Genomic DNA, 54,841 nt, shown 5'->3' on the forward strand with positions numbered 1-54,841 from the left:
CTGTTTCATACTTAAAAGAATTTTATCAATCTCTTAAATAAGGTTACTCAAGTAACAAAACTTTGAAAGAATACAAATGAATATTATTATTTTTCTTGTAAAGATATCTAGATTTTAAGCAATTACTTTTTCTTTTTCATCTTTAAGCAAAGTGAAAATGAATTGAAATGCTAAATGCGGAAGAAAGGATACAAATAATTTAAAAAATGGAAATACAGTAAAGAAAATTTCTTTCAATGTAACTGAATTTAATTTAGCTAATATGAAAATAAAATCAAATAGAATTGTCATGAAAGTAAGAAACAAACCATCTTGCTAGATGCTTACAGTCAAAAATCCTGAAAACAATTGTAGAACATTTTTCTGTCTTGTGTGAAATGCTTATTTAAATGCTGATTTCCCTTTTTTTTCATAAAAGAACTCTAAAATTGCTTCATTGAACCTATATTATGAAATATGGATAACAATATCTTGGAACCCAGGTGATGTGTATATCTGTGAATCATATTTCACAGATAATTACTTTCTTTATTTTCAAGAATGCAATATTTTGTTTTTCACCTCTTAGTTTGCAGCTATCCAACCTCAAAATAACACTATGTCTGTCCAAAGACCAGAATGAAACATATACTTATTTCCCAAACTGAAATGATGTAGATGAATTTCTATTGTTTCCTTACCTTAAGCCATGTCATTAATTTAATTTACTATAACTGGAAACTTATAGATGACGAAGAACTTTTAAAAATACATTTAAATCTATCAAAAATAGTTGTAGTTTAAAATATTTGTCTTCACATTATTAAAGCTACTGTTAAATTATATTTTTATAAATGCCAAGTACAAATAGATAAAAAGTAATCAATCATGGTAACAAAAGAAAGAAATACTTTCCTGGGGAGAATGTAATTTGCAATTCAACTGATCATATAAAAGCATAAACTAAAAAAGTTTATATATTTTTATGTGCTATGGTTTCACCATTCATTGCATTACATTCCAGAATATTTCACATGTTTTAGGCAAAATGTCCTTGTTTGTGAAGGATAATGATCGTAACTTTTAGACTGAAGTCACTCTCATAACAACCTCTCCAGAACTGTTGTCATCTGATGAATCCTCCGGAGGTCTCATTCGACTGAAGAGTTGTAATAAAACATAGCCACATTGAAATCTTGGTGAAGTTAACTGTGTTGAATGAACTAAATTCCTGTTTCTCAATGCATTTAGTGGTAGCCACAAAGTCCTCGCTGTGGAGGATTCTCCTCGAGTGCTCTCTTCTATGTCTGTAGCTTTGTCATAATTTTGTACATCCCAGTGCAAATTGACAGCCCTCCAACGCTTAAATACTCTGCAAACTGATGCACCTTCATGTACAATAAGTCCTGAAATTAAAGGAAACAAATTATTGAAGCTTTTAGTTCTGTACATCAAATGTACTTTTTGTAAAGAAATACAAAATTGAAATGCTGGCTTGAATCAAAGCACAAAGACTTGAGTTATGGATAACTGATTCCCACATATCCATTGTATAAACATTTATATCTAGGTATATCTTCTTTTGATAGCTTACAGTATGTATTTTTGATAAACAGAAGAAAGATAATGCTTTTATTTAAACATTTAGAAGTTAGCCTAAACTGGGGTCTATTATTAATTTTAGATAGATGATAGATAGATAGATAGATAGATAGATAGATAGATAGATAGATAGATAGATAGATAGATAGATAGATAGATAGATGATAGATAGATAGATAGATAGATAGATAGATAGATAGATAGATAGATAGGATAGATGATAGATAGATAGATAGATAGATGATAGATAGATAGATAGATAGATAGATAGATAGATAGATAGATAGATAGATAGATGATAGATAGATGATAGATAGATAGATAGATAGATAGATAGATAGATAGATAGATAGATATGATAGATGATAGATAGATAGATAGATAGATAGATAGATAGATAGATAGATAGATGATAGATAGATAGATAGATAGATGATAGATAGATAGATAGATAGATAGATAGATAGATAGATAGATAGATAGGATAGATGATAGATAGATAGATAGATAGATAGATAGATAGATAGATAGATAGATAGATAGATAGGATAGGATAGATGATTGATAGATAGATAGATGATGATAGATAGATAGATAGATAGATAGGATAGATGATAGATAGATGATAGATAGATAGATAGATAGATAGATAGATAGATAGATAGATAGATAGATAGATAGGATAGGATAGATGATAGATAGAAGAGAGAGATAAGACAGAGAGATAAGAGAGAGAGATAAACAGAGATAGAGATGGACAAGAGAGATGAGAGATGGAAAGGAGAAAAATTATCTCTCTCCCTCTCCATCTATCCAAAAATTCAGAGCAAACAACACCATCAAACAACTACAAGAAGCAAATACACAGTAGGCAGTAGAAAGGTCAGGAAGTTTCATTATGTACACATAATAAAAATAAAAACTGTTCAGACAGTTTGGGGACAAGAGACATCACAAGTTCAGCAAATACAGAACTACTTGCATTGTCCAAGAAAGGGTCATCTTGGGGAAAAAAGGGGAGTTTCAACATTTAAAAGGACCTAGGACCAGAAGCTCCTAGTCTCCCACCAAACAAAACTGGTTCTGTTTGAAATGAATTTTAATCACTGAACTACTTGAAAAAGCAGCCGACTTCAGAGTAAGATTTTCAGGACATTTCTCCCCACAATATGGTGTTTCTATTTTTCTGTTCTCTGTTCTGTTCCTTCAAATGAAAGATGCAGGCATTATAGATTTTGTGCCTCTGTCTTTCCTTCAGAATCTGAGTTAAGATAAAGAGAGTCTGAAGTTGTTGAAAGTGACTCCACCAAGACCTTACAGATAGAACTAACTTCCTCAGTTTATACTTGCTAGAATCCTAATTCTCACCTAGTTGTGCAGAACAGTTGTTCAGAGCAGAAGTTATTTTCCCTTCCCCAAATAGATCTTCTGCAGTTGTGTGAAAGTTACTTTCGTTTAGAGGAAAGTGGTTTGTCAAGCTGAGAGAATGCACATCTAAAGCGCTCCAAAAGAGAAACCTTCTAATCCCTTCCCAGATACTACACACATCAATAATAGAAATGAAAATTAAAAATCTGTACTACTGCATAATCTTCTTGTCCTTTAATCAGCATTGTTAGAGGATGAAAGAAGCTGACACAACCAGACTGGGAAGGAATATCAAGAACAGATGTGTAGTCGTATGAATGTAGCTGCTATGCTATAAGATTAATTTGAACAGTTATCTTGAAAGCTGTTATGAAGTGTGGGCTTAGGTTTCTAGTCTGAGCATAAAAACAGTAGATGATTCATGGAAAATCAGACTTGTAACCAGCTATTGGGGGGGGGGGGAGTTCCATTTTCTTTCTTCTGGTCTGTATAGACATTGCAATCTTGTTAGGCCATTCTTGGTCTATCCAGTGTGTCTAATTCACTGTAATAACTGAGGAAAGAATAATTTTATTGGGGGGGAAAACACAAATGAGAACCTGGAGAATTTCTGTGTAGAATATTGCTGTTATATGACAACAGGCTTACTGAAAACTAACGTAACTACATATATTGCTCCAAAGTGGCATTGACATTTTACCTAACTACAGTTATACAAAATAGACAACTTGAGTATTATAAACAATATCTTGAATATGTTGTGCCTGAAATTTCCAGGAAATTAAGAACTTTTGTTTATGGTTGTATTCTGTGAGACCACATAGGGACAAAGATACTTCAGGAATAATTGTACAATTTCATAACTATGCAAAATTTAAATAACTAGTAGCTGGTAGCAAGGAAATACATCAAAAAAAACCCTCTCTTTGTTGCTATCAAGCTGTCGTCCAGATTTTTTGCAATTCACATTTCATGTCCTTACTTCATGAGCTGTGGGCAAGGATTAGAAGGAAAGTGGCCACATTCAATTATGAACAAAACTGTATTTTGACTTATATTTGAAAATAAAGTCCAAAACAATTAACTATCTGTGCTTGAGGACAGAAGCATAAGAAGACATGTACACTAACCAGGCCAGCAGTTCACTCACCTACATTCGAGATTGTGGTGCATTTGATAATTTCTACACTGGAGGTCACTGGAGGTACAAATTCTTGTAGAATCAGAAATGTCCAGGAGTCAGATGATCATGATGTAATTTAATTTGATTTTATAATCCCATGGGTTATTTATTTGGATTTAGCGATAAGCAATTTTGGATAGAGTAAGTACAAGGTAAAATGGAAACTGGCCTGGCTGAACATATTCTCACAATTTGACTTGTTAATAATTCTTGTTACTGTAAATATATATTCTATTTGAAACACAAGTGAAGATTCCAGAAAAGAATAGAAATTCTCCAAGTGCAAGATGGTGCCTTCCAGGACCCCTTCATAGGTTGAACTATTTAACTTGCGTTTATATATACACTGAAGACGGCATTTAATTTCATTGTACCATGGGCAATGACAATAAAGTAAACTAACGAAACTAAACTCTATGACAAAATATGTGCTTTTCCAATAGTACTGAATATCTGTAGCTTGGAGGTAGGATGAGGGTGAAGGTTCATTCTACGAGCTTGTGCTTTGGTTTCCGAACATTTCATTACCAGGCTAGGTAACATCTTCAGCAGAGTTTAGGGCAGTGATGGCGAACTTTTTTTGGCCCGCATGCCAAAACCGGGGGGAGCGCAGGGGGGGTGCACGGGCGTGCCACACCCATAATGCAATGTGCGACCCCTAGCATACATGCGTGCATGACCAGCACTCCCCCCCCCCCATTTTTGGTATGCTTTTTTCACCCTCCCCAGTCTCCAGAAGCTTTATAGGAGCCTTGGGAGGGCGAAAACAGCTTCCCTAACCCCCCCCCAGAGGCCCTCAGGAGGCTTCAGAAGCTTCCCTGAAGGCTCTGGAGGGCAAAAAATGACCCTAGGAGCAAACCGGAAGTTACTTCTCGAACCTGAACTTCTGGTTTGCCTGTAGGGCTGGGTTTTTTGCACTCCAGAGGCTTCAAGGAAACTCCTGAAGTGTCCGGAGGGCCTTCGGGGGGTGGGGGAGACTGTTTTCACCCTCCCCAAGCTTCTATAAAGCCTCTGGAGATTGGGGAGGGAGAAAAATGGCCTCGAAAAATGGCCTCGAAAAAAGGCTGAAGTCAGCTGGCCAGCACATGCATGCACACTGGCCAACTGGCAGGGCAACGCCTCACGTGCCTGACAAATGGCTCCGCGTGCCACCTGTGGCAGGCGTGCCATAGGTTGGCCATCCCGGGTTTAGGGGATGTCAGTGTCAGTGTTCTTCTGTTTATAAGGCCTTCAGGTGTGGGTCCTGTGAGTGTGAGTCATCAGTGACTCTTGTGATGGGCCTTGTGATAAGGAAATTACATCAGGTCAGAGTCATTGGGAGGTGAACTGCTGGTGGGGGGGGGTTGCATGGGTTGGTTGAGGGTCAGTGCTGTTTCTGGTTGGCTGTGGGATTGATTTGGATTCTCAGGGGTTCGTTGGCTGGATGTTAGGTCAATATGTCTGTTGATGGAATTGCTTGTGGATTGTCAGCATAATGCATAATGTACTTTATAATGAAACCAGAGCCCCCCATAGTCTTCTATTCGTGAAATGAAACATATCCAACTTACCCACCCATTCCTCATAGATTTTCCTTTTCAGTTTTAATTTATATTAAATTATAATAAGGTTTTTAGATAATAATCTAATCATGAGCATGGTCGATGGTAGCGTGACCAATGATTTTTGCGTTGCTCCAATTGAATCCGTGCTGTTTGGCGTCATGTGGGTAGAGAAGAAGGATTCGAGATTGCGGCATTTGACTGCCAGCCAGTGTTCGTGGATCCTAGTTTTTGATTGATGGGATGTATGCCCCCGGTAGAATTGTCTGTAATGGTTACAGTTGATTTTGTAGATTCCATTGTTTCTTTCATCCTTCTGTGTTTTGTCTTTGGTTCTGCATAATAGCAATAGCAATATAGCAGTAGACTTATATACCGCTTCATAGGCCTTTCAGGCCTCTCTAAGCGGTTTACAGAGAGTCAGCATATTGCCCCCAACAATCTGGGTCCTCATTTCACCCACCTCGGAAGGATGGAAGGCTGAGTCAACCTTGAGCCAGTGAGATTAGAACCGCTGAACTGCAGATAACAGTCAGCTGAAGTGGCCTGCAGATCAGGCCTAACCCTGAGCCGGTGAGATTTGAACCGCTGACCTGCTGATCTAGCAGTAGCCTGCAGTGCTGCATTTAACCACTGCGCCACCTTGGCTAATTCCTGTTGGGGTGTGGCTGTGGGTTTGTGGGCTATGTTATTCCTAGGGATTGGAAGATTCTGGCTGTCATGTCCGACACCCCTTTTGGGTACTATAGGATTAGTTTTTGTGTGATGGTGGCTGTGTGGTGTTGTGTGGTTTGAGTGCTGGGTGTCACAATATAACATTATTTACATAGTTATTACGGAGAAAGACATTGAGCAGCCACACATCACATCAATTAAAAACCAGGATCCACGAACACTGGCAGTCAAACACCATGATCCCAAATCCTTACTCTCTACCCACTCCAACACCCAACGGCACCAATTTGGTTGGAGCAACACAAAAATCATTGACCATGCTACCACCTGCCACGCTCATGAGTTCACCGAAGCCTGGCACTCCACAAGTCATTCCATCAATAGATGCATTGACCTACAACCAGCCTACGAACCCCTCAGAATCCAAACCAGCCAAACAGATTGCACCCAACAATCTGGATTCTCATTTTATGATCTGAATGGTAGACTGAATCAACCTTAAACCCTGTAAGGATTCAAAACTCCTCGCTATGGTCACAGTTAGTCTGCAATACTTGCATTCTAACCACTGCACCACCACAGCTCCTAATATACCATGGTAGTCATGAGTTACCAAGCGGTGTTTGCTGGTGTATATAGATCTCTGTCCTACACCTAGTATGCAAATGTATACTTTTGTATACAAATGTATACAATGCAAATGTATAATACAGCTTTTCACATTTTCAAGAATTCTTACAAAATATTTGCATTACCTTTGCAAAGATTTTCATATAAGGCGTGACAGACTTGGAAGCTGGACTCATCTATCTCTCTTGTGTAATAAGTTATCCAGTAACAATAAAGTCTACTGGTTTCTCTTTGTGAAATCTCTTGCTCTCAGCATAGAAAGTATGCTGGGAATATTACAGTATCCCTATCAGATTTTCCAGATAGAATTTATTCAGAATTTGCATATTTGATGCTTAGGTCAGTGGTCCCCAACCTTTTTATCGCCGCGGACCAGTCAGCCTTTGATAATTTTACCGTGGCCCGCTGAGCGTGCGCAGGGGTGGGGGGGCGTTGTTCGCAACGACACATTGATTGTTTATATACAGGAGGAGCATTTGCGCACGGCCCAGGAGCCTTTGCGCTGCAGCGATCATGTCCCCCGGCCGCTGCAGCGATCATGGCCCCCGGCCGCTGCAGCGATCATGGCCCCCGGCCGCTGCAGCGATCATGGCCCCAGCCGCTGCAGCGATCATGGCCCCCGGCCGCTGCAGTGATCATGGCCCCGGCCGCTGCAGCGATCATGGCCCCCGGCCGCTGCGCGGCCCGGTGCCAGGTACTCTACGGCCCGGCACCGGTCCACGGACCGGGGGTTGGGGACCACTGGCTTAGGTGATGGAAATAGTTAAGCCCCGAGCTGATTTAATTAATTTTTCATAGCATTGGTGACTATGGCACAGAGACACTGAGATCCTTAGAACTTTATCCATGCTATTTAACACCTTCATCTGTGCTTTAGTGGCTAAAAATACCCCCTGCCCTCTTTTAGTGCTACTATTTCAGAATGGTAAATTAAATAAGCATAAGATGGCAACTAAGAGTTGGATTTTCTGTGTTTCTTCACTGCCATCTAGTGATCTTTCTTTATCTTTCCAAGTCAATAGTTGTATTTGCTGTGCCATAACAGTGCAAGAAGCATAACTAGAAAATCTGGGGTGAAAAAGCAGCAGTAAATATTTACAGCAAAGATAGTAAATAAATTCTTAGTCAAGATCTGATCCAGAGTTTAAGGAATATTGTTTTGTTTATAAAACAGAGCATTAGACAATGATTGTACCAATGTTCTGGCAGATATCAAATTATCTGGATGATCAAAGTAGAAATGCATCTCAAGAAATAACAGTTTCAGTTATACTTTTAGAAATATTATGTCAGTACCTTATGAGCCCTTTATCCCAGAAACTCCCACTCTCTGTTCAAAGGCAGTCAGTACTGCTTCAGTTGAATTGAGATTATAAAGCAATTATAGAAGCACAACCCATTCAGAGTAACTCTTATTTCTGGGTAGACAAAGTACTTTTCCCAGAAATCTGATGTTTCATTTTTCTGCTCCCAACTTTAAGGAGGTAGTGATATCTTAGACACTGTGACTCTGTCCTTGCTTTGGAAAATTACTTCAAGGTTGCAAAGCTGGTGGCAGTAAAAAAAAATGATTTTAGTAAGCTTAAGGCAGGGGTCAACAACCTGTGGCTCTGGAGCCACATGTGGCTCTTTCATCCCTCTGCTGTGGCTCCCTGTCGCTAGTCAGCTCCACAATTGATAGGGCTTTCAGTTAGAAGAAAAAGGCTGCCATACTAGGAGGAGACTCTATGGTGGGGAAACCAGACTTCCAGTTGGCTCCAGAATTGAAGGAGGGGCTTCTGGTTAGGACCTTTGTGGCTCTTTGAGTGGTTAAGGTTGCCAACCCCTGGCTTAAGGCATATCTGGGCTTCAGAATCCAGACAATAAATGTATACCATTGCATACATAGGATTTTTTTTATCTCTTTGCTCTAATGTCATCTAGATTTTTAAAATCCAAATATGGGACTCCTAAGGCTACAAACAAGACCATAACTCTTTGGGAGTGATCTCATTAGAAATTTTCTTCCAAGCAAGTTAAAATTCTACATAAAGAAACAACCATCATTTAAAAAAAACTAAATAAATAGGAATATCTGCATCAATGGAAACAAAGGAACAATAGTATTTAAAATATTCTCATTACTTTCAGGTAAAAAAATAATGGTACCAGAAATGTTATGGAAAGGAATTTCCATTACTAGAAACACTTATATAATCACTTACTAATATCTCACGTAGTGCGAAAGCAAAGCATTACTTCACTTCATTGTATGGATTCATCCCTACAGAAACCTATAAAGTACAGATGGGGGAACAACTTGTATCCTACAACAGCCCTTAGCGGCAAAAGGTGCAGCTTGAAAAACTGTGGGAATGTCTAGCAGCTTTTCTCTCTAGTCAAACAACTGGTAGGGAACTTACTATTATTTTCCCTTTGCTCTTAGCAATAGAAAATTGCTTTTCTGTTTCCCACCAGGCATTGATCATGTTGATCAATTGCCCTGTGAAAGTAGATGCATCATTTTCTGCTGCTAATGCTAGAGAAAACAGCTTTCCTGAGGAGAACTGCTCGTGGGTAGGGATGAGGGATATACTTTCCACATACTCGCTCAAAATTACTACAAGGAAAAGGAATTATGCTTCCATTCTCCTTCTCAATACCAGCATCGTTCCTGTTACAGAAACCCAAGGATGTTGTAAGTTGGAAATAACAACATCTCATGGGCAGAGGGAGGGTGGTGAGAGAGGGATATACATGTAGTACATAAAAATGGGGACATATCAATATTAGCCCTCTATTCAAATGCAAAATGAGAACCGGGACTGAAATAATACCAGAAATCAATATACATTATCCTTTTTTTTTTTGACTGGGCCTAGTTAGTTTGCTCACAACCACATTTTGAAAAGGCCCCGTTTTTATAGACAAAAGGCATGATGATGTAGAACATTAATAACCTAATTTGAATGTCATTCAGTCATGTGTGATTGTAGCTCAATTTAATGTTTCTTGGAAAGGCAGCAACAAACATACAAACAAATTTCCAGTTCACCACCAGGGCACCCAAATTTCCAGTTCACCACTGGGACGTCCTAAGTTGCAATCCTGATCAAGATCTCTGGTCAAAGATCTATCTACTGTATGCAACATTTTGTTTCTCATTTAAAATTCTAGTCAAGGTCAATCTTATTCAAAGCAAATGGAAGACAAAATAGCAGTAGACTTATATACCGCTTCATAGGCCTTTCAGGCCTCTCTAAGCGGTTTACAGAGAGTCAGCATATTGCCCCCAACAATCTGGGTCCTCATTTTACCCACCTGGGAAGGATGGAAGGCTGAGTCAACCCTGAGCCGGTGAGATTTGAACCGCTGACCTGCTGATCTAGCAGTAGCCTGCAGTGCTGCATTTAACCACTGCGCCACCTTGGCTCTTGATAATAACTATTCTATTCATAAGCTACTCAATTATTTTGTTTAGTATTGATTCTACATATTTATTTAGGACTTCCTAACTGTTTAATATCCAACAGAAAAGGCAGTGCCGAAAGTCACTTATTAGAAAAAAGTAAATATCCATTTATGTTTTCACCAATTACTTCTAAAAGTTGTTAAATAATATGATACACCAGATGAATCTGTGGGACTCCATGGCCTTTAGCTGTTCCTATGCATACCCTTCAGAAGATTAACCACAAGGAAGAAAAGTAGAACCACCTAAAATAGTATGTCAAAATCTAATTTTTAAAAGTGTTTCTTGAAAAATCAATTGTATTGAAAATTGTTCAGTTCTCAAAAACCAGTAGCCAATGAAATAGTTATCTGTGCAGTAGATAGATTAGTCTCCAGATTAGCCATCTGTAATGAATGGAACTAATGAATATCATTCAGAGCCAAGGTGGCACAGTGGTTAAATGCAGCACTGCAGGCTACTTCAGCTGGCTGCAGTTCTGCAGTTCAGCTGTTCAAATCTCACCGGCTCAGAGTTGACTCAGCCTTCCATCCTTCCGAGGTGGGTAAAATGAGGACCCGGATTGTTGTTGGGGGCAATATGCTGACTCTGTAAACCGCTTAGAGAGGGCTGAAAGCCCTATGAAGCGGTATATAAGTCTAACTACTATTCAGAAATATGTGAAGGCTGTTCACTGGTCCAAAGACATTTGAGTACATTGCAAGGGTGCCCTATCTCAGCACTAGATGGAATGTCTCAAAGAAAATAAATACAGGTACAAATCGTTAAATGTGATGGGATTTGTGCCAATATTTCTATGCAAATACTATATATGTATGTATTCAACTAAGAATATAGTATTTGTATAAAAGAATTATAGTTTTTTTTTTTTACAGAGCCGAGGTGGCGCAGTGGTTAGGGTGCAGTACTGCAGGCCACTTCAGCTGACTGTTATCTGCAGTTCAGCGGTTCTAATCTCACCGGCTCAGGGTTGACTCAGCCTTCCATCCTTCCGAGGTGGGTGAAATGAGGACCCAGATTGTTGTTGGGGGCGATATGCTGACTCTGTAAACCGCTTAGAGAGGGCTGAAAGCTCTATGAAGCGGTATATAAGTCTAACTGCTATTGCTATTGCTATTAATAATATAATGGAGTTCTTTGTCAAAAGAATAAATAAGGTAGTGATATAGTGGCATGACTATAAAGGTGAAGTCAAATTTTGATCCAGTCTTTCTTCTTTTACGGTTTTGGGCTCTTTCCTATTTGTAACTATATTAATATGTAATTTTTGTGAATTCACACTGTAGATAATATTAGTTTTTAATGATTTTTAAGAGTTTTTAAATTTCACCTTTATTATTTTTATAAATATATCAAGGCAATGAATATATCAAATATTCCTGTTTGTTCCTATTTACCCCACAACTTTCCCATGAAGTGAGTTTGGCTAAGAAAGAATGAGAGGCCAAAGTCATCCAGCTAATTTTCATCCCTAAGAGAGGACTAGAATTTACTAGTTCCTGGTTTTTAGCCCTAACCACTAAACCAAACCTGGCTCTTTTGAAATGTTCACAATTTGCTACCAACTTTCAGAAATTAAATTTCGGGTAGTTATAGAAGTATGATCCTCTGAATGATTGCCCCTGATATTCTTGAAGGCTGTTGTAATTTCATTTAACTTGAGAGTATTATGGATCTTTCTATGGGTATTGTGGGTAAGCGTAATTATGAGGCAACTTTTTAATACTGTTTATCTGAATTATTGCGTCTTTAAAATTCTTGTTATATCTAAAAGTGACAATATTCACATACATTTTATTTTTTTCTAGAAACTACCATGTATGTAGATCAGATATACAAAAGCATAGTCTCAAATTATATCATACCACATTTATCAAAATGAATGACAATATTACTTTTTTAACTTACCTATGCACACTAGATCCATAAAACCATACATTGCATAGCAGATTTGAAAAAGGAGGTCTTTTCTTTGCCAAACAGCATAGGGACTGAAGGCTGACCACAGAAGCCAAGTTACACTTGCCACTAAGAATAACGACCCCAAAATTACAGCAATCATCTGCACCTTCTCAACCAGAGTTACAGTAATGCTCTGCCACTATAAGGAAGAAAAAGCAACATGAATAAAATATTAATAAAAAAATTCTAGGTCTGTCTAAACTCATCCTGACAATATTCACAAAGTTCTATTGTATTTGTTCATAGCATTTTCTCATATTCATTCTGGAGAAAGAAACTCCATTCATTTCATTAAGTCATCTTAAATTGAATAACTTTAGCAGTTTAGAAATGTTACAAATCTCAATTTGGACGTTGCTTTTCAATGTTTGGTAAAAACATGGTCCTTGTCAAAACTGGGTCCTAGAACAAACTTTTAACCGGATTGAGTCTACTGTGTGCAACACAATGAAGAATCCTAATAAAGTTTGCCATTTTGAATTGAATTGAATTGAATTTTATTATTTGTATGCCGCCCTTCTCCGGGAAGAACTCAGGGCGGCGAACAATTCAAAAAGGGGAAAGGGGGAACATAAAACAGAATACAAATAATTAAAATAAGCAAGAATCACACAACCATACATATTTCCTCTTTGTCTGTCAGGATAATTGTACATGTTAGAAATCCAATTGTAAAGATACATACAAAAATGCTTTCACTGTACATAGAACAGGAAACAAAGAAAGAATGTGTTTGAATGATACAGTGATTAAGAATAAAGCTCTAAACATTTATGAGCGCATTTATTACAATACCCTACAATACCCATTTTAGTCTCTCGATTTATATGAATATGCTTTCAGAGAACATAACCTTAGCACAGAGAGTGAAGTCTACACTCTCAAGGTTGACTCAGCCTTCCATCCTTCCGAGGTGGGTAAAATGAGGACCTGGATTGTTGGGGGCGATATGCTGACTCTGTAATCCCGTTAGAGAGGGCTGAAAGCACTATGAAGCGGTATATAAGTCTAACTGCTATTGCTACATAAATATATATTGTTTATAATTACACATTAATCCTTTACTCATACTTGTATGTACAAATTCATTGTGATTAAATACTGTATAATGTGCCATTCAAATACAATCTGGATAATTTTTACTCATGGCAATTGTAAACAATTTTTCTTCAGTGACGTATTATCTTTGCATCAGTGGTGGGTTGCCATTTTTTTACTACTACTTTTTGTGGGCACGCCGCTTCTGCACATGCACAGAAGTGTCCAGGTGGCTGGGCGGAGCCTCCTGCCACCGCTACTACCGGCTCGCCCAATCCTCTGCTTTTTATGTATAAACTTACCACAAAGGGACAAACCAAAGTTTTCCCCATTCTTCAGAGCAGAAATGTCTCTTATGTGAGAATTATTCTTTTATTCAACCATATACAGTAGATTACCATATTTTTCGGAGTATACGACGTACCTTTTTGCCTCAAAAACAGAAGCTGAAAATCTGGGCGCGTCTTATACACTGAATACAGCATTTTTTTGCCTCCTGAAACCCCACCCCCTTCACCATGAATTGTCAGTGCTAAATTGAGGATACTAATCTGATAGTTTATCACATTTTGGACCCATTATACAAAAATCCAGAACTCTTCAGAAGTCTAAAATGCTGGGAAAGGTAGAAAGAAAAAGAAAATGATTAGCAGCAAAGTGAATGGGTTCCACCACAAAACCGCGGTAGACTAAAGCGCGTGTGACTAAAGCGCGGTGACAAAACCGCACCGTCAAAACCGCGCGACAACAGCGCACCGACAACAGCGCACCGACAGAAGCGCGCTGTAACATAACCCTAAAAATAACCCTAAACCTAACCCTAAACCTAACGCTAAACCTAACCCTAAACCTAACCGTAAACCTTACCTTAAGTTAAATCGCACTTCTGTCGGCGCGCTGTTGTCGGCGCGCTGTTGTGGGCGCACTTTTGACATCGCGGTTTTAGCGCCGCGGTGTTGTCAGCGCGCTTTTGACGTTCGCGGTTATGTCGTGCCACGAAGTGAATGGACACAATTACAGCAGCAATGGATATACTTTTGAAAGATCTGAAGGGCCAGGATGGGGACAGATCAGCCTGGAGAAGGCTTCCCTATGTGATTACTAAGAGTCAGCACTGACTTTTGCCATACTCATTTATCAATGCAAGTGCATTCTAATTAACTCCTTTTTTATTTTGGTTCTATAATGTTGATCCTAGAATTTCTCCCTTGGAACACACCCTATCCCCAATTTTAAAGAGCAGAATCCCTGTTTATTTAAATAGAAAGTTTTATAGTAATGAATAAAGCAACATGGAATAAATAACTGGTTCCTGAACTAGATGTTTTGGGCTACAGTGATTATAATCCCCAACCATTATAGTTTGGGATTAACCAAATAGTCCAAAATATCCAAGAGTACCAGGTATGGGAAACCTGGAGTAATTAACAACCTTCTGAGATCAAATTAGCTCAGTAGGAAGTGGAAGCTTTGCATTTGTAATTTGATGAAGAAATAAAGATTTCACAGTGGGATTTTAATAAAGAACTTCAAGTGGTTCCTAAATTGTAGAACATCTACTGTGGGAAGCCTGTATGACTATCTCACTGCTGGCGTTTTCGTGAGCAGTTGAGATGTGGCTTCTAAATAATGTTTGTGGCCTAGATTATTATCATTATTTTGCTTTCTGTTGTAAATTTTCTGGGGCTGTCAGTAGTTTTATATTTTAAGTGATTGCTTTTAAATACTGCATTATTAAAGGAATTTATGATCACTGATAAATTAGAGAGACCATGCATAGTGTGGCTTTGGGGATTCTTTCCAATCCTTTAATAGCAGCTCCACACTAGGCCACAGGATCAGGAGAGAGGAAGGAGGGACTTAGAGTGAAGAAGGGATTTGCATTGAAATCAGATCCAGTCCATTTTCAGACTAGTTCTGTCTACTGTTGATTTGTCCCAGACCAAATCTGGTCCCATTCTGTTTTGTTTTCAGAGACTTATCATGTTAAGAGAGCCCTGAGATCCCAAGCTTCTTTACATAATTCCTATTCAAAATTCCACTGGGTTGAAAAAAATAACAAATATAAAAATAAAGAACAGTCCATGCTTCACTCTGCGTTTAAGATGTCTTCCTTATTTGATCAGCAATTAACCGGATGAAATTTATAGGCTATAAATTAGTGCAGTTATTCAGTAGCCGAGAACAGTATCTTATATCTATTTTAATGCTGATGCTCTGTTTTGGGGGGGGGGTGTATGTATACTTATATGTGATATATGTGTACCACTGCATTTTCTAATTGTTGTGAGCTTTTCTGAAGGATCAACAGAAAAACAAAAATAATATATATTATTATATAATGTTATATTTGTGCTGATAAATAAATAAAGGGTGACTAGTATAGATCTATTTCAAGCTATTTAGCTCTCATCAGCTAGCCATACCTTTACTGGGATTCGAACCTGTGCTATATTACATCTTAGGCAGACGTCTTAGCCATTAAGCCACAGGTCCTCCTCCTTATCAGCTGAAGCCAGGGAGGAAGGTATATATTTAGTGTCACAACCCCTGGTATGCCCCAATTATGGGAGGAAGCTAACTGCTTCCATTACATACATACATACATACATACATACATACATACATACATACATACATACATACATACATACATATATATATATATATATATATATATATATATATATATATACACATACACACACACACACACACACACACACACACACAAATATATATACAAAATGATATGTTGGCATCTAATATTTGTTATACACACACACACACACACACACACACACACACACACACACACACACACACACACACACACACATATATATATATATATATATATATATATATATATATATATATATATATATATATATAACAAATATTAGATGCCAACTTCATTTTGTATGCAAGAGAAGCAAAGCCCAAAATAATTTGCTTGCAGCATGAACAGAAATGAGAAAACCTACGGATAAGAAATTCTTATCCCCTCTCCTATTCAGTCAGCTGAGCTCCATTAATCCTACAGATTTAACTAAGTAATGAGGAATAGTCAGACTTGTAGAATTCTGGGCAACTGTTACTCTCATAGAGGTAATAAAATGTTCAGGTTCAGTATAAAGAACAGTGCTACACAATTTAAAACTAGAATTTGTGAGATATAATTTTATTTTATTGTATAATTTTATTCTATTCTATTTTTCTAGTGTAGATATCCTAATGCACCTTAGGGTTGCAAAAATATAGATGACCATTAACCAGGAGAAAAGAGGTAGAGAAGCCTGTACCTCTTTTCGGATACTTATGATAGCTAAAGAGGACTGATACAATTATTTCAATTAATTGACAATGAGGAGCATATGAATGTATTTGCTTAATTAATACTTGAAGCACTTGAAGTGCTTAATTAAGACTTGAAGAAAAACTAATAACACAGTTTAATGAAATTTTCCTTTAACATTAAGGTTTTTTTAAAGTAAATTACAGTAGTAGTAAGAAATAGTAATAAGTGGTTGTAATTAGTTATCCTGAACCGTTTCCTTCCCCCCGTCCCATGCAGTTCAGGGTTTATTTATAGTTTATAGTTTATTATACTTGTATGCTGCCCTATTCCCGAGGGACTCAGGGCGGTTAACAAACTAGATGGGGGAAGGGGAAATACAAAACGGACAAACACAAATACAAAAAAACATCTTGAAAACAATACAACAGTCACACAATTCAAGTGGGGCTGGGAACTCATCAGCCCCAGGCCTGCCGGAACAGCCAGGTCTTGGTAGCCTTGCGGAAAGCCTGAAGGGTGGAGAGGGTCCGAATCTCCATGGGGAGATCATTCCAGAGGGCCGCAGCAGCATAGAGAAGGCCCTCCTCCAAGTGGTCGACAGTCGACATTGGCCAGCAGATGGTATTCGGAGGAGGCCCAATCTGTGGGTTATTCAGTCTCTAGTCTTTGGTCCCTCTCTGCCTCCTCTCTGGGAAGATGCAGTACTACTACTAACATTCCCGCTCACTCCTTCTTCAACTACACATTCCATCCAAGTTAAGAACCAGCAGAGATGGAGGGCTATTGGTTAGAGAAGGGACTGCAGATTGTTAGTGTGCCATAATGATGAGTTGGAGATGGCTAGAGAGGTAAAAAGAAAGGTAACAAAGGGATAAGAAGAGAAGTCACACAGAAACTAAGAACTGCAAGGCTCAGGAGACAATTCCCAGAGGAAAAGACAAAGTGGTGGCCTGGGGAAGGGAGATTGCTGTTAGAAATAGGGATATGTGTTGTGGCCCAGCAGGAGCCGTTGGAGCTGCCACCAGACTCCGACAGCGAGGGCCCCTATGAGTCGGCTCTGGAGGATGTGGAGGACCCTGGACAGGGTTCTGACTCCGAGCAGGGCGCAGAGAGGCTGGTTGGCCACCAGGAGGCGCCTGAGCCTTGGACCAGTGGGGAGGAGACAAGGGAGTGTGATCCTGACGTCAGCAGTGAGTTGTTCCTGGATGCCTGGCACCGAAGAGCTAATAGGCGTCAGGAACAGTTGCGCAGTTACAAGAGGTAATTGCACTCATCTGCTGGTAATTAGGCTCCTCTCCAGACTATAAAACGAATGCTTGTGCACACGCGTCTTTTGCAGAAGTCAACACATGAACTAATGTTGGAGAACAGTATCGTGAGCTTCCTGCCAAGGCTTGTCTGTGCTGGTTTGCTGCCAAGGACCTGTCTGTCTGTTAATAAATTCCGTAAAGTATCTTTGGCTCGGAGTGTGTTGGTGTCAGAACAGATATGTATATGTAACAAATATGGAGAAATTATTAATCAATTCAGCAATCCATCAGAATAAACACTTTAGACGTTCCAGGCAAATCTGACCTGGGATAAAAAAGGCTGACCTTCTTGTTATTTTGTCAGCTCTTTTCTCTTCAGAATCCATTCAGAGCAAGGATGGTTGTTGGTGCAAAAAAGTAGTAGAAAGTAGTAGAAAACAGTTGTAGGGAATCCAAGAGGGTTCGGATAAGCAACCAGACTCCATTATAAACATTTATAAGCTTACTAAGTAAAATGATAAAATCCATCTTCTAGCTTTTAGAAGGTTGAGAAAGATTCTTCCTGATTAGCAATAGCAATAGCAGTTAGACTTATATACCGCTTCATAGGGCTTTCAGCCCTCTCTAAGCGGTTTACAGAGTCAGCATATCGCCCCCACAGTCTGGGTCCTCATTTCACCCACCTCGGAAGGATGGAAGGCTGAGTCAACCCTGAGCCGGTGAGATTTGAACAGCTGAACTGCAGATAACAGTCAGCTGAAGTGGCCTGCAGATCAGGCCTAACCACTGCGCCACCTCGGCTCTCTGATTGATTGATAGATAGTAAGAAAAGACATTTGTTCTTCCTGTGTAGCCAAATAAATATTGGAATAATTTCATTAGTCCCTTGTCCTGTTGAATATTGCATGTGGCTATTGTTTGATTCAACTGTACAGGCCCTCTATGTTCTGTGAATTTCATACTTTAGAATAAGTAATACATGTTAAGCTGCTTTTGTTTTTAATCCTTGCCATAATCTTTCATTAGTTTATCATGAGCTAGATAGAGTCTGGGTGCTTATTCTAACAAATCCAACAAAGATTTTTCACCTACTGCCCAGCTGTGTGGAAACCTGTCTTCACCTCGCTACCTAACAGGGAATAGACAGAGGGCAGACTATTAGTCCATTGGTGGAGATGTTTGCTTCCAATGCTATCTTATTTCCAGGAACTTATTCATATGAATTTAAGCAGCACCCAGCTCTCAAGATTCTAAAAGCTTCATAATAAGATTAAAAGGAAAAGATATAAAATCCAATATCCACATTTTTTAAAAAAACAGAAGCTCAAACACCATGTAGTCATAACAGTATTAAAAATCAATCCCCAAATGCCTGTTTGGAATAAAGCTATTTTCATTGCTCTATGGGATTCAAATAAGATGGACTTCTAGTATATCTCTAATGTAGGGTGTTGTATAACCAGGCAGCTATGATACAGAAGGATTGCCTTAGGCTCTTTGTCCCTTTGCGTTCTAATGGGGACATGACCCTAAAGCAGTGGTCTCCAACCTTGGCAACTTTGTGACCTCTAGGCTGGAGTACTGCAACGTGCTCTACATGGGGCTGCCCTTGAAGAGTATTCGGCAACTTCAGCTTGTCCAGAATGCAGCCGCGTGAGCGATCGTGGGTGCGCCTCAATTCACCCACGTAACACCTATCCTCCGCGAGCTGCACTGGCTGCCTGTTAATCTCCGGATTCGCTTCAAGGTGCTAGTTGTCACCTACAAAGCCCTTCATGGTATTGGATCTGGGTACTTGAGAGACCGCCTACTGCCAATTACCTCCACTAGACCAATAAGATCCCACAGACTAGGCCTCCTCCGAATCCCATCAGCCGCCCAGTGTCGACTGGCGACTACCCGGAGGAGGGCCTTCTCTGTGGCTGCTCCGACCCTGTGGAACGAACTCCCCGTGGAGATTCGTACCCTCACCACCCTCCAGGCCTTCCGCATAGCCCTTAAAAACTGGTTGTTCCGACAGGCCTGGGGCTAAAGACTTGCAGCCCCACTTCAAATGGTATGATTGTTGTGTTTTTTAACTGTGTATGGTCTTTATATTTTGTAACTTTGTTTGTTTTCCTCTCCCTTGATTTGTGAGCCGCCCTGAGTCCCTTTCAGGGAAAAAGGCGGCATACAAATAAAGTAAATTCAAATTCAAATTCAATTCAAGAACCTATGGACTTCAACTCCCACAGTTACTCAGCCAGCAAAGCTGAGTTGAAGTCCACAAGTCTTAAAGTTGCCAAGGTTGGAGACCACTGCCCTAAAGCATCTCCTTCTTGCTTGTGCCCAGGCTGGGCAGACAGTCTGTAAAGTATCCTTGAACTTAAATATATATAAGTCTTTATAAGCCAAAAACAGCATTTTGAATTGGATTTACTCACTGGAGAATTGGCTCTCAACACTAACATTTGTGCCCACTAATACTTCTGGGACCTTGTAAGAGGCAAAGGGATGCAGAGTACATTACAAAGCCTGTTCATATAGTGATGAGGGCATGGGTCACTGTTGGCAGCACAATTGGGCAAATACCTCTCTGTTCATAGCTTCCATTTCCAGTAGAAGACATAAGTCTAGAAAGACATCCAAAATTCAGAACTGTTCCTTCAAAGGGCAAGTAAATTTGTCCAAAGCAATCACCAGAAGCCTGGCTATTTCCGTATTATTGAGATTCAGATTAATTTTGTTCTTGCTATAGACCTATAGGCCTACACAATCTCAAGACACCAGGGAAGGATTTCCACACCATTTCTGGCATGGCTTGAGGTATTAATGTATAATAGACTACCATAAGTATCTTTCTAGGTCGAGAAACAACTTCTTTCTATTGATTGACACCTCACAGACAGCACACATAATCATGAACACAGTTTTAAATAAACCATATGAAATACAAAAAGGAACTAGGGAAGGATGCCCACTATCTCTTCTCTTATTTATTTTAGTTCTTGAAATACTAAATAGAGATGTAATACAATATGAAAAGATCACAGGTATAAACATTAAGAATGAATCATAAAAGTTAAGAACTATAGTAGATGATTTAGTTTTGATTTTGGCAGAGACTTTAGAGCAGAACCAATACTAATAGGTGTCTTGGGTGGAACATCATTTGAACACCATCAACATTGACCTAATCATCATCAGTCAACTCCAAATAGCATTTTTACTTGGGACAGCTAACATCCTGCAATGATGCCAATAACACCATTGAACAAGAACATCTGCCTATCCCAGCTCCTTAGGACAAACTTGATAGATGGATAAAAATGCCAAATCCACTGTAAACATCTAGCTTGACTGACTAATAATAATAATATGGGCAGACATGTCTCAGAGAAACAGCAAGAGTATTATCCTAACCCAGTGTTTCTCAACCTTGACAACTTGAAGTCCTATGGATTTCAACTCCCAGAATCCCCCAGCCAGCATAGCTGGCTGGAGAATTCTGGGAGTTGAAGTCCACAGGACTTCAAGTTGCCAAGGTTAGGAAACACTGTCCTAACCACTCATCCCCAACATCAACGAAGTTATTCAAAACAAAACAGCTGCATACCATTTTATGACACAATTAATTAACAGCATACTATTGCATTGTCTCAGGGTAGGCCCAAAAATAGGCTCCTGTCATATTCACTGTTTATTTCTCATTATTTTTATTATACAGATTTTTTTTCATTCTTTTCATTTCTCAGAAATAAATCAATGGACTTTTCATATTGGCAGCACTCTTGTCACTTCTTTATTCTACAAAGCAACTAGGATTGCCCACCAGATTACAGGGAAATCCTCAAGCACCCTCAGGAAGTCTTCTGGATCCATCAGACACCCAGGGTAGACCATACAAAAGTCTACCACTTTTGCAAAGAAGAAAGGTAATATAAATATAAAGCTTGTACTTTAATTGCCTCACATCTCTGAGGAATTTTCTCAGCTACTACAACAAAAAGGGAATATGTCCAGCTGACCTACTTTTCAAGGCAGCCAGCATATTAGGGAGATAAATTCTCTTTTCTTAATGGGGGAAAACTTTTTGTTATTTGCATTGGGAGGAAATTTTGTGCTGATACCCTTATGCATTTTTAAAAAGATAATTGCAGATTGAGAGGATGGATTTTTTCCCCTGAATTTTAGCATACGAAGAAAAGCTTAAAAGAAATGTGTTATGTTCATGTGGCATATTGATAGTGGAAATTATTTTATATTACCTGGCAAGGCCTTTTCATTTTAATTGCTATAACATGGTATCTGTAACAGCAGAGTTCACAAGTCCACGAGCCTCTTTCGCTGATCCACTTCAGTAGGCAGAGTTGATGTGTATATCTTACAGAGCCATCACAGCGACAAGGATTTAGCAATTCGCCCTAGAAAAAGATTAAAAAAATAAATAAATATTACACTTTTAAAATTCCCACATTTTTATAAAAAGGTTTCATTGGCTGAATAAATCTATTTTTTCTAATATACAGAAGTAATTCCGATTGCAATCCTTAATTATTAGACAACAGGTAGTCCTCAGCTTATGATTATAATTGAATCCGCAATTTAAGTTGCTAAGTGAGAAATTTGTTGAGTTTTGCCCCATCTGATGACTTTCCTTGCCACATTTGTTAAGTGAATTGCTGCAGTTGTTAAATTACTAGTTAGTTATAGTTATAGTTTTATTGATTTGTATGCCGCCCACTCCCGAAGGACTCCGGGCGGCTTACAATAAAACAAGGGAGGGAGAATAATACAGAAACAACATTAAAATATACAACAGTCACAATCTCCAGGGGGGGCTGGATATTTCGAGAGCCCCCCCGGCCTGCTGGAGCAGCCAGGACTTAACAGCTTTGCGGAAGGCTGGGAGGGTAGTAAGGGTCCGGATCTCCACTGGGAGATCGTTCCAGAGGGCTGGAGCTGCAACAGAGAAGGCTCTCCCCCCGGGGAGTCGCCAGCCGACATTGGCTGGCAGATGGAATCCGGAGGAGACCTAGCCTGTGTGATCGAATCGGTCTATGGGAGATGATTGGCAGGAGGCGGTCTCTCAGGTAGCCTAGTTGTCAAGCGAATCTGGTTTCACCTTTGACTTTGCTTGTCAGAAGGCCGCAGGAGAGGATCACATGACTCTGGGACACTGCAATGGTCATAAGTGTGAGTCAGTTGTCAAGCATCTGAATGTCAATCATCTGACTATGGGGGTGGTGAAAAACGGTCATGTCACTTTTTTCAGCACCGTTGTGACTTGGAATTGTAAGCCGAGGACTCCCTGCATGGCATCTCTGAAAAGAGTATGATTCTGAAGATATATATTTCATTCTTTCTCATTTAGGCCTTCAGTGTAGATTCTACTCTGAATGAAGATAGTCATGCCAGCAGATGAAGACCTGCGCTAAAATAGAAGAAGGTCTTCTCAGTCTTCTAAGGCAGTGTTTCTCAACCTTGGCGACTTTAAGTCCTGTGGACTTCAACTCCCAGAATTCCCCAGCCAGCTATGCTGGCTGGGGGATTCTGGGAGTTGAAGTCCACAGGACTTAAAGTCGCCAAGGTTGAGAAACACTGTTCTAAGGTTCTCCTGTATTTGCTTCAAGATGTGAGAAAGATCAAGCTCTCACCAAAAACACTTCCCTCATACCAGGCTAAATTTATGAGCAAAGCAGTGAACAGTATTTAATCGAGGAGATTAAAGATGATTCTGCTATTCAGCTCTTATGCATATAATTACATTGTTGTCATAAAAAAATAGCCATGATGGTGCTGCCTTCCTCCTTCAGTAATATTGCTGTGATTGCCTGTAAAATCAGTGGAGGAATGAACTAAACCAAAGCAGTTGTTCGCAGACCAAGCTGCAAGGAAAGCAGATAAGTTTGTCTAGGTCAGGAAACAATATATTTAGCACAGATGTTAAATTTCAGAACAGCCATTATTACCTAGACATGAAATTAGACGTTAATAGAAAAGATGTTCAACTAAACTGCCAATTAAAGCATATTAAAAGGATTGGAGAAAAATATACACTGCTGTGAAAAGAGAACGAATAGATTAGGAAAACATAACCATAGAATAATGCTTAGCAAAATGTAACTATCTTGGGTGGGGTGGGGGTGAAAGAAATTTAAAGGAAGTGGAAGGGCAGTTACTGTACCTATATCTATTGATGTATTCACTCTATGCATCTGTGAATTAAACTAAAAACAGTAACACAAAGTTGCAAATTTGAAAAAAAACTATTAAAAACAACAATGGAAAGAATATTTTAGATAGATAGATAGATAGATAGATAGATAGATAGATAGATAGATAGATAGATAGATAGATAGATAGATGATAGATAGATAGATAGATAGATAGATAGATGATAGATAGATAGATAGATAGATAGATAGATAGATAGATAGATGATAGATAGATAGATAGATAGATAGATAGATAGAATGATAGATAGATAGATAGATAGATGATAGATAGATAGATAGATAGATAGATAGATAGATAGATAGATAGATAGAATGATAGATAGAATGATAGATAGATAGATAGATAGATAGATAGATAGATAGATAGATAGATAGATAGATAGATAGATAGATAGATTGGATGGATGGCTAGATAGGTAGGTAGGTAGGTAGGTAGGTAGGTAGGTAGGTAGGTAGGTAGGTAGGTAGGTAGGCAGATAGATAGATAGATAGATAGATAGATAGATAGATAGATAGATAGATAGATAGATAGAGATAGATAGATAGATAGAAAGATAGAAAGATAGAAAGATAGAAAGATAGAAAGATAGAAAGATAAGATAGATAGAAAGATAGAAAGATAGAAAGATAGAAAGATAGAAAGATAGATAGATAGATAGATAGATAGATAGATAGATAGATAGATAGATAGATAGATAGATAGATAGATAAAGACTACTTGCATAAAATCCAAATGAGATGAGATTGGCAACTTTGCTGCATCCCCTAAACTTTGATCAAAAAGCTAAATAAAGCAATATATTTACAGATCTTAGTGACTCACAGCTTCCATCCTAGAATGTGCAGTTGCACTTCCTGTTTCAAAGACTTAGAAATATTGTAGGATCTATCTCTTACTATTTATTAGAATAATTAGAAGTTGATATGTGGAGTAGGTATTCTGGCTCATCTACAAGCATGTTTTGAAATATAATGTAAAAAGGGATAGGAAATAAATATAGCATTTCAAATCTGTAATTCTGATTCTTATACAATAAACAATTTAGACACCCTAGCCATATTTAAACACGTTTAATGTTAAATTACTTTAATAGAATCCCACTGCTTCAGTGAGCCTACTCACTGGCCTGATTTATGTATATCACTAAGCTAAAGTGTGATTTGGCTAGTTTTGGCTTAGTATGTTGCACAAACTCAGACAAACCGGGTCTTAGTAAGATGCATAAACTCACCCTACTCATAGCTATAAATCTGAGAATGATGAACTTATGGATGGATAAACCATTAGTTTCATTTAGAAAGAAAATGATTAAAAGTCAGCAGTTTGTCAGGTTTCCGAAAGATGCCCTAATTAATTCATGACCCTCAAGCCAAGTTTCAAAAGAAAACCAGTCATTTATTAAGAACACCATTTCGGTAACACCTAATTGCAGTCAGATCTAACCTCATTTGAATTATGGCTGAACTTTGCCCATTTCTTCCCTCCCCTCAGTCTGTGTCATAAATCACATTCTCTAACGAGGTGCATGCCTCAGAAGCCTGCTGTAGTCATCTGAGATCAGACTCTAGCCGAAGGTAGGTGTAGAATGTGCTCTCCCCTTTTCCTCACCATGGCAACTTGATAACAGACATGCCAATGCTTTATGAGTTGACACAGTTTTATTAAAAACTAGACAATAATCTATGACTGTTCCAGAGATTTCCTTTCTGGATTCTTCAACACTTTCAACAACGGCAGAGCTAATGTACTTGAAAAGTTCTTAGAAATTCAGGAAGATATCCATAGATGTACGTATGTGCTCTGAAGTAGCCTATGTTGATCTGTGTAGTAAAATCAAACATCACGAGTTGAGCACAGAAAATCTTTCATGGCATTTTTCATTATGCCATAAAGTGCTTTTTGTCAATTTTGTGTCATGGAGTGTTTTATAAAATTTGCCAAATTTTATTTAAAGAGAAATTTAAAAAGCAATTCCATGGGAGACATGTCCTCAATTTTGGATGCATTCCGTAAGTTAGCCCGTTTGAAAAGATTTTGCCTTATGAGGTACAACTTCACCCAGTTAAAGGTTACAGACATGAGAGTTTTAGTAATATACAGATAATGTAGATCAGCGCTGCTTAGTTTTTGAAAAAGTTAATGTTAATGAATCCATTATTCAATCTTTAACATTTGAATGCAACTGAAACGAGACTGTGTTTTTCTTGGGGCTTGTTTAAGATCCAATTGTCTCAAATTTGGGCTAAAGGAAGTCAAATGGGGACTTTTCTTCATTATCTCACCTTATTAGATAGGTTCTATTGTTCTGTTCTATCCTAAAAGAGAAATTAATGATAATTCGGCATGTGTTGGTCTTTCCTTCTCAGCATTATCAGAGTTGAGTCTTGATAAAATTTTAATTTAACTGAAGCAAATGATTTAGGATTTAGATGTACAAAATAAAAGAACTACTATTTACCACCTCTTTTAGAGTACAATTGATTCCCTTCCCTGGACAACCCCTAGATTTTTCTTCCAATATTATATGTGCCCCTCAAAGGAGACAATTTGCCCTGGCTTGAATTAAGATGTTACCTATTAGAGAAACCACTGGTATTTATGTCTCCCTGATGAAAGCTGTATTTTTTTCTGTTCAGACAGGAAGAAAGAACCTGTTTGCTTTACCCAGTGACAATTGAACTTAATATTTACAATTGTTAACAATGTTAATTCTGTTGTAACAACGAGGACTGCTGGATTCTTTTAGAACTGGATTCAAGAGTACAAGGATGACAATTGACATGGGGAAACCAAGGCAGTAGAGACTTTGATGCTTCTTCACTATATACAATAAAACTATTTACATTAGATATTTATGACAAGATTCTGGTTTTTACCTAGTTTTAGATTTCTTCTCAACTCTTTTCTAAAGGTTATTTGCTTCTAAATCTTCTCCTAAACTCTTCACTTCTTTTTCCTTCAATTTGTCTGTATTGCCAATTTCTGGAATCATCACAAGATAATTAAAAGAAGCAATGTGCTGGATTTATGAATGAGTGTGGGAACTGCTGTTAATATTGTTTCCTTGGACCTCTTCAGCTGATCATCATCTGCATCTCCTCTGTTAGGAAGCGAACTTCTCTTGAGCATCTTTTTTAATTATTTCTCTAGAAACCAGAGCTTTGCCAAAGAATATGACACTCCTCTCACTCGCTCTCCAATTTTTGGTTAAACTAGTATGTTGTCCAGCAACTAAGGAGATTATTATCTTCATCCCAGGGATCCAGGAGCCCACACCTACATGTACAAGGCCTGACCAATGGCAATGCTGTCTATGTTTGCCCCACAAGAATTCTGGCTAGTAGCCAGGTCAATACATCAGCTCTTGGGACAGTACATCTATCCTTCAAGGCTAGAATTGAGCTTCTTCTTTTTTTCTCTTTCCATTTGCTCACACACCTGAGCACACTTGACAGTTACACCCGATCACATGCCATAATGCCATTAGTCTTTTTAGTGTGACCATTCTTCTGAAACTTCCAAGAAGATTGTAACATTTCTGTCAATTGCTATAGCTGATAGAAGTTATCTAGTATCTCCGCTATGCTATTATTAACTGTATTTTCTTGTAGTACTTTCAGGATTTTCTGTCAATATTTTTCTTCTTTTATGGTATTTATTGTATTTTTGGTCTTTCTCTTGCATTTGGTCTTGGATCATAAATAAATTTTAACTTGGCATAAAGTAACAATAGTTAAAGAGCAGTTCATAAAGTGGGACCCAGCTCCATGGGTAAATGTGAAATAAATTAAGTAGGGCAAAGATGGGAATGAAGAATGAAACTTTTTTTTGTAGTATAAGGGTTCAAAGCCTAATTCAAGGTCATTAACTGATAAATGGAATGTTATGAGAGAATGCTAATGCTATCGATTTTAGAAAAATCATAGCATTCATTAATGAAAAATAGTATGCAATATGCAATACTTTTAAAGCATTTAAGAAATAATGAATAATGGATGATTTTTCTCAAAAAATTGAATATGTTGAGAAAAAACTGTTATTTCATGTCAAAGAAAATCTTTTCATGCTATATTCAGACAGAGAAAAGTGATAGGCCTTCATCAAACATCTACAAAATGCCAACAATAGGGGACCTCGTTAATTTCAAGAGAAAGAGTAGTACGAAGAACTAGAGTAGTACGAAGAGTAGATTGAAGAAAACAGCATATCTATCCATGAATTATTATAAAATGATACTTACTCTGTGGCAGTGGGAACTTACAATATAATATCTTCCAATTATCTAGGGACTGAGTAAGTCTGTAACATTGCAAGCATTCTATCAAGCATCCTGGGCCCAAATTACTTAATGCTTTATATGTCATAACTAAAATATGGTTTGATGCTAACTAGCAGCTAGTGCTTCTATAGAAATTTAACATGTTATATGAACAGGCATTCTGCTCAGCAATATAACTGCTATATTATGTCTAGCTGTAACATCCAGATCAAGGGCAAGGGTAGTCCTATGAACAGTACATTACAAAAATGAAACATAAGATTGGCAATGGATGCAAACAGTAGCTTGGTTGACGATATTCAGGAAAAGGCATAAATAGCGCATGTGCCACAAAGTTATTTGGACCTTCAATGACAGCTCTGAGTTTATGAGCACATTCAAATGACAAACAAATTCTTGTTGAGAGATTGCAACCAATTGAGAATTTGGGAACTGCCAACATGGTTTTCCTCTTGTGAAGATTTAATACGTTTTTGAGATCATTGGTGTTCATAAAAGCTGTATTTCTCAATAAATCAACCATCATTCTGAGAGAAATATCTGCTGTAGGAAAAATCAATGGCTAATGCCAATGAGGAACATTATACATTTTATTTAAATAAACCTATTTTAAATTTGTACAAAAGCTGTTTTATCAACACATGGGCATTGAGTTCACAATATTAATTTCTCAACTATACATACGCCAAAAGTTTTGATCCTAATAGGTCAAAATTGTCTGAACATAGAGACAGCCTCTTCAGGAATGAACAGATCACTGACTGGTGGAACTATTCCATTATGTAATACATTTACAACTCTCTGTATCCATTCGAGAAAAGGCAATATATTGCAAACATATACTATGAAGAGTGGAAACAATTCCACTCATTTACCCCAGGTGACACATACTAGACACTGTTCAATGCATATCAAAAGCAGTGTTTTAAGGAACATAAAAATACATTATTCCATCCTCAAAATGTCTCACAAATCTGTTACAATGAGTATATGAAGACTCCTACACTGGGCCTTGCACAGTAAATGATAATAAATTTATTTATTTATTTATTTATTTATTTATTGGTTGGTTGGTTTGCTTGTTTGTTTATTTCTGAAGAATTATACCTGGCTACCTGAGAAGACAATGGAGGATACAAAATAAGACATTTTTTTTTGCAGCCTTTGTTGCCATTGTAGATGCAACTGAATATACTAGAAAAACTCAGTCAGTTTCAAGATAAATTTGAACCATATATAATCCAGTTATCTCTTGGCTAGCTTTACTTCAATCTCCAGAAAACCTGAGAGTGTGTTTGTGTGTTAGATTTCATATTGCATTAACACTTAGACTTATATACCGCTTCACAGTCCTTTACAGCCGTCTCTAAACAGTTTACTGAATCAGCATATTGCCCCCAACAATCTGGCTCCCCATTTTACTGACCTCAGAAAGATGGAAGGCTGAGTCAACCTTGAGCTGGTGAGGCTTGAACTGCTGAACTGCTGACAGCCGTCAATCAGCAGAAGTGGTTTGCATTACTCCATTCTAATCACTGCGCCCCACAGCTCTTCAACATTGTCAAAGAGGACATTTAGTGATTGTCTCAATGGCTCTTTCATGGTCCAGCTACATATATAAAAATCCTAAGGAAATGAACCTCTTAGAAGCTGAGGAACCTAATGTAACACGAGGCAATGGATACAGACCTTTACATTCCTGATCTAATTGTAGAAAAGGCAAGATCATCTAGGATTGGGAACAAGATCAGATCTGGATTAAAATATAATAGATTGAAAGCTGGAACTGAAGCCAAAGGTTTGCAGAGTCCAAACCTAATTTATCATGCCTATAAGGAGATGTCCCTGGATGGGATGAGAAAGTTACTCTGCCAATGGCACCATTTCCAAAATTGTACTTTTCCTGACTCTTGGATGAAATGTGACATTTGATACACTTGAACCTGATATTTTTGGTACTTCTTGCTGAAACTTTAATTCTTATCATGAGTTAGAAACATCACTACTGCTTGGTTCCCTGTTATTTTCAGGATGATGTACAATTTAAAGCCATTAATATATCTGTGATTTACAACTCACTTGTTTGCAATTCACTGAATTGAATTCAGCTTTGAAAGGCCCTTCTGTTTTCTCAGTCCATATATCGTCAGGAACATTAATGGAATAACTGATACTTGCTTCAGGAAAATACTTGGAAATTGGAAATTCAAGAATCTATCAGATTTCATAAACTTCTGGAGTCAGGTCAATCTTAATACATCCTCCTCCAGAATGTGGGAAATGAAACTATGCAATGAAATTTCATCAGGTGGTAATCTAAGCATATACTAACTTCCTTAATAGCCATGCAGGGGAAAAAAACTACATCTAAGGGGTACACATCCCAAAAACTGTGAAAACTTGCCACAAAATTATACTTTTTACTGTGGCATTGGGAAAGCAATAATGTTAGCTGTACTAAATTACTTTGGTCTAAAATTTACCTTCAAATTAAATCGATTTTTATTTTAGTCCTGGTCTAGCTGTTTTGGGATGTAATTTCTGCTATACATAAGTGTAATTCTTGATTCGAATGAAGGTACATCCAGATCTAGGCTGCACTCAAACTGATACCCCCTTATAAAAATTAACACAGGCCAAGTAATAAATGTATTACAACACACACATATTGCAGTATTATTAAGTCTGCAAAAGAAGGCTGTTATAAGATGATAGTTTACAATTTATGCTGATCTAAGCCACCTATTTATTTAAGCGAATTGTCTAAGTTATCTTGACCGAAAGGCATTCAACCCTGTTAACATTCTCTAGATGCTGCAGCGGCTTGCCAGAAAACAGCTAATGGTTAATTAATAACTGATTCCTTGACCTGCAGATGTATTAGCAAGCCTCTATGCAACTTGTCATTGTAACAATGACAATGCCCTTGTGACCTCTAGACTGGACTACCGCAACGTGCTCTACATGGGGCAGCCCTTGAAGAGTATTCGGAGACTTCAGCTTGTCCAGAATGCAGCTGCGCGAGCGATCGTGGGTGTACCTCGGTTCACCCACGTTACACCTATCCTCCGCGAGCTGCACTGGCTGCCTATTGGTCTCCGGATACGCTTCAAGGCGCTAGTCGTCACTTATAAAGCCCTTCATGGTATTGGACCTGGGTACTTGAGAGACCGCCTGCTGCCAATTACCTCCACTAGACCGATTAGATCCCACAGATTAGGCCTCCTCCAAATTCCATCCGCCGGCCAGTGTCGACTGGCGACTACCCGGCGGAGCGCCTTCTCTGTGGCTGCTCCGACCCTCTGGAACGAACTCCCCATGGAGATTCGAACCCTCACCACCCTCCAGGCCTTCCGCACAGCCCTTAAAACCTGGCTGTTCCGACAGGCCTGGGGCTAAAGAGCTGTCGCCCCCGTCTCGAATGGTATGACTGTTGTGTGTTTTAAATTATGCATTGTTATGCTTTGTTTTTTAAACTTTGTGTCTGTATCCCCCCTTCCCTGGTTCGAGTTGTGAGCCGCCCTGAGTCCGGGGGAGGGCAGCATATAAATACAATAAACTAAACTAAATAAACTAAACAAGAAAGTTACACTTACTGAACGTCGAAAGGTGCCACCACTATGCTATCACCTGGTCATATTAAGAGGTATAGCCTGTCTCGTCTGGGAGCTTCACCCCGCCTACTACAATGTTATGATGATTCAACCCAGCGGCCAAACGAGAAACCGGATTCTCCACTTCCTCTTTTCTGCAGTGCTTTTTCTAAAGCAGTGTTTCTCAACCTTGGCCACTTGAAGAGGTCTGGACTTCAACTCCCAGAATTCCCCAGCCAGCATTCGCTGGCTGGGGAATTCTGGGAGTTGGAGTCCAGACCTCTTCAAGTGGCCAAGGTTGAGAAACACTGTTCTAAAGCAGCCCGCCGGCGCTGTCCGTGGTGCTGATGAGCAGCCCGCGTTAGTTGCTACTATTTCACTAACCGTGTTTGAAGAAGTCGCGTTTCCTTAACAGAGACATAACCAATGGAGCGGGGGGCGGGGACGCGTGCAGCCCCCCCCCAATCTTCCTTTTCTGCTTCTTTCTCCCTGAAAGTCATTTCAGGCATTACTTAACCTGTCATTCAGAAGCATGAGACTCTCTGTCGCTCCCAATCGGGCGTCCTGACTGTATCCAACTACAATCGCTGCCAGGGATGTGGGGTGGAGGGGGGGAGGATGGCAGGCTGTAAATCCGCTTGCCCACCCTTGCCAATGGAAGACTATGCCCCCCCCCCCACCCACCCTCCACTCTCCCCCCCCCCCTCTCCTCTCTCTACAACCCACAGCTCACCTGCTCAGCGCCCTGGAAGCAGATCTTGCAGATGGGGCCGGCGCCGCCCCCGCCGGCTTCCCAGCTGCCGTTACTACACACCGAGCGGGTCTCGGGTTTCTCGCTCTGGCCAGTCCCGCCCTTGGCCGAGCGGTGACTCGGGCCCGGCCCGGGAGGGACTCCAGTCGCTTTCCCAGCTCCTGTCCCAGGAGGCGCGGTGGGTTTGGGCTGCGGTAGAGCCCCGCCGACGGGGCTACCCCCGTCTCCCCCGCCGGAGCTCATGGGGGGGACACCGGTGTGTGTGTGACAGCCACCACCTCCCACCCACCCCCCTTCCCCTCCTGCTCTGCGAGAGCGAAAGAGAGGCGAGGCGGGCACCAGCCGCCTGCTGGCTGGCTGGCTGGCTGGCTGACGAGGGCAAGCGAAGCGGTCACCGCATGTCAGGCGTCCTCCTCCTCCTCCTCCTCCTCTTCCTCCTCCCTCCCTCCCCGTCCCCGTCCCCCCTCCCCGGTTTAGGTGCGGGCGCGAGAATCCCCGCTTCTGACGCCAGCGGCTGCCTCCGAATGCGGTGGGTGAGAGAAGCCGTTGGAGACCGTTACCGGGCAGGAGAGAAAAAGTGGGGAGGGGGGGGGAAGGAACACGGGGGAGGGGTGGGTGGGGGTGGGTGGGGGAGACTCCACCACCTGCGCGCGGCACGTGCCTCCTCGCGACCACCTTCCCCCCCCCCCACTCCACCCCAACCCCACGATAAAGACTCTTTTCTGCACACACACACCCCCCATCTTTTAAACAAAAATGTCATTGTCAATTATAATTGGGTCTGGGGATATCCTATTTAATTTCTTTTTTTTTAACTTTTGCGTAACGTGTTTCTTTTAGTGTTGTACGCCGCCCTGAGTCCTTGGGAGAAGGGCGGCATATAAATCGAATAGCAAGCAATCAATAGCAATAGTTAGGCTTATATACCGCTTCATAGGGCTTTCAGCCCTCTCTAAGCGGTTTACAGAGAGTCAGCATATCGCCCCCAACAACAATCTGGGTCCTCATTTTACCCACCTCGGAAGGATGGAAGGCTGAGTCAACCTTGAGCCTGGTGGGATTTGAACAGCCAAACTGCTGAACTGCAGTGCTGCATTTAACCACTGCGCCACCTCGGCGCAGTGGTTAAAACCTCAACCTCAACCAACCCACCCTCACAACAAGCCAACGAAGCAGCCATTCCCCTCAGAGGGCGCCAGGCGCCTCACCATGTGCCCCCCCCCAAGGTAGCAGTTAGACTTATATACCGCTTCATAGGGCTTTCAGCCCTCTCTAAGCGGTTTACAGAGTCAGCATATCGCCCCCAACAACAATCCGGGTCCTCATTTTACCCACCTCGGAAGGATGGAAGGCTGAGTCAACCCTGAGCCGGTGAGATTTGAACCGCCCAACTGCAGCTAACAGTCAGCTGAAGTAGCCTGCAGTGCTGCACTCTAACCACTGCACCACCTTGGCTCATTACGCTTCCCTTTTTCCCCTCACAGAAGCCCCCTGAGGGGGGGGTCCCCTTTCCATCCCACCAAAAAGCATTGGAGACCCCTTTTCCTCAGAAGTGCCTGCACTTCTCGCACCTTTTCCTTCTCGTCTCGACGCTGGTTTACCCTCTGCATGTTTCAAACCTATTTAAACATGTTTCTCAGCTTGCCTTCAGAAGTTGGCCATTGGAAATTTTTAAAGAAAAGGCTTGGGGTCTCTTGCTTCAACAAGGAGTTGGGCTAGAACAGTGTTTCTCAACCTTGGCAGCTTGAAGATGTCCGGACTTCAACTCCCAGAATTCCCCAGCCAGCATTCGCTGGCTGGGGAATTCTGGGAGTTGAAGTCCGGACATCTTCAAGTTGCCAAGGTCGAGAAACACTGGGCTAGAAGACCTCCAAGGTGCCTTTCCAGTTCTATTCTGGTTTCCATGTCCCAGTAGTTCAAATATGAGGGCTGGCTTCAGAGTAACCTACGACGTTTGTTCCATTACCCTTTAATAATCATAACCTCAAACTCTCCAAAGTCTTGAGTAGAGTAAGAATTCTTCCCCATGAATGAAGGAGAAAGTTATACATTTGTGTCTTCCTGGGGGGTTTTTTTCCTTCCCCATTTTCTCTTAGGAAAATAAGGACACATTAAATATTGAGGGGAGAGGGGGGGGGGAGATCCAAAATGCACAAAGGCAATATTTCTCCGAGTCCAAGTGACATTTTTAGAAAGTAGCTGCGATGTCATCATAGTTTAAGAACTATACAGATTCGTTTATTGCATTTATAAACCTCGGTGAAGGATAAAAGCAACAACTGCATTTGAAGAAATCACACACAGTGGTATAGAATAACAGAAGTACAGTGTAATAATTTGATTCATCATCCTCGGGCAGGAAGACCCTGATGTAGATACGTCACTTTCTCCTCCTCAGAATTAGATTATAATGCACATATTCTCTGTCTCCTGCTATGTTCTCAGTTTTTCCCACTTTGCCTGATGTACACCCAGTGGAAAAACAATTAACTCAAGAATAGGGGGGAGCTTATCCTCCAACTCACTCAGACTTCAGCTGAATGCCATCTCTGCACAAATATATGACATGTGAATGCCTTCATTGTCAAAAGGAGAATTTTAAAGCAAGCAGCAAATTATTTATTTAAACCATTTGTTAATGTATCCTTAAAGAACAATTTTTTCCTCACCTTATAAATGTATTTTGTTTCCCATTTACATAGTTTAAGGGCTGGTTTATTCATTACATTTATCTTTTATATGTTCATCCAATCAAGACTAGCTCCTGTGGGCTACGAAAACAACAACTGTATCCAAGGAAATAGTAAAACCAATAAATAATAATATACAATAACAGAAATACAATATAAAATTAAGTACAAATTATAATTCATATAATATTCCTGGTACCAGAAACTCGAGAGGACTTGTCCAAAAAGCCTTTTGGAACAACCAAGTTTCTACTATCTTTCAGAAGGCCAGAGAATGGATAATACTATTTATTTGAGAAGTCAGCAGTTCCAAAAAGTAGAATCATCACAAAAATTGTTGCTTTAGGCATCCCATCATATTTCTTGATAATTGGGAATTTTCAGCAGACATTCTCAGTGTCCCATGACTGGGCAGGCAGAATATGTGCAGAATATTTCCTGTATATAATAGATGGTCTTGAAGATACCCAGGCTCTGACTCATGTAGGGTTTCGGTATCTTTCCCACTGGCTATGTATCAATAGCCAGTGATACTGCAAGGGCAATAGTGGTATGTGGCAGTAACAAGACATTTTGGCCATTGCATTATTCACCAACTGAATTTTTCAAGTTGTCTTTCAGGTGGCCCCATGTAAAGCTGATATTCATTTATTTATTTAAAATTTTTCATTTTCATTTCATTTATTTGACATTTATAGGCCGCCCTTTTCCCTGAGGGGACTCAGGGCGGCTTACAATTTGTAGGAAGGGAGTGCAAGACAAAACACAAAAAGAAAATGTGAAATATAATAAAATAAAACAATAAAACACAACATTCATTCAGCATTCGGGTGGGGCAAGATTAGGGTCTTATCCCCAGGCCTGGCGGGAAAGCCAGATCTTGAGGGCTGTGCGGAAGGTCTGGACGGTGGTGAGGGTACGAATCTCCACGGGGAGATCGTTCCAAAGCGTCGGAGCTGCTACTGAGAAGGCTCTCCTCCGCGTAGTCACCAGTCGGCACTGACTGGCGGATGGAATTTGGAGGAGGCCTACTCTATGCAATCTGATGGGACGAAGGGAGGTAATCGGCAGAAGGCGGTCTCTCAAATAATGACCCAGCTCAAAAGAACAACCATTAAAAGGCAATGTCACATGCAAGATTCTAACCCGAGTCATGAAGAAAGAGCCTGATTTTCAAAGCTCATTTGAATACGGCCCGGGTGGAGGTCAGATGTATTTTGAAGAGGAGGGGGAGGATGTTCCAGAGAGCAGTGCAATGACAGAGAAGACATGTTTCTTAAATCCCATCAGCTGGGCCTGATGGGATCTACTTAGTAGATGGGATCTGGGGCATGGCAGCTCTGCCCAATTGTGCAAGCCAGGAGAAGTCATGGAAGACAGTCCTTGAAAAACCAAGTTGCATGCCTCGAGAAACTACAGGTTTCCTGAATTACATCTGGAAGTCTAATGGTAACTAGTGTAGATCAAGGAGATAGGGCCATAATTGCCCATGTCTCTGTATTCTGGATTAGTTGCAGTTTCATGTATAATGCATTGCAGAATTACAATAATTCCTGGACCACAAGGTCCTATCAGCCGGTCAATGTCGACTGGCAACTACCCGGAGGAGAGCCTTCTCGGTGGCTGCTCCGACCCTATGGAACGAATTCCCCGTGGACATTCGTACCCTCACCACCCTCCAGACCTTCCGCATAGCCCTTAAAACCTGGCTGTCCCGACAGGCCTGGGGCTAAAGACTTTAACCCCACCCAAAGAGTATGACTGTTGCGCTTTTAATGATGTATTGTCTTTATGTGTGTATCTTGTTTTGTTCTTCCCTCCACCTGGATTGTGAGCCGCCCTGAGTCCCCCCCAGGGAAAAGGGCGGCATATAAATAAAGTAAAATCCTAAATCCTATGTTCAATCACTCATGCCCTGGTCACCTCCTTCTTGGATTACTGAAATGGGCTCTACATGGAGCTTCCCTTGAAGACCATCTGGAAGCTTTAGTTGGTGCAAAATTGGTGGTGTGGACAGTCTGCACCTACATCAGCATGTAATATTTCTCTGCTCCACAAATTGCATTGGCTACCGTTTTTTTTCTGAATTCAAGGTGCTAGTAATTACCTATAAATCCTTACATGGCATAGAACTGGGATATCCCAATCACATCTATCCTATCAGGAAGTAGGAAAAATGTGTTCTATCCACAAAGGAATATCATCTATCAAGACTCAGAAGGAGAGCATTTGATGTCACATTGCCCAGTCTTTGCAACATCATCCCAGCTAAAGTGAGATTGGCTCTGACTTTGTTAGCCTTTTTGGAAGAAACTGAAGACATGGCCTGGGGCTTCAGTGATGTTGGTGAATAGACTGCTAAGTGGTACTGTTAGGAAAATGAATGGTAACATACTCTCCCACAAATCATATGTTTTACAGTTTTAATGGTTTTTATTGTTAATGTTTTAATAATTTTTGTAAACTGCCCAAAGTCAGGGAAGTGAGATAAGCAACTATATAAAACGAATGCATAAATAAATCATGTGGGAGAAGACAAAACCACGAATGACCCTCTTCAATGTCCCCAGTTCTAAGTTAGCCCAAGATTGATACCCCAGCTGAAGTTGGACAAAAGTCATCCAGGCTACAGTTACCAATTGCTATTCTCGAAGAAGCCATAAATCCAAGACAAATACCAGGTAGCAAGGCTGTTGTCCATATAGAACACAATCCTACAAAGTGTCAAAAACAAGTCAGTTGTTGGAATAGTCATTTCCTCTTAGGTTGAGTCTATTCCTCCTATTCGGGTTCTGACAGTGTGTAAACACTGGACCAAAGCTTCCACAATAATCTCATTCATCCCAATGTGGAGATATATAACTGGCCATCATCAGCATATTGATAAGATACTTTGTGGGTGATATTTCCCCTTTCGTTTATACAGATGCATAAAAGAATAGGAGTAGGACCAAGCCCTTAGGCATCACATAATGCGTGACCCGTCAAAACCGCGGTGGAATAAAGCGCGCCCGACGAAAGCGCGTACGTGATGTCATCAGCAGCGCGACGAAAAAAATTTAAAATAAATTAAATTAAAATTAAAATTAAAGCAAGCCAATTCACGTAAAGGTAAGGGTTAGGTTTAGGGTTAGGGTTAGGTTAAGGGTTAGGGTTAGGTTTAGGGTTATGTTAAGCGTTAGGGTTAGGGTTAGGGTTAGGTTCAGGGTTAGCGTTAGGTTTAGCGTTAGGTTAAGGGTTAGGTTTAGGGTTAGGTTTAGGATTAGGTTAAGGGTTAGGTTTAGGGTTAGGTTTAGGATTAGGTTTGGGGGGTTAGGGTAAGGTTTTCGCTTTAATTTTAAATTTACCGCTCACAGCGCGATGTTTTCGTTGCGCTGTGATGACGTCACATACGCGCTTTCGTCGAGCGCGCTTTATTCCACTGCAGTTTTGTGGTGGAACCCACATAATGTATCACCAAAGGGCTGAACTTTCCACACCCAGCTTGAGAAATAATCAGAATGTCTTAAGAACTAGAACCACTGTAAAATTGTGCCGCCAACTTCCAAACTTCATAGGCAGACCAGAAGCTTACTTTGTTCAAAAATTCAAAAGCCATCTAGCAAGACAAGGACCGTCATGTTCCCATTAGCCAAGCCTTGCCCAACTCCTCCATGAAGATGACCAATGTATTTATGGTTCTGTGCCAGAAACTGAATCCTGGCTCTCATGAAACTAAATAATCCATTAGTTGTAGATGCTTTGTAGCAAAAGGTGGGTTCCTACCAGTTCGCACCTATTCGGTAGAACCGCTTCGTCAAATCTACCGAACCGGTCAGAAGAGGTTCCACCAGTAGACCCGGAAAGTAGGCCACACCTACAGAAGAGGTTCCAAACTCTTTTGAAACCCACCGCTGGTCCTTGGATATGATTATTCTACACTATCATGCTCACATTTATAAAACTCAGTGCCTCTGTGAAAGGTAAGGATGACTACTGCGTTTGTGGTGCAATCAGAACATTGCGTGTGTTGAAGTTGTTTTAACGCAAACCAAAGATGCCTTTTAAAAAACAAGTTGACATCATATTCTTATGCATGCCAGTGCTGTGTGTGTGGTAATTTAAGGTGGTTCTGACAAGTGTCGTCAGCATCTTCATATCCGGTCACATGGGCGGCAAGCCACTCCCACAGAGTAGGTTCGAACAATTTTTGAAACCCACCACTGTTTGTAGCTATTGTTCCACCACTTTCCCCACATATGGGAGATTGGATATAGAACAATATTTGTCAAATACAAACAAGGCAGTATCTTGAAAATGGAGTGAACACAATGCTTCTTTCAAAGTTCCAGTCATTATTCTGTCCCTCAGTGTGGTATTCACAATATTCTATCTCTATATTCTATACTTTTAAACATTTTGTTCACACAATAGTCCTATTTCTAATCCTATGAGTGTTTAAACATGATAAAATGATAAAATATGACTCATATATATTCTGGCTAGGGAAAATTTTCATATAAAACTAAACATTAAACCACAGTGATGCCTCCCTTTTGTGTTCTCAACACAATCCTTTCTTACTCATGAAGATTCTTGAAGAAATTGTTCAAATCATTATCTGAATAAAAAACGTATTTAATTTTCTTTAGATTTTGAAGGTTTGACAACTCATTTAATTAGAAATAATGCTAGTATTAAGTAATATGATCTATTTCTGTTATTCTTTAATTTATTAGATGTATATTTTATCTTTGTTTTTATGCAGCACTTGAGGTACCTTAGAGCAATTACAGTACCAATTATAAAATGTAAGAATAAAATAAAACAAAACAAAAAGATCAAGAGAAAATGTAAATCAGATAAAAGTATGATTGTGGAATGTAAGTAATTTCAATTTTTAGATAATTTTGTTAACAATGTTTAATGTTTTTATACTCTTGTTTTTAATGATGTGAGCCACCCAGAATAGCAATAGCAGTAGACTTAGCAGTAGACTTATATACCGCTTCATAGGGCTTTCAGCCCTCTCTAAGCGGTTTACAGAGAGTCAGCATATTGCCCCCAACAATCCGGGTCCTCATTTTACCCACCTCGGAAGGATGGAAGGCTGAGTCAACCCTGAGCCGGTGGGATTTGAACCGCTGAACTGCTGATCTAGCAGTAGCCTGCAGTGTTGCATTTAACCACTGCGCCACCTCGGCTCTGAATCGCTCAACAGTGAGATGGCTAGTAAATAAATTTAATAAATACATAAAATCCTAAATTTATATATAACAACTACAAAAGCTTTGCTGAAAGTTGCCTTATCTAAATACATTTTAGAAGTATGAATCGGGACTAAGAGATAGTTGTGAATTCTGGAAGTCTCCACATATATAAATAGAGTTTGAGATTGTGATATCTTTAGAAACCTGATTTAAGGAGCCAATGCACACAGAACCACACAATTATAAGGGCAACAGAACATAATTCTCAGCTCTGTGGCATAATGCATTTTGCTACATTCCTGACAGATGGCTGCTCAGCCTCTGTTGAAATATATCTAGTGAAAGGGAGCTCATCAATTACATTGTCCACTGTAATTTGTCCTTTTGTCAAATTCCTCTTATCATTAAGCATTTTTTCCTAACATTCAACCACAATCTGCTTTTATGTAAATTATCACTGCTGTACAGTGCCTTCCACTCAGGAACAATAGAGAACCTATCTTGACCTTTTATGTTATGCTTCTTCAGGTTCGGTGTTATCTTGCTTCACTCACTATTTTCTGGAGAGTGAACATATCCGGTCGCCTCAGTCTCCCATAAAATTTAATTCCCAGTCCCCTGATCTTCCTCATTATTCTACTTTGCACTTCTTGCTTCTGCCTATTTCCTGACTATTCAATTGTCCTTCACTGGATCAACGCATCGAAGTACCATGGTGCCCTTTCTTGTGTCTCTTACTGGGGAAGGATTTCAACTCTCCTTGCAGTGGCTCGTACATTTTTCAAAGTCATTGTGACAATGGACCAGTGGTGGGTTTCAAATTGTTTTGGAACCTACTCTGTGGGTGTGGCCTCCTTTGTGGGAGTGGCTTGCCAGCCATGTGACCTGGTGGGAGTGGCTTGCTGGCCATGTGTTCTCTCTCTCTCTCTCTCTCTCTCTCTCTTTCCTTCCTTTTGTCTCTCTGTCCCTTTTTTCTTTTTCCTTTCATCTCAGGTCTGGGGCTAAGCCTATTTTCGCCCCTCCCGAATGTTGAGTGAATGTTGAGTTTTATTGTTTAATTTATTTTTGTTCACATTTCTTTTTGCACTGTCCTACACTCCCTTTCCTTTGTGATTGTAAGCCGCCCTGAGTCCCCTCAGGGAAAAGGGCGGCCTATAAATGTTCAATAAATCCTAAATCCTAAAATCTCTCACTCTTTTTCTTTTTTCTTTCTTTCTTTCTTTCTTTCTTTCTTTCTTTCTTTCTCTTTTTCTCTCTCTCTCTGTGTCAGTCTGTCTGTCTGTCTGTCTGTCTGTCTGTGTGTGTGTGTGTGTGTGTGTGTGTGTGTGTCAGTGGTGGGTTTCAAAATTTTTTGGAACCTCTTCTGTAGGTGTGGCCTGCTTTCCGGGTCCACTGGTGGAACCTCTTCTAACCGGTTCAGTAGATTTTACGAACCGGTTCTACCGAATAGGTGCGAACTGGTAGGAACCCACCTCTGCAATGGACCATGCAAAGCTAGGCAAGGGTGGGTGGAGCAAGGAGCACAGGGTGGCTAAATTTTGTTCACCTCCATTGGTCAGAGAGTAGAAAGTGCTGTTCCACACATAAACAGTTTCTAGCACTTGTTAGGAGGACAACTGCAGAGAGCTGTAATTCAGTTTATGAGGATTTGGAGAGCTGGGAAAACTGGTTGTGTTAGGATCAAAACAAGAATGGCTTATTTTTTTTACACCTTTCTCCACTCTGAAAGAGAAAGCTGTCCGCATATTTGTGTCTTAGTTGAGTCAGTATAAATATCTGGCAGATTTTTTTACAACAAACTGTGTTTGCACAATCCAATCCCAAAACTCAGTTATTGAGTGCACCTGTTGTCATTTTTTTATAGATTGCATTATAAAATTTGACGTTTACCTTGTCATGCATACAAAAAGACTGCATTTTGGATTTGTGCTAAAATAAGTTTGAAAATGCAAAATGGAAGCAAGTTTGGTTAAAGTATGGTGCTTGAAAGTAGGATAGCGGGAGATTTGGATAGTTATTAACCAAATTTCGTTTATTATATCAGTGGCAGGCCCCTACATGCAAGGAAATTGTCTAGGAAAATGCAGTACCGTATATACTCGAGTATAGGCCGACCCGAATATAAGCCGAGGCACCTAATTTTACCACAAAAAACTGGAAAAGTTATTGACTCGAGTATAAGCCTAGGGTGGGAAATGCAGCAGCTACCGATAAATTTCAAAAATAAAAATAGATACCAATAATGCCATTGCCCATTGAATAACATATACAGCCTGCCTGTGCCCATTAAATATACAGTAGCCATTGTAAAAATTTGCTCTGCATAACAAATTATTATCACACAATACCGGTGTATTCAATGAAATACTTCACTCACCTCATGATGCTGATGTCCCGCTGTGATGATGATGTCCCGCCTCCTATGACACACGGCACAGTGATTCCTATCATTGGATCACTGTACCAGAGGAGGTGGGACATCGCTATGTGGCTGCTTGCCATAACAAGGAGGAGGTGGGACATCGTTGCAGAGCGGCAGGAGGGGGAGGAAGGGGAATCGTAAGATAGCCCTGCATTACATTAGAACGTGAGGAGGGGGGATGGTGCGGTGCACGCTGCGCGGCAAACTGACACAGAGGGAGGGGAAACTCAGGGGCGCTGGGCCATTCACGAGCGTCACCCAGTGGCATGGCCCCGCCCCCTTTTCTCCTCCATTTCGGGCAAATTTTTCACTGACTCGAGTATAAGCCGAGGCGGCTTTTTTCAGCCCAAAAAGTGGGCTGAAAAACTAGGCTTATACTTGAGTATATACAGTATTTGTTTTGATTACTTATCCATGAAACACATTAAATCTTGACAAGAGTCTTGTTTGTAGCTGGAAAATACTGCTGAATGGAAAGGATATATACAATTTATCCAACCAGGCAATCAGATATGGTGATTGTATCAGGGGTTTTAAATCCCAAGAAACACTGGCGTGCTGAACGATTCGTTCTTCCTGCTCAAATACCGCCTGCAAAAGCCAGACTGAAATATCTTCCATGTAGAATATGATAATTTCCAATTAACTGTGATAGTGTAGAATCAGGGAAAAAGAACTGCCTACACATCCTCCCCTGTGTATAATTGAGTTGGATGTGAGCTCCAAATAATTTTCTGTTTCTAATAACTAACAGGACATGAGCAAGAATAACACTGAAGTTATCAGTAGAACATTAGGGATGAAGGGAAAAGAATACTGAAAGAGATGACAAGAAAACACTGGAAAAAAATAAAAGCTATGAAGGGGAAGCTGTTATAATATGAACTGTATTTTCCAGATCTCTATTGCTGACTGTTAATAATAGTCTAGTATAACAGAGCAATATCCTGTTCACTTAATAGAATTAGGTGGCTCAACCCATTATTGTTATATATGCTGAAATAAATGATCATTATGCCTGATTAAAAATATCTAAAACTTCTCCACAAACATTATATTTATGCAGACACAGATATTTGTAATAGAAATCCTAATCTCTCTCTCTCTCTCTCTCTCTCTCTCTCTCTCTCTCTATCTATCTATCTATCTATCTATCTATCTATACACAAACAGACATATAATATATATATATATATATATATATATATATATATATATATATATATATATATATATATATATATATATATATATATATATATGTCTGTTTGTGTGTGTGTGTGTGTGTGTGTGTGTGTGTTTTATTTGTGCTGATAAATAAATAAAGGGAGACTAGTATAGATCTATTTCAAGCTATTTAGCTCTCATCAGCTAGCCATACCCTTACTGGGATTTGAACCAGTAAGGGTATGGCTAGCTGATGAGAGCTAAATAGCTTGAAATAGATCTATACTAGTCTCCCTTTATTTATTTATCAGCACAAATTTTTTAAAAAAGACAAATATAACAAAGGCAACAGTAAAAATATTGGGTTTCTGTCGTGATGGACTCTTGTGATGAGCCGATTGACAGATGATGGAAGCAGTTAGCTTCCTCCCATAATTGGGGCTTACCAGGGGTTGTAAAAAAATGTTATATATATATATATATATATATATATATATATATATATATATATATATATATATATATATATATATATATATATATATATATATATATATATATATATATTTAAAGTCACAACCCCTGGTATGCCCAAGTGTGGGAGGAAGGTCACACTTCCACTCTCTGTCATTAGGCTCGTCACAAGAGTCCATCCAGACAGAAACCCAATATTTTTACTGTTGCCTTTGTTATATTTGTGTTATTATTTGTGCTGATAAATAAATAAAGGAAGACTAGTATAGATCTATTTCAAGCTATTTAGCTCTCATCAGCTAGCCATATCCTTATAACCTTACCACAGGTTCGAATCCCAGTAAGGATATGGCTAGCTGATGAGAGCTAAATAGCTTGAAATAGATCTATACTAGTCTTCCTTTATTTATTTATCAGCACAAATAATAACATATATATATATATATATATATATATATATATATATATATATATATATATATATATATATATATATATATATATATATATATATATATAAATTTTTATTTTAAACACATAAACACATAAACACATCAACAGAAACAAACACATGACTTAAAAACAACATAGGAACAATAAGTTCCATCGTATATCATGCCGCAGTTCCGAATCGGTTTCTTTGCAGTTAGTGTTTTCCCTTCTATACATTTCTATCTTGCGTTCATAATCTCCTTGTTCGTTATCCATGTTTATGTACAATTCTTTATTTATTTATACTTAGCTACTTATGACCAAATATTATTTACCTATATTGTGCTTTATATTTTTACTGTCATTTATTCTCTTACATACAGTTATAGGTATACATTCACATAGTTATTCTTTTTCTTTGCCATTCTTATATTATTATTATTCCATTTGAAAGGTTATAAGGTATAGTTTGGAATGCTTTGTTTACCATCCTTCGCACCTGCTGTGACACCATCTTATTTTCTCTTTCTTTCCTTTTCTCCCTCCATTCCTTCTCTACTTCCTTCCTTCCTCCTCTCCATCCCCTTCTTCCTTCCCTTACCTCTCCCCTACTCCTACCCTCTTTCTTCTCCTTCCTACCCTCTCTCCTTCTCTTTCTTTCTCTTCCTCCTTCCTCTTCTTCTTTTTCTCTCCCTTCCACCCACCCCTCCTTACCTCTTTCTTTTTCCCCTACCTCTCCTCCACACTTCTTCTTAATAAGCTTCTTAATGGCTCTCTTAATTTTCTGACAAGATTAAGACTGCAATTCTCTCTGTGTAAAAATACAGTACATACAACAAGTAGTTTCTCACTGAACATGCATACTTACATTGAAGCAGAAAAGAAAGCAAATTAGAGCGTTAAAATAATTTATAAAAAGTGTGTGGAATAATAGTAAGGTAATAGAAACCTCTTAAGTTTCATTGGGAAGATGTTACTTAATGGAAAATATAAATTTGCTCACAAATGTTTTGTGGGCAAAAGACACAAGCACAGAGCACTAATAATGCTTTGTTTCCCATCTTCTTTTCTGTTTTACTACCTTAATTAATTCTATGATATTCCAAGCATCCTGTAGGATATATGGATACTAGCATACCTTGTATCAGTCACAAATTATTTGAGTGAATTATTCAATTCATTTAATTGTATAATTAACGCTGGTGAATTTGCTTTTTATTTTCTAGCCCAAACTGATTTTCAAATGTGAAATAAAAATAATGAAATGATACAAAATTTCCTGTGGGAATACTAGCATTTTTTAAAAAAAATCTGGTCCTTTTTCTTTTTCTCAACTCAAGATGGCAAACATACCAATAGTACTTTGTTCTCCTAGTTTCCCTACTACAACAACTGTGTGAGAAAGCAACTGACCCAAAGTCACACAGCCGATTTTTCATGTCAAAGTGGGAACTAGAACGCACAGTCTCCTGGTTTCCAACATTTTAACCACTACACCAAACTCTTTCTCTTTCTTCCTGGAAAAGGAATATTTGAAATAATACATAATATCTAGTTTCTGACTTAATAGAGAAATAAACATTTTCTTTTGTTTTTAATTTAAAATATCTGTTTAAACCTTTATTAAATTAAAGGAGATAATTTATCATAACTATTTTTTTTTGTTTAGGTAGCTATAGGATTCAAAGTCACCGTTTTTATTTTACAAGTTTGATTCAAAACTTCTAAAATTATTCCGTCACCTAGCTTAAATACATTGATTACTTTATTATACCTATACTTTTAACTCAAAAATTGATATGCTGACATAATAACTTTGTGTAAAATGTGTTTTTTATTTTCCATTTTTCATTTTCATACAGTCACATATATACTGTGCATAACTGGGGCCATACAACATTAAACAATAAACACAGCAATTCCTCTTGTCGACAATACCCCCCAAAATAGAAACCCAATGTACACCTCTTCGACCCTCCATACACCTCTTTCTTTCGCCCCCCTCCAACTTTCCATCTTCCCTCCATCATTCCCCTCTACCCTACTTCCCCTCCCCCTCTACCACTCCTCTCTCCCAGTCCACTCCCTCCCTTCCTTCTCACCCTCCCTCCCATCCTCTCTCCCGCCCTCTCTACCCCTCTTTCTTCTATCCCGCTACTCCTCTCTTTGGTGTATTTCTACTACATGTCAATATATTCAGCTTGTCCTATTTTTACAGTGAAAATAAAGAGAAACAGTATACATGTGAAATCGCATTGCATTGAAATCTAACACATACTATTTATCCCCCCTCCCCCCTGCCCCCTAACACCCCACCTCCCTTCCCCCCCTTTGTACACAAGAATACGCGAACCCATTTAAGTTCAAAATTATAATTAACTTCAAGCAAGTGAAAAAGGAATTGCAAGTCATCAATGTGCAGAACCACAGCCTAAACTAGATTGCTCCAGACGTGAGGCTCCTTATGCATGTCAGAAATATGACACATTTATAATGATTCTGCGAACTAATTTAAGGGAACATAGTGGTAAGTAATATGACATTTGATGAATCTGCATACACCACTTTGTGAAGCATAAAAGCCGCAACGAACCAGGTTGTCTTTGAAAACCACTTTGAAGCTAAGGCTTGTACAATGTGCAGTAGCTGGAAAACACGGTTCCACCACAAAACCGCGTTCAACTAAACCGCACTCGACGAAACCGCGTAGCTGACGTCATCAACAGCGCGACAACAGCGCGGAGACAGAAGCACGCTGTAAACGCTAAACCTAAAATTAACCCCTAAACCTAAACCTAACCCCCCTAAACCTAATCCTAAACCTAACCCTAAACCTAACCCTAAACCTAACCCTTAACCTAAACCTAATCCTAACCCTTAACTTAACCCTAAATCTAACCCTAAAGCTAACCCTAAACCTAACCCTTACCTTAAGTTGAATCGGCTTGCTTTCAAAGTGCTATTTAAAGCGCCCTTCTTTCTCCGCGCTCGCTGTTGTCGCCCTGTTGATGACATCAGTGACGCGGTTTAATCGGGCGCGGCTTAGTCGAGCGCGGTTTTGTCATGCCACGGGAAAACACTTCCTCAACAAGTGTTCTCAGGAATAGAATGATGTTTACTGCTCTTCTATGAGAGCCAACCTGACTTCATGGGAAAAGATGTTCCGCATCAAGAGGTCACATCGAAAAGGTCTTTCTCAAAATCTCAACTTCTTTAACTTCCTGGCAATAGGCGCTCTAACAATCCTTCTCAAAAAGATAATGTAGAGTAACCAGATTCTATCTGGAAGAAATGGTCCCAAAGATAACCAGGTAAACTAACAGCATTTTCACTAGGAGAATTTAAGCCTATAGAAAATTATTTTCTGCAATGGCCTCAATATAGTAAAATATCTTGCCTCTAGATGTTTGCTTGAGGTCTTCACTATTAGTTTTTTAGATGGTTTTGTTCAGGCAGGTTGATGCTCTGTCTGAAAATCTCTCCCTTCATAAAATACAAAAATAATGGGTTCTTAACAAAAAAAATAAATGACTAATGATATTGTTCTAAGTTGCCTTTTGAACAATAATATGTATTTTTTCTCTCTACTAGTTGCCACTACAGAGCAACAGTTTTTGTCAGATGACACTCTCCTGTTTTAGCTTCTGGAGAGAACCACTGTATTGCTGGTATGTATGACTTTCTGTGATAAATTATTTTTATTTACCTCTTTCATCAGTGAGATCTTTGGCTTGAAACTTAAGTACAGATCTTAGATATATACAAGATTTTAAATCCTGGGATTTTTTTTCTCCCAAACATTTGTGTAAGAGATTTTATAAATTTTGAGTTACAACTGATGAATCAACACATCTCTGAATATATTGTTGAAGTGGTTGATAATATGATATTATGAAAATATTTAAGAAGCTCTCTATATAAGGAAAGAGTTTAAAACTTTGCAAGAGCTAGACAAAAACTACCAAGAGCAGAAAACTGGATTCTTGCCAAGATGAACTGAAATGGATCCAAGGTCAAATATCCAGGGAAGAGAAATACATATAGTAGTTTAAGGTTTCCCATTCTAGAAAATACACAATCACTGGCAGTTGCAATTGGAGTGGGGTACAGTGGGGACAAGAGCTGTTTCATTTGAACTAAAGTGATTTAGTTGACATAGAATTTTGTGGAGAATAAATCTCATCAAAGTCCCAATTCTGTAGTTGTTGGTTTAGGGTGGCGGGGGATGGGAGAGATATCCAAAACTATTGTCATAAAGTATTACAGGGATTAAAAATGCAAACATTTTGGAATGCAGAGAGGAAAGAAACCAAAAATTATTTTTAGATTTGCTTCCAAGAGTACTAAAGAAGCTTAAAGGGTTTCATCAGGCACATCTCATTGCCAGAAAATGGGATTAAGACATTCTTCTTATATCTTATACATGTTGGCTTAGTCCTGGATACTAGTGTGAGAAAATGTTACGATGCTGAAATAGCTATCTAAAATATGAACTATATCCATATTGTGGCTGGAATTTTGCCACAGTGTTGAGAAATAATTACACCAGGGAGTTATTTCTGTGTATTTCAGGCACATATATTTGCAAGGGTGTGTTGATTGTCTGGCAGCATCCAGGGTGATTGAGCAGTCCTTATGGGGTAGAACTCTCTACGAGGAAGGGGGTTAGAAATCTCCTTAAGCAGTTGAGAATCAAGAAAAAAGGGAATTTAAAAACCGTCATTGTTTGAGCCCGGTTCATATCTTGTCAAGGCCTGAAAGATGAACAGCAGCTGGACTTCACTATTATAGCATTGACGTTGCTGTACTCAATGAACCAGGCTAACAGATGAAGATTCATTACAGGAAGTAGTGAGTGGATATATGGTGAGATGGTGGATTTTTTTTTTCATTTTTCTTTTGGAAAAGAAAACCACAGACTGTCAATAGTACTCAAGGAATAGGTTTGCAATCAGAGCTGCTTTGCTAAAGAACATCGCTACTCTATCCCCTTCAAAACTCTTCTGGAGTATTTCAAATGTTATAATGTTTTGTGTCATTTGTACAATCTTTGTACTAACCAGATGCCAAGGACAAATTTACACCCTTTTTTTTCTGCCTGGAATCTTAACTCTTCTTCTAGTGTAGAGTTTCTGAAATCATAAAGCCTCAAACCTCTGTAATGACTAAACAATTTGGTTCCCATTAAAAGCTGTTTCTTTTATATAATTAGGTCTAAAATCTTGTAATAAAAGTCTCAATATTCAAAATGTGTCTGGACCATAATTTATTTCTAACTTCTTTAAATCAAAGGCTTATTTGGATTTTTTTTTCTGTTTATTTCCAAATCTTACTTAAACTTGTAAGTTAATTTAACTTTTATTCAAGAATGAAGGTAAATACATTAGGTGGTTTTCAAACTTGTCATTCTGAATATCTTTAATAGCCCTAAGGTAGTTCGATAAGCAGTTTCCAAAAGTGATTAGAAAGAAGTAGACGTTCGTGTCCTTTAAAAAGCTCAGCCACGGTTGTGAGAATGATTATTGATCCCTTTGTTTCCTGGTGCTCAAACCTTCAGAAGACTACTTGTGTGGACCACATGTGGGTAATTTCTTGTCCTCTCCTTATCTAAAAAAGTTTCCAAGAACTGGTCTACTTGTCAGTTATTCAGTCTTTGGCACAATAATCATTTCAGCAGTTTCGGAGATATGGTTACACACCTTGCCTTCTCTAGGAGTCCCTACGTAAAATTTTCTTGTAAATAAGAATGTGATCATTGCTGTATGCAGAATACTTTTTTCCTCTTCTTCTTAACTTTCAGTTACTTGAATTGTCTTTCTCTCCCTTATATTATTTCTTAATATATGTGTATGTATATATACACACACACACATTTCAGTCCTGTGAATTTATTAATATTTGTTTAATAACCAAGATCTGGGATCTGGTCCAATCTTTATTATGAAAAATAAAGTATTTTTGATATTATTAATTTTATGACATGATGACGAAATATTTGCTTTATTGAAAATTAAAAAGTTAAGAGGTAAAATCAAATGGGGAAAGATTTTTTCATAAACGCAAGAGAATAAGCACTAAAATATTATTCTTAAACAAAATTAATAGTCTCCCTAATGAAAAATATTTTTCAGCTGAAACAGGATTAATCAGATATAAATATGATGAGTAAAAGTCTCTGCAGTTTTTTTTTTTGGTAACATCTTTGGAAATGTCATTTCCTTCTTCCACCAGTATCAATCAAAATCAGAAGGATATGATTAAATTTTGATTGTTAGAGGTTACCCAAAAGTTTATACTATAAATGTTTATATCCTAGTCTGATATTATTTGTCTTTGTTTAATAAAACGTCTGAGAAACATATGGACCAGATTATTGTAAATAAATATGTGAATGTAATACTGGATGCATTACTGGATCAAAATGAGAATTTTACGAGGAAAAATGTTGGAATATTTTCATGCATTAGTAACTCATAACAGACTTTTTGTTGAACAAGGACTGAAAAGATGACAATTTCTGGACTGCATATAGATAAAAGTTAGACTCTATGGAGAAAGTTTTTTTTTTTTTAAATTTGTAAGTTTAAAAGTGGGGGGAATTACTATACTTGATGACAAGCTTATACTTGATGTGATGAAGATTGGAAGTCACTTCTTTATTCTTGTCTTCGTTGCTTTTTTCTTTTTCCTTCTGTTTCTTTGTTCTAATTAAGTTTATATTAATGTTACAATGTTTATTAAAAACTTAGAATAGCGGAAAACACTCCTTGGCAGATTAGAAAGGTTCGTTTTGACGTCTTTAGGGACATCACCGAGACTTTCAAAGGTGCGTTTCGACTCAAGAGGCAGAGAGGGTTCAAAGTCACCTTCCCAGAAACCTATGACATACATACCAGAGGTGGCATACAAAGCCCTCTCTCTGGGCACTCGCATCGCCAGCTGCTCTTCTGATTTCCATGCCTCTGCGAGTGCCGGTGCGCCAGAAAAAGGCTTGAAAATGGCCCCCCAAAAACGGCCAAAAAACAGGCATGTGCACTGGCCAGCTAATCTTCACGTTAAAGCTTATAAGGCAGCTTTAAAATATGTGGACTGCTGACTGGAGAATTTTGAGAATTGAAGTTCACATATCTTAAAGTTGACAAGGTTGAGGAACACTGTTCTAAATGACATTCTTCATCAAGTTGGGGAAATATTTGTTTATGTTCAATAACCACATGTCATCTGATTGTTTGTCAATGTAGTAACATTGTAGAAGGCCATTGTATTTCAACATCTTTGAATTTTCCCTTCCTAGTAAGGTTCTAGAACTTTAGACTTCATGGGGTTGTGATGTTATCTAGATTGCTTGTTGTTTTCTACTCATGCCAACAAAGATAAGGGAACAATCTTAACGTAGTTCTAATACACTGGGGAGAATCCCAAGATCTCTTTCGTTGGCACCTGCTTATCTGGATATTTATCAGACTCTTGGTCTACATCCAGGTACTGTCAATTTGCATGATGAATAGCTATGCCTTCTAAGGAAGGTCATGAAATTGTGGTGTTGTGTAAACAAGGTCAAGAGGTTTTGAAACCAACGGTAAATGGATCAACCTATCGACAAATGATTTAGTCCATGAAAAGGATAAATGACCCTGGTTTTGACTGTCTGAGGGTATTTGCTGTTGTTCTAGTCGGCTATCAATAGCTGAATGGAGATTTGTTATCATCTTGCTTGGTATACTATACTTTTGCCTCTATTTAAATCTTACTGCTAGAGTGAACAATAAAGCTTAAAACCTCATTGTTAATCAGTGTTTATTTGTTTTATTTGTTTTATTGCAAATTTATATGCCGCCCTTTTCCCTGAGGGGACTCAGGGCGGCTTACAGCAATAAAGGGAAGGGGGTGCAAGACAAAACTTAAAAAGAAAAAAAATCGTGATTAAAGGAAATTGGTCATAAAAACACAACATTCACTCAACATTCGGGCGGGGTGAGAGTAATCCTATCCCCAGGCCTGACGGGATAGCCAGTTCTTGAGGGCTGTGCGGAAGGCCTGGACTGTGGTGAGGGTACGGATCTCCACGGGGAGGTTGTTCCATAATGTCGGAGCTGCAACTGAGAAGGCTCTCCTCCGCGTAGTCGCCAGTCGGCACTGACTGGCGGATGGAATTCGGAGGAGGCCTACTCTGTGCGATCTGATGGGACGCAGGGAGGTAATTGGCAGGAGGCGGTCTCTCAAATAGCCAGATCCACTACCATGGAGCGCTTTATAGGTGGTAAGTAAGTGTTGTCTCTGGATTCTATAAAAGAATGGGTTTTACTTGGCAATATACCTAAATAGCTTGTCTGTCAAAATAAAGTGGTTCCCTGAATTTTATTCTGCTCAAACGATTTTCCTGTTGTTTCTGCAATATAAACTAAGTAATGAAACTTAAATCACAAGCTTCAATTTTTACATTGGAGCATCTATCAGTTGCTTTTACAATGTTATGACATTGAAATCGTAGTATTTTTTTTATTTACAGACTACCATTCTGCATTTGTCCTGGCCCAACATATTTTATTTTATTACATAGCGTTATCATATTATTTATATCAGAACATTGCTCCAATATTTAAACAAGGCACAATTACATTAATTTGAGGTTAAATACTAGTTAAAGAACGAGGTGAGGCTGGAAACTCAGATGACAGCAATACAATTTAAGCTGATGTATTGGAAAAGCAGGAACTATTTTCCAGTTCAGTCAGATTAACTGTTTTATTTGTAATAGCTGTTTGACAGATGTAGTCTGAAGGGATTTGTTTATTTATTAATATTATTTTTATGTCACCCTAAAATTAAGATAATTGTAGGTGCCTTAAAGCAATGTCTCAAAAACGTTTTCCTAAAGCATTCATACTGTAATAATCTTAGTCTTAGTGAATAGTCTTAGTTGTCTTAGTGAACTAGAGATGACTCAAGAAGGTTTTAAGTGAGAACTTGTGTGTACAATAAGAAGTCAATGTGTGTTAGATGCGTAACTGAGGAGCAGAGATTTGTTGCTCTTCACAACTCAATAGGTTTGCTTAGAAAGCTGTCAGAAGAGGAATATGTTGAAGAGTTAATACTGTGAATGTTTATAATGATCATTCACTCATGTGCACCCAAGTTGGTATTGCATTAATATCTTAGAAATGTCAAGAATACTTAGAAATATAATAGTGATGTAGATACCAATTTCATTTTATTTAAGTACAATGACAATAAAGATTATAATTATATTTATTTAACAGACTACAATTCTACATTTGTCCTGGCTGTGATGTAGATATGAAAGAAGACAAATGTTAAGAAGACAGAAGACAATTTTCAATAGGTCTGTGTGTGTGTGTGTGTGTGTGTGTGTGTGTGTGTGTGTACCATGTTTCCCTGAAAATAAGACCTAGCTTGATTGTGCCCAATATAAGCCCTACCACCAAAATAAGCCCTAGTTAAGATCCTGCCCACTCCATTGTACCTGGTTGCACAGGGTGGGATGAGGTGCATGGGTAAAAATCAAGCAAGGGTGGGGATAGCAATAGCAGTTAGACTTATATACCGCTTCATAGGGCTTTCAGCCCTCTCTAAGCGGTTTACAGAGTCAGCATATCGCCCCCACAGTCTGGGTCCTCATTTCAC

The 54,841-nt window shown here is 39.0% G+C and overlaps 1 protein-coding gene across 1 annotated transcript; it reads right to left on the minus strand.

The window, feature by feature from the left end:
• Positions 1-890: 890 nt before the first annotated feature.
• On the minus strand, positions 891-33,065 carry MARCHF11 (membrane associated ring-CH-type finger 11). Its single transcript, XM_087722141.1, has 4 exons — positions 32,805-33,065; positions 22,228-22,383; positions 12,338-12,530; positions 891-1,385 (listed from the first exon to the last, which is right to left on the minus strand). The coding sequence occupies exons 1-4, from the start codon at positions 33,063-33,065 to the stop codon at positions 1,063-1,065; spliced, it is 933 nt and encodes a 310-aa protein (XP_087578267.1). The 3' UTR covers positions 891-1,062.
• Between the last annotated feature and the right edge of the window lie 21,776 nt (positions 33,066-54,841).

Source organism: Thamnophis sirtalis, unplaced genomic scaffold (assembly GCF_051295495.1).
Source record: "Thamnophis sirtalis isolate CommonGarterSnake01/CBP01778 unplaced genomic scaffold, rThaSir2_p1.2 scaffold_8, whole genome shotgun sequence".
NCBI classification, from domain to species: Eukaryota; Metazoa; Chordata; class Lepidosauria; order Squamata; family Natricidae; genus Thamnophis; species Thamnophis sirtalis.

Coding starts and splice junctions, on each gene's coding strand:
- MARCHF11 (XM_087722141.1), bottom strand. CDS start 33,065: ATGAGCTCCGGCGGGGGAGACGGGGGTAGCCCCGTCGGCGGGGCTCTA. Junction 22,384..32,804: donor GCTTCCAGGGCGCTGAGCAG/GTGAGCTGTGGG, acceptor ATCTTTTTCTAG/GGCGAATTGCTAAATCCTTG. Junction 12,531..22,227: donor AAATGAAAAGGCCTTGCCAG/GTAATATAAAAT, acceptor TCTTCCTTATAG/TGGCAGAGCATTACTGTAAC.